Raw genomic sequence first — 60,948 nt, 5'->3', positions numbered from 1 at the left:
CCTGTGGCTGGAGGGGTGGGTTCCATAGTTGAAGTTGACTTAGTAGCCTTGTTCCTTGTACTGTTTGGGTCCTACCAGGAATGTTGTAGACTTGCTAAATGCATCAAAGGCTTCTTGCTTCTCCCCTTGGCCTTGTGTTTTAGATGCCAACTTCAATTAAAAGAAAGAAAGAGGGAGAGAGGGAGAGAGAGAGAGAAAGAAAGAAAGAAGAAGACTTCCTGATCCAGACACACTAACTAGCACATGCCTGTAGTCTCTGAACTTGAGGTGACTACTCAAGCTCAGGACTGTGAGCCCAGCCTAGGAACCACAGGGAGACTACTTTAAAGGAAGAGAACCCCCAAAATGGCTCCTTCCATCATGTCACCGATTAATTCCTTTAGAAATACTAATAAATCATTTACATTTTAAATAGTGTTTATGTATTAAAAATGATTATTTTTAAGACAACAAAAACTTGGTGAGAAGGATGGTACTATTTGTTTTTATTTCTGCCAGTCTCTTTGCTGCCTGTATTTAGCCTGCAGCCGAGCTATTTTTTGGTTTGTGAACTGAGATTGGGAGGGGAACACAGGTTGGACATTTACTAGGCTGATTCACTGGTTACAACTTATCTGAATTGTAGAGAACTGGAATGCTGCAGGTCAAGAGCCCAATTATCTTGAGTTATCCTGAGCTCTTTAAATAGGCATTTACTGCCCACCTCCGTGACTTAACATCCTCATGGTTAGTAGGTCAATGCTTCTGTAATCTACAAATAAGATCTGTAGCTTTCATAATGCAAAGGCTAAGAATTCCATCAGATAACACCTGAAGCCTATAGCAGGGACTTACCTATTTCACAGTAGGCTGACTACTGTGACTACTGTGACTTCCAAAGCATCTGGAAAAGCAACTCGATTGGCTACTTTCTTTGTTGTGTTACTATAAAAACATGACGCTGTTACCATGTTGAAGAATGGTATTTGGTGGTACCCCAAATCTGTGTTCCCTGCCATGGCCACTTTGATTTGGCACTAGAATAAATGGTCTCTTATTCTCTTTGAAGAGAGGGGCTGTGTATTTTGCATCAGCCTGTTAAAGTCAATGAAGAAAATCTGACCTCATTCAGATGTGTTCTTGGAATAAAGCACAGCAGCTTAGTAGCCTTTTTCAAACAATGCCACCCATATTACACCAAAAAGTCAGGAACTCAAACTTCGTCAGAGTAATTTTTGTATTGTTACATTACCAATATAAGATAGACATCCAGGAACCTCTATGCTTGGGATATTTAGAAACTAGTCGCTGAGCTATATCGTTGAATGCTGAAACTTTTCACCATACGAATTTGGAAAGTTCTGAAGGTTGCTTTGACAGGTGTTGGTGACAGGGGATGCTTAGTGAGAAGGGGGTTCAAAAGGGCCATTGACAGTCAGCTTCCTTCCAGGCTTCAGAGGGGACGTGGCACATGAAGTTCTGTGTGAGCTTCCTCTAGTCAATGTGGCATGCTCTATAGCCTTTCTGATTCCAACAGCAGGTGCCTTCCAGGTCTGGAGACCCATTTGGGACAGAAATATCAGTGAGGTAATGACACAATAGCATGACTGGTCACAAAGCCCCTTCATAAATGGCCAGTGGTTGGCAGGAGCTTCCCAGTTCAGGAAAAAGCCAAAGACCTCCTGCGATGAGTAGACAATTCTGTTTGAAATCTTGGGATGACAGCTTGGGGACAGACAAATCATGATACACCTCAGGTTTTCACATGTACTTGTGCCTTGCAAGCCCTTCCCTCTGCCTGCCCTCTTGAAACTGTAACATTTTCAATTCCTTTGTATTTTTCTTCAGACACCAACCAAACTCATAAGCTTGCACATTCTAGATTTTCTTACTCCCTGAAGACGCTCTAGCAATACCACTCCCAGGTCATTTGCTGAAAGCCTGCCTATTTTCTTGACCCCCTAATTCAGAAATTATCTCTGGTTTGCGTACATTTTTTTCTCTTTCAAAATCTTTAGGCTCACAGTAACAAATAGTTACCCTGTTAGTAATGGGGAAAGAGAAATGGCTCCTCACTTGAGAAACTATGAGTTAGATAAACTCCCTGGTAGGCAGATGGAAAGGGACAAAGACTGGGTATTAAAGGTGGAGAAGAATGGCTAAGATCAAAAACTCAGGTGACAGCAGATGCTGGCAAGGATGTGGAGAAAGAGGAACACTTCTCCAATGCTGGTGGGGTTGTAAACTGGTACAACCACTCTGGAAATCAGTCTGGTGGTTCCTCAGACAATTGGATATAGTACTTACTACCAGAAGACCCAGCTATTCCACTCCTGGGCATATACCCCAAAGATGCTCCACCATGTTCATAGCAGCCTTATTGATAATAGCCAGAAGCTGGAAAGAACCCAGATGTCCTTCAACAGAGGAATGGATACAGAAAGTGTGGTACGTTCACACAATGGGGTACTATTTAGCCATTAGAAAAAAAATGACTTTACAAAATTCCTAGGAAAATGGATGGAACTAGAGAATATCATCCTGAATAAGGTAACCCAGTCACAAAAGAACACACATGATACACAGTCACTGATAATTAGATACTAACCCCAGAAAGCTCTGAATACCCAAGAAACAATTCACAGACCTTATGAAGCTCAAAAAGAAGGAAGGCCAAAATGTGGAAGCCTCAGTTCCTAGAAGGGAGAGCAAAACACTCAAGGGAGGAGGTGCAGGACCAAGTGGAAGAGCAGGGATTGAAGAGGGGATCCTTCAGGGGCTGGCTCACCTGAAGATCCACCCCATGTGCAGCCACCGAGCCCAAGCACTATAGCTGATGCTGGGAGGTGCTTGCTGGCAGGAACCAGACAGGGGTCCCTCCTCAGGGGCTCTGCCAGAGTCATGCAGCTGAGCATGCTGGCAGCTAACCATCAGACTGAGCACAGGGACCCCAGTGAGGGTGCTGGGGGGAGGGAGGGAATGAAGGAGCTGAAGGGTGTTGTGGCCTCATGGGAAGAACATTATCGACCAACCAAATCCTCCACAGCTCCCATGGACTAAAACACCAACCATCAAGCACGCATTGAGAGGCCCATGGCTCCAGCTGCATATGCAGCAGAGAATAGCAGTGTCTGGCATCAATGTGAGAAGAGGCCTTTGGTCCAGGAAGGGCACATTTTCCCAATATAGGGGAAGCCAAGGCACTGGGGTGGAGAGGGTGATTGGGAGCTAGTGCACCTTTGTGAAGACAAGTAGAGGGGGAGGGGGGATGGAAGCAGGGTGGGCAAAGGGTATAACATTTGACATGTAAATAGAGAGTATCTAATAAAAAATAAAACAACAACAACAAAACAAACAAAAAAGGAATATTAAAAAAAAAAAAAGGTGGAAAAGATCAAAAATGGCTGTTTTCTTCCTGACCCCCATGACTTGAGACAAAAACTCAAAACAGTTTAAAACCGAGGCCTTGTTGGCTTTTGTATCCCACCAGCAGGCCCCCTGCTGATGGACTGTTCAAGTTCAAGGCTTGATGAGGACGAGTTACACAACAGTTCTAGGCCAATCTGCTGTCCTGTATTTCTTCTAGGTGACCAACCCTAAATTAGGGAAGACGCTTCAGAGGCTTAGAAAGCGCAGTCCTTGAGAAGACTGGATTATTATTATTATTCTGGCAGAGTTTCTGCTGTACAGTGTATTTCTTTCTTTTCTGTATGTCTGCTGTGTCCATTTATCCCTCCCCCCAATACCTTTCTTCAACTGCTAATTCTGTGAGGTCTCTTGAGATTTCTCTGTGGTTATCAAAACAGACCTGACCAAGTCCTCTACCTTGAATCATCTTTGAGCCCCACCTTGTTTTTTTTTGTTTTCTTTCCTGAAGACTCTATCATTCTCAGCAGCCAGAGGAGCTTCCTGGAATTTTAGGGACTTCAGCTCAGGTTTAACCAGAATTAGTGGATTTGATGTTGAAAAGAATTTATAGTGAAGCATAGCTGGGATTTTTTAATTTTAAACAGATATTCTAATGTAAGCTTAAGCATGAGGGTTTTTTGTTTTGTTTTTTGCAGGAACACACACACACAGGCACACACTGTTAAGTATCATCTATATAAGCCATTAGTGGTTCTCAGATTATGCACCTTCGTATCTGTCTAGTTCTACAGCCGTTCAGTACTTGGGTGCATGCCATGAGCACCTGTAGAGGTCACAGAACAATCTTTAGTTCATTTTCTTCCACCGCATGGGTTCTGCGGATCACCAAGGTTTGCCAATCTTGATTGCAAATGCTCAGAGCCATCTTACTGTGTCCTCACCTCTGATAATCTTGCATGAGGTAGCTCCAGAGAGGTTTTAGACAGGATTATAACCTGATAAGGTAAAAGCCACTGTGGTTACACAAAGGGCTTAATACATGTCCTTTTTCCTCATACATTTCTACTGACATCCCTAGAAAACTGAAACTTGATGGTTGGGAAAGGGGAGGGGCCTCAGGCACTTAACTGTGCTGGAAATCTTGTCTTTTATGACAAAGGTTGACTCCTAATATTGTCAAGTAAACGGGTCATCCAACTATCTGGAGAATGTCATAGACGAACACAGGAAGAATCCCTGAATTTCCAGAGACCTGGTTGACTCAGTCCCTGCTTTTTGATGTGTGCCCCAATTCCTGTCTTCCTGAACTCTTGTTTGCCAATCTGGATCTTAGGTCCATCTGTCTAACAGTCCCTCTGTCCTTTTCACCTCCACATCTGCATTACACTGGACAGTTTGTCACATCTGTGACCCACAGCAGCCCAAGAACAGCTTCTTCCGTAAAGCTGTGTTTGTGGTTCATTTGTTATCAAGACAGACACTTACATCCCTGTCAATTTTCCCCAGCTCCCAAGGCTTTTAAAACTCCTTCCCTCTTCTTGACTCTTTGTGGTCACTATAACCTATATATACATATGTAAACACATAGAGAGATATACTTACTGAGTGATGTATGTGTGATCTGAGAGTTAATATTAGTAATTAAGATTGCAATAAAAGAACCCATGTTTGCCGTAGCCAGGGCTACAAAGTAAAGTGGGCCTTTTTGGTGCCACCAAAGCCATTGTACTTTGTGAAACTTACTTTTAATTCAGTACATTCCGACATTGTGAAAATATTAATATGTCCATCTGATATAATGTGCTTATGACAGGAGTCTTCTGTATGCCTTAAGAAGCGCACCTCAGAGATGATGGGAAAGAAACGCGGGGCAAGAGAGGAAGGGAAGTCCAAGGAAGCAGACAGACATGGCAGGCAGATGAGTCAGTGGTCTGGAAAGAGAAAAAACAAAGTGGCAGAATAAGCAACCTCAGGGTCACTTATAGAAACCAACATATTCACACAGCACACACATTTAAAATTGACAGATCTGAGCGTGTACCCTGACCTGCTTTCTTCTATACCTTCTAGTTTAGAACAATCTGGTCTCCATGAGTTAGGGCAGTAGGAGGACCTGGGCCTCTGGACAAGTTTTTGCTGCTACTTAACCTTTCTAGTTTTTTGGAGGGAACAGAACTTAATGATTCTACACGTACAGGAAAATGCTTTCCTATACACGGAAAGAAAAAACAGGAAGAAATGTAGGATATTAGGAGAAAGCAGAGCAGAAACAAGTTAAAGGGCAAGAGGCAATTGAAGGGCAACAGTTAAAGATTTGAAGGATCTAATAAAGGAAGATGATAGTCCTGTGAAGGGTCAACCAAGGGTACGGAAGTCTGACCCAGCCACATTCTCCAACAGCCAGGAGGAAGGAGCGCTTCCTATGCACGTGGGGACACGAGTGGCCCTCCGGCTCTTGAAGACGCTGCAGCTGTCCGTAACTTGCGCTCCACGACCTAGTCGGCCCCCGCGTGTCTTGCAGGGAACATCCGATTGTCCCCATGCTGTTCCCGAACGCCAGGACAGGCCAAAACCCACCACCTCACACCTTCCCGGGCTCCTCCACAGCTATAGCATCCGCAGTCTAGCGTGCGTCGTGACGAGACATGGAGCGGACCAATCAGAGCACGGGTTACGTCCCCAAGTCGGCCAATCAGGAGGCGCCTTATTACCTGGGAGTCCTGCCTCACCCCGCCTCCCCGCTGATAGGCGCGGGTCGCGCGGAGCCCAGCGAGCACCCTGAGGCGAGCGCGCCCCGCAAGCCGAGGCGTGCCCTTTCCAAGGCGCCGAGCAGAGGCCATCCCAGTCCCCGCCGGGTCCCGGGCCCCCGCGGCCCATGCTGGGGGCGGAGCCAGGGCGGAGGGCGGCGGCGCGGCCGGCCCCGCGCGGTGATTGGCGGGCGGCCGGCGGTGGCTGAGGTCCCGGCGGCCGCGCGGGCAACGCAGGCGAGTCGCGGCTGGCGAGCCGAGAGGATGCTGCTGTCCCTGGTGCTCCACACGTACTCTATGCGCTACCTGCTCCCGAGCGTCCTGTTGCTGGGCTCGGCGCCCACCTACCTGCTGGCCTGGACCGTGTGGCGGGTGCTGTCCGCGCTGCTGCCCTCCCGCCTGTACCAGCGCGTGGACGACCGGCTCTACTGCGTCTACCAGAACATGGTGCTCTTCTTCTTCGAGAACTACACCGGGGTCCAGGTGAGGCGCGGCCGCGCGGTGCGCGCGAGCCCCGGGGCCCGGGCGGCGCTGCCCGCAGCCGGGCGAGCACGTGCCGCAGCAGCCCGCCTCCCGCCGCGGGGGGAAGTTTCTGGTTCTCACTTCGGGGTTCCTTTTGGAACGTCCTGCCGAGGCTGAGTGTGTTCCCGGGTCCACCCCACCCCCCGCCGCGGCCGGCTGTTACTGCCTGTCTCGGTGCCTGCCAAAGTAGGACACTGAGTCCGAGGTGGTGATGCTGGGACTGGGTTCATTTGCACTTCCGAGGTCTTTTAGATTAGCAAGACCTCCAGGCGCTGACCGAAGTGACAGCTGTGAAGGACGAATCTTGCCTTGGGTTCCTCCCGGGTGAAAGCGAGAGCCCAGCGAGGAAATGAATACATTGGTTACAATAGGAGCCTGGCTGTGGATACAGTTCTCTTCAGCTTTGACTTGGCTTAGATGTGGGCTGATCTCTTGTCAGATTGCTTTCTTCTTGCTACTGTTTCTTTCTTTCTCCCCCCTTAGCCCCCCTCCCCTTGGAGATTGAACTCCGAAAACAAGAAAACAAGAAAGCTCCCCCAATGTGAATTAGTTATATGACGTCTCGTAAAAAATTGTATTTAAAAAGTTGCATTTTCCTCTTGGTTTTTTCGGTTTGAAAGAAGAGCTCTGGTTGGGTTCTCCCTGATGTATCTGTGACTTTCCCCCATTTCTCAGCTCTGTTCATTCTGTGTTGGGAGATGCTTTGAGGACTGGATCCCTTACTGAGTTTTGCTCCAATTGGAGATTATATCTGAGGTAGGGAATTAGGACCTCTCTGAATCACTATCTTTTAAGTATTTTCCCAGGAAACAGGAAAGTCACTGTTCCACATCAAGGTTTCTGAATAATTGACTTTTAGAATAGGATTTCATTCAGAAATTTCAGGAACTCCAGGCTGATGGTTTCTTACTTTACTAAGTATGTCAAGTGAATGTATGGTTTAATCGTGGTTACGTATTTAATGTCACTAGCAGAAGGGACAAGACAGCTGGGAGCACAACCTAAAGTTGCTGACCTTGCACATGACAAGTACCCCTTAGAGCCTCGGGGACCTCTACTCAAGTGCCCGTATTCTCGCTGCGGAGAAATTCAGGATGAGTCACAGTGAAGCAAAGTTAGTGAGTTTATTGATTGGGAGAGAGGACATGCACTTGAGGGGAGTCAAGTGCAAACCTTATACCCCTGGGCAGCTGTAGAAGTGATTTTTGGGCTTGTGAAGTTAATGCCTTAAAATTAAGATAAAGAGAAAAAAAATAAGTTCCTCCACTCTTTCCCATATGGACCTTAAAAAAGAAAAGAAACAAACCAGGATCTCAGCCTGTAGTCTTGGTAGTCTGTGTAGACTTCACAGGCCTCGAGCTCACAGAGATCTGCCTGCCTCTGTCTCCTTAGTGTTAGGACTAAAGGCATGAGCCACCATGTCTAGATTAAACTCTTTTTGTTACATGAAATTTAAAAGGGATTCACGATGGCACTGAGCAATTTACACACGAGGAAGAAATGGGGTTAAACAATAATATGGATCAAAATAAAATCAAAGTAATCAGCTGCAGATTGATCACAAGAGCTTAAGACATAAGCTTTTCTTCTAGCTTGGTTTGCTAGCAATACAGGTGATATTACATGTAATGGTTTTAGGAAATGTGTAAACAGTCTCCAGGCAGCTGTGTCTAAACTCTTGTCAACCAGTTCCGCTTGAGGAGGGAGATAGTAAGAGTGAGGGCCTCTTTTGCTGTCCAAAAGCAGATTGTATGGACATTGCATTGGATTCTGTGTGAATGTAGGTTTTCATTCTTGAGAACATCTTCATTGCTAAAATTCTGAATAATTTGTGATGCTTTCGAGTTTAAAAAAATCTCTGTGTGTGTGTGTACCAAATGCACATACATATTCATATGCATGATTGTGGGGGCACATGTGCCGTGGCATGTACGTAGATGTCAAAGGTCAACCTTGGGTGTTGATCTTTCCATTCTACTTAGAGTCAGGTTCCTTGCTCACCACTGTGGACCAGCTTAGCTGCCTTTCGAGTTTCCGGATTCTCTCCTGTATCTGCTTCCCATCTCACTGCCATTCAGACATGCCGTGAATTACAAGGAGATGCATGTCTGGCCTCACATGGGTTCTGAGGCTCTGAATTTGGGTTCTTATGCCTATGTGACAAGTGCTTTACCTTTATCTGAGATCTGCCCATCAGTATACAGCCTTTCAGGTTTCTTATTACTACTGAAAGTGAGCAATGTGTCCCCTACCTTTAGGGTAAGTAATGGGACCTTTGTAAGTTTTGCTTTTTTCACTAACTCGAAATCCATTGAAAAGGGACTAGGGACTGAAGAGATGTTAGTAGTTAAGAGGACAGTATGTTCTTACAGTGGACCTGGGTTTGGTTCCCAGAACCCACATTGGCTGTTTCTCGATTACCTGTAGCTCTGACACCTCTGACCCCCATGTGTACCAGCCCTCACATGCACATATGCCCTACCCCCTAGTATATATACTTCACACTATTTTTCATCCTAATAAAAAGAAAGAAAAGTTTCTTTAACATTGTGAAAAGCCCATTTCTTGAGGCTAAGACAGCAGATCACTCCAAGCTTAATGGTTTAAACGCATCAGTTTATTCTCATAGCTTGGAGGCCAGAGTCTGACATCAATTTAGGCTGAATTACCTCTAGGATTTTGTCTTTTTCAGTTTCTGGATACCGGACAGTTTCTTTGACTAGAAGCCCATCTGTATTGGCCTCATAGTCTGCGGTTTCCTCATTTCTGTCTCAGGAGGTCTCCACCTCCCTTCATGCATTGGGACATTTGCCATTGGGTTGTAACCAGTAGGCCCACCTGGATAATCTAAAGCGATTTTGGTCGCAAATCCTTCATTTCATTCTCAAGACTAGTTAAACACAAGACATGTATTTACTTGTGTAGGTGCATGTGTTCCATGAGGCCAGAGGGCAGTGTTCAGGAGTCACTTCTTGCCTTCCATCATGTTAGTCCTAGGGATTGGATTTGGCCTAGAAGACTGTGAAATTGAGAGTGAGCTGGGGTTTCATTAGTGGATATTTTCAAAGTACGAAATGTACACAGCTTTGAAGGCTTAGGATGTGGACGTAGAGTTTTGGGACCACCATTCCGTCCTTTAAAATGAGTTCTAAATGCTTGATATGTTGTTGCTTCTTAGTTGTTTACATATGGAGTATAAATAAATACTTAGTTTTACATACTAAGACATTTTTGTTTTTGCTTTCCTTGATACATAAATAAGAGGAGGCTGCTGTCCTTTGTCCTGGTTACCTTAGTCTCCTATAATAACATTTTTTTAAGTTTATGAATTTATAAATTTACCTCATATATTCTTTAAGCAAAACATAATTAGATGTAGACTTTTTGATTCAGCTGAATTCTTAATAACAACTGACTTCTTGCTCATGTTTTGGTACTCTCTTAACTTTTTAAACATTTATTTATTTTATCATTTTTATGTGTGTATGAGTGTTTTGATTGAATGTCTGTATGTATGCATGTATGTATGTGTACCACAAGCCTGCTTCCAGAGGCCAAAAGATGGCATCGGATCCCTTGGGACTGGAATTACAGAAGGTTGCAAACCATCATGTGGGTGCTGGGAATTGAACCTGAGTCCTCTGGAAGTGCTGTTAACTGCTGAGCCAACTCTCTTACCCTCTTTTAATTCTTAATTGATTCTTAAATGACTGTCTCTTGATAGCTGATAGTGTACCAAACTCAACAAAATGAACAGACCCTTCAAACCATACCTCATATCTTAGATGCGACATATTTTTTTTAATTTCAAACTTTTATTTATACTTTTATATGGTCAGATCACAACTGATTTTAAGATTATTTCTAGACAGGTTCTTTATAAAGACAAACAGAATAATTTAAAGTCTTATAAGTGAAAAATATTTTTAAATTATGGCAAATATAAAATCCCTGTAAATACCTTCTTGGTATCAGTTGATTAGCTTAGGCTAATAGCCCCAGTTGCCCCTATATCACAGATGTGAGGAGGTGGTAAATTTTCTGTTGAGAGTTTATACATGGCAGGATGAAGACACTGAAATTTGATTTTGCTTTTGTACAAAGAGACTTGGTTTGGGTTACCTGGAGACCCAGAATAAGAAGCCATGTGTGCCCTTCAGCAAGAGTTGAAAACAAACCTGTAGGGAACTGAGCAGAAAGTGTTTAATGCTGGCAGAGGGTTGACTGGGATACCCCCCAACAAATGACAACTGTGTTACTGCCATCTTTAGTTGAGGTAAAGTGGACTTACTCTAATCAAAGATTCTAGATGAATATTCACATAGACTGTAGTAGTCATGATAAAAAAAAAGAAATATCTTTCTCTTGTTTATGTTTTTTATTTTTCAGACAGGGTCTCAGTCAGTAGCTCAGGTTGCCTTAAATTCACTTGAACTTACAGTGAGCCTCCTACTTCAGCATCCCAAGTCCTAGGATTACAAAAGCAAGCCACCACACGTGGCTTTAACATTTTGAGTGTATGTTTGTGTGTGAACGTGAGTCTTCAGATGAATATGCCCAGGTGTGCATACAGGGAGGCCAAATCAGGATGTGGATTGCCTTCCTCTATTGCTCTATGTTTATTGCCTTGACATGGGGTCTCTCAACTCAACTAGAAGCTTGCCATTTTCACCAAGTCTAGCTAACCAAAACTTTCTTAGGATTTGCCCATCTGTCTCTTAAGTTCTGAAATTTCAGGCATGTGCAGACATGCTCAACATTTCTTAGACATGGGCACTTATGGTTCAAAATCAGGTCCTGATGCTTTGCAGAGCAAGTTCTTTTACCTATTGAGTCTTCACTGCAGCCATTTTAACTCTTTTTTTAAGTTATTAAAAGTTAATGTGAATGGGTCAGTCAAATGGCTTGGTGGTCAAGGACACCCATGGCCAAGTCTGATGACCTGAGTTTGATCCCCCAAACTGACATAGCAGAAGTAGAGGACTAGTCTCGAAAGTTGTTTTCTAACCTCCACAAATACAAGCTCAAGTACTCACTCCCATACACAGATATATAGGTAAGTGGGTAGTAGGTAGGTAGGTAGGTAGGTAGGTAGATAGATAGATGATAAATTGATGTGGGGTTAGAGAAATGGCTTAGTGGGTAAGAGTGTTTATTACTAAGTATGAAGACTCAAGTTCAAATCCCTAGCAACCACATTGAAAGCCAAGCATGGCTGTGTGTGTGTGCCTGCAGCCCCACCGCTGTGGTGGATGGAGACAGGAGGATCGTTGTAGCTTGCTCGCTGCCATCTTAGACCCTTTCTTCGGGGAAAAAGGTGGAGAGTGATAGAGCAGAACAGGAGAGGTTCTCCTCTAAACCTCATGTGTGCACGCGCCACTCACACTCGCTCCCAAAGATTGATTCATGTTTTCAAACATTAGAATATTTCTCTTCTCATTGCGGCAAACCCAATAAAAGCTGTTTATTGGTATTTGCAGACCAGCATCTAGTGATTAAGTGTGTGTCTCCTCAGTACCTGGTGAATGCTTTTGCCACCATTGTACTGCTTAAATTTGCTATTAACAATTAGAATTTACTTTAAAATATATTTCCCTTTAATGGCTTTGACTGCTAATTTCATCTGGCCCGAATCCTAGCACTGATAAGATACACGATTCTTGTTTACAAATTTAATTTTGGAACCCTGCCTGAGTAGCTAGGATTATAGAGGCCTGCACCACCACTCTTTGGCTGAGATACTTTCTGTGTGCCGGCTTACATTATAGAACAGTTTGAAAGTCCAGGGATAAGCCAGTGTTTAGGACTAAGGCACTGCTGTTGATGTACAGTGAGCAGACTCTAACTTCTCATCCTTAGCTTGCACAGAGGCTTCTTTCAGATTCTCGGAAACAAAGACTTTCTACCTGGTGGCCAAATAAACTGGTTCATTCTTTCTTTGGCGCTGTTTTGTCGAGCATCCTAAACTCTTCCTGAGTCAAGTTTTACATCTGAATCTTGCTGAAGGCAGCTAAATTCCTGGGATGAAATATGTTTACTTAGAGGGGACTCACAGGTTATCCAATCTGACCCTTGTATCTGGTCTGAATTCTTTCCACATTCTGCCCAGATATTCATTGGAATCCACTATCAATGATCTTTTGAAAAATGTTAATTGTTTTTAAAAAAGTTGTTTATGTGCTCAGTTTTGTACCCCTTTTCTTATTTATCATCCCTGTGATTCTTTAAAACCCTAAATAACTTGCTTTGTTTATCTGGGAGCTGTAGAACTGGGTGGACCGGGGTGTGCCTTTGCTTAGGTAGAATAAGCAAAACCTTTGGTTCAGGAAATTGTTTCCCAGGTGTAGTTCTAGTCTAACACAACTTAAATCTAGCTAAGAAATTGGTTAACACGAGATTTACAAGACAATTTTCAAAAATATGATTAACATTTTGTTTCTATATCTTTTGTATCTTGGTTTTTATTCTTTGAGAATATCCTGTATTGTGGCCATATTCTTTTTCCTCTCCCAGTTCTTCCAGACCCTCTCCCCACGTAGCTTTGTTGTTGTTTTCCTTTTTTATTGATTCATCGTGAATTTCACACCCTGACTCCAATACCAACTCACCTTCCCATCCTCCTGCAGCCACCCTCTGCCAAAGAGAACAAAAAGTAATAATAAAAAAAAAGAGAACAAACAACAGCAAAGTCTCTGGAAGCTTCGGTGTGTCACGGTATGTCCCACAGTGTACCCTTTTGCTCAAACAGCTTTACTTGCAAATGCTCATTGTAATGAGTCATTGGTTTGGTTTGAAGCCTCTGGCTTCTGCTACACTATCAATCCTGTAGCTTAGGATCCCCTTCACACACTCCAGCAGTTCATAGATGAGGTAGGTGTTGGTGTGGGCCAACTCGGAGTCCTGAATTTAGGCCTGAGTGGGAGCTGAGCTGGTCAGCCGCCAGCTTTCCTGCACACACACCACCAGGGCCAGCTCTACTGTCAACAAGAGGCAATGCCAGCTCTCCTGGTCTCAGTGTTCTCAGGGCCAGCTTTCCCACACTGCCCAGTGCCATGCTCTCCTGAGTGCTACATCTGGTGAGGGGTGTGGCTAGCTGTGGGCAGTTCTCGGACATCAACATGGCTCCAGGCAGCATTGACCAGGCATATTTGAAAGGCTTTGGTGGTAACATGGGCCATAGATAATGACACAGACACCCAATGATGCAGAGTCATGGTGTTAGGGGAAGGATGAAGAGAGTGGGGGGCATATGGCCCATGGACGTGCGTCGAGGCCTGGGGGCAAGGAAGATGCCTCTGGGGGGGGTCCATGTTGGGAATCCCTTCCCCCTGAGGGACCAGCCACACAACGGTATAGTACAGAATAGTTTATTCAGGTCATGGGAGAGTTAAGAAGGTGGTAGAGGCAGAGAGAGAGAGAGAGAGAGAGAGAGAGAGAGAGAGTAGAGGAGTAGAGGCTGGCCATGAGCACGTGGGAGAGAGGGAGAAGGGAAAGGGAAGTGGAGGGGTAGGAGTGGGAGAGCAAGGCTGCAAGAGCACAAGAGCAAGAGAGGCCAAGAGAGAGAGGAGGGGGCAAGCAGCCCCTTTTATAGTGTCAGGTCACTGGGGTAGAGCATACCTGGCTACTACCGGGTAATTGAGGGGTGGGGTATACCTGGCTGTTGCTAGGTAAATGAGGGGTGGAGTTTACAGAATCCCAATACATGGACCAGGACATAGCCCTTGGCATTAGTATGGGCTAGGACCTCACCATGGTCTCAGCTCACGTCAGTCTGTTCCTCAGCATCCTGGTTCCTCCAAATCTGTCTCTCTTCATTGTGCACACTCTGTTCCACTTCTCTTTTCTTTCCCATCTCTCTGACACGTACTTGTTTATTTGGTAGTGTTCTTTGCTCTACCCACGAAGGTAGGGGTCCTCTGGGTGTCCCCTAACCCACAAGTGCCTTGTGGTATTGGATGGGGCTTGTGAACTCTTTTAACACCTTGTTTGTCTATTTTATGTAACAGATGCAATCAAACATTAAAGCATTTGAGAAAGCCACATTTTCTTACTGCTTACCGTACACACACCTTCCTTAGGTCTGTAAGTAGTTTATTGTGAAACTTTAGATTTCTTTCCAAGAGCTCTTGTACATAGATATACTTTTGAGGAGCTGAGGGAACTTGGGAATTGACACTTCTTGATGGAGCTAGAGGTCAATTCTTTCTGAATTTTCACGTTACGGTTTCTTAGACAGTGGTTGGTAGTAATGGGCAGAGAATACAACACTAAGTAATACTTTTCCTAAAGGGTTTTGGGAACTTAGGTCTTCACTTGTGTGTCCGTGGTTCAGAATTCACATGTGCACTCTGTCAGATGCTGTGCTGGGGTCTAGTGGGTGAAGAACTATGGAGCTACTGTTCTAGTGGGGAGACAAGCAGTAACAACACCATTCACATTGGCTGTGCTATGTGTCCTGGCTGAGCCTAGTGGGTGGACGGTAGACGGTTAGAAAAGTTTTTCTGAACAAAGTGTCAGAGCAAGCGCCCTGAAAAAGGACACGTGTGGAAGGTATTAGGACAATCCAGGTAGAGATGCTGGTTGGTGTGGTGAAAGACTTCATGTGGCGAGAACGGAAAGAATCCTTCCAGGTCTATTTTAAAAACAGCTAATATGGGGCCAGAGAGGTGGCTCAGAGCTTAAGGGCAGCTACTGTGCTTGCAGGTGACCTGAGCTGGCTTCTGTGTCTGGTGGCTCACAGCCACCTGTGACTCAAGTTCCAGAGGGATCCAATGCCGCTGGCTTTCTCAAGCATTCATTTGCACACGGCCGTGCACCTGTACACACAATGAAGTTAAAAATAAGGTCTTAGGAACAAAACAGTGACAAATACGGCCTTTCAGTTGGTAACAGAGCCTTTGCTGAATGCTGCTGTATATTGCCATTCATCCTTACGTAGCAGACAGCATTCTCTTAGCTTATAGACATCACACAGGCCCAGACCATTCTGTAGTCTTCAGGGCAATCCAGTTTGGGAGCTTTGTTTGAAGACGTGTTTACAGGTGATGACTGAAGTGAGCTCACTGTTCTTGGGGTATTCGAGCTACAAAAGCACAGTTGCAGAAAACACTTGCTCTCTGACATGGTTGGATGGCTGCTTACCAGCTTTTCCAAATAGAGGGGAAGGACCTCAGAGTAACTTCTTGGGTGTTTCAAATGTGCTTCACTGCTTATGATAAGTTGTTTTGAATCTTCACTTCAAGACAACTCACATAGTTACATGACGGGAGGCAAAGTGGTTCTCAGTTGATGCTAGAGGGAACGTGACACCAGAATTGCTGTGAAGACTTGAGGCTCGGCAGGCATCTAAGGCCACCGCTGCTATGTCCTGCCCTGCAGTGCCATTCTGTTTCACCCAACTGTTCTTTTTTGCATCATAAAAATAATCTCTATAGTGTATTTAAACTGGTCCTCTGTATACTTAAGGTTCAGACTTGTGCAGTTCCTTACTTTGTGGGTCATTAACATCATTTTGGGTAAAATTAGTATGTCATAATGTATATATTGTCTCCTCTGCAAGATCGTAGTCAGTAAAAGGAGAATGACCTTCCTTTTGAACACAAAGGACAATACCTCGCAAGGAATCCTGTTCTAGAAGTTCTGTGACCCTGAAAGTAAAAAAAAAAAAAAAAAAATTTTTTTTACTTTTAAGGAATGGGGGCTTTTGGATGGTTTGCTAAGATGATTGTGTTTATGTAACAAGGTTCACATTCACTGAGACTATTGAACCCCAGGAATATGATAAGATGGGTAAAGCAAGACAGTATGAAAGAATTCTGGGACTGCCAAGAAACATAGAAACTTTTGTCTGAGGGTTTAAAAGCCTGTGGTTTTGGAATTTTTAATATTGCAGTGCACCAAGGTTTACTTTGTTTCTCCTGCGGCACTAAAGACAAGTACAGATAGAAGTGTTACAGAGGTATTGGAGTGTCTCTGTACATGTACAAGGTCATTCACACGCTTGCAGCTTTGCTGCCATGTCTATGGAAATTCTAGGATAAGAAATTAATGACTTCACATCTAGAAGAGTTATATTAGGTTCTAGTCATGGATTAGGTTAGGGACCAGTGTTGTACATTGGTAAAATGGCTGTCATTCAGGATAGAAAGAAGTTGGTTAATAAGAAAAAAGTACCCGAGTAATGAGATAAAGACCAAAATAAATATATAAACAAATAACTTTGGAAATAAGGAATAATGCAGCTGAATCTCAAAGGGGTTTTGTTTTGTTTTGTTTTGTTTTTGTGAGGTCGGAGCTGTTCTTTGTATTAATAGGTGACTCTGAATTATATGGATCATGGTGAATGTCACTTTTCTGTGCACCTATAGAATGTTTCCTTTCTGAGGGATATTTTTTATGTTTTTGTATTATTATTCTTAAGTATTTCTTACATATTGTTCTTATAGTTAGTATTCAGAGTATAAAAAAGTTTCTTTAAAACAAGACATTTTGTTTAATTTGGGTAGGTTCTTATTTAGCTCAGGCTGTCTTCTAACTTATTATGTAGATGACCTTGAACTTTGAAGCCCCACCTTGGGGAATGGTGCCAGGATTTATGTGGTGCTTAGGATCAAATCCAGGGCTTCACGTATGCTAGGCCAGCACTCTACCAACTGAAGTGTATCCCCTGGCCTTAGATGTGAACTTTTGTGAAGAATACTTGTTAAGACATCAGGATCTTGGAGTGAGAAACTTGTGTATTATGCCGTTTCCTTTGTCACACTGTAGCAATTCAACTTCTCAACCTCAGTTGAGAATGGAATACATTTGGCATTTTTTTTTTGAAGATTTTAATGGTCAATCTTCACTGTTAACTTGACTGGATTTAGAATCACCTAGGAGATGTGCTTCTGGGTATGTCTATGCGGATGTTTTCAGAAAGGGTTAACTGAATGTGTCCTCATCTGATAGGGTGGGGCCCTGAACTCAATAAAAAGGAAAAGAGAGGAAGAAGCTTGGTGAGCAGCAACATTTATCTGTTTCCGGTCCCCAGACACAGTGTGGCCAACTGCTCTACACTTGTGCCTTGCTACATTGAAAGACTGTATCCTTTCTTAAACTGAGGCAAAATAAATCTCTGCTCCCAGGATTCTTCTGTGTAGCCCTGGTTGTCCTGGAACTCAAAGGTCCACATGCATCTGCCTCCTGAGAGCTGGGTCTAAAGGAGTACCCACCAGGCCTGACTAAAATAAAGCCTTCTTAATAAGATTTGTTTATTATATATGAGCACACTGTAGCTGTCTTCAGATACCAGCAGAGAGCATCAGATCCCATTACAGATGGTTGTGAGCCACCATGTGGTTGCTGGGATTTGAACTCAGGACCTCTGGAAGAGCGGCCAGTGCTCTAACCACTGAGCCATCTCTCCAGCCCCCAAAATAAAGCCTTCTTAAATTGCTCCTGTCAGATACTTTGACACAACAATAAAAAAATTAATGCAAAGACAAAATGAGATAATGTTTTTTTTTTTTTTTAATTCAGAGAATAGTAAGTAATAGATGGTGAGAAAATAAATGAACCTTTCTGAAGTAAGGACAGTATTGAGAGACATGAATACTGATTGCATGAGTCTTGTGATATGTAAGTTTCTACTCATTTCACATTGTAATTGTGCATTCAGATCATTAATCAAATAATTACACTTACCAATTTAACCTTGTTACAAAGTATAATTTTACTATTTAGTAATTAAGTAAATTTATTATTTATTTAATGAAACATTTCAAACTGGACTCAGAAAAAGATCACAGGTTTTGTACATATTATAGTAGAAATCCCTTAATAGGTGGAAATCCTTTATCTCTTTACAAGGACATGTCTAGAACACGTCCTTGAGTGATTTCATTAAGCAAACAGGAGGAGGTGTCAGTATGACCTTTCATACATACATACAACAGGTGAATGTATTTTTTTAAATATGTAGGAATTCTCTAAAATAACTAGTATAGTAAGTACACAAGCCAGTAAGTCTCTTATTACTATAAAATATTGTGCAATCGTATGTGCAGTTCTTTCATGTGATTGGCACTGGAGTGGGTTTGTTAACATCAGCATTTACCCATGCAAGATGGCTATCGTACAGGGCTTGGAAAGCTTTCAGCTTCTTTGAAACCAGTAGGATTACTTCACCAGTTGTATGTGCTGTCCATGGTTGGCTAGAGTGTTAAATGACACATGACTGTTTCATGGACTTAAAAACAAATTAAAGAATTCATTTCAAATAATTGTAAGCACAGAGTTTAAGTTGCACATGCAGTCTTAGTGAATGTCCTTATAGCTGCATTTTGTGTAATTGGAGGGATATGGACCAGTTAGCTATTTCTTTTGCTTCATGACAGGTTTGAATGAAAAGTGTATTAGATACAAAAAATAATTTAGCTGTTGAACACGAACACACACACACACACACACACACACACACACACACACCCTGTATGCCATCACCCCTGGCACTGATTTTTATTAGATAAGTGTTCCAGGTGTAGCAGGTGTATATGAGGTAGTTTATGTGATCTTACTTAAGTACTGCAATCCTACGAGAAACAATTCTATTATACTTTATTATACTTTATGGTTAACAAGATAGGTGCAGAAAAGCAGATACATCACATCCGTTTCTTGTGTACAGTGGAGTGGGCTGGGATTCAAATGTAAGCCTAACTTGTGTCTAATACCTTGCAGCCTGTGGTCTTAGTGATGGCCATGTTATAAAAGCACCCTCTTCTGCAGATTGGGACTGCCAAGGCCTGTGAATTAAACTGCCAAAGGCAGATTAACTGTAGAGAAAGTGTCCATTGTATTGATACTACTATTTTTACATAGGAGGGAACTTGGAAGAAATGAGAAACCCTAGTCAGGGGGTGTGGAATTATGCAGTGACTGATAGGAAGGAAACTATGGGATAGCAAGTATGGGAAAATGATGGCTACACACCTCAGGGTGGTCACACAGACTCACACTGGCAGCTCAGGTCTCGCTGCTGGTGAAGGGGACTGCTTTGAAAATGGGAAGTTCGTGTCCTCTTTAGAGGAAGTAATATCCCAGCTGTAGGCTGAAGACTGAGGGCAGAGAACTTTTCTTCTGCTTGCTAGTTCTTAACTGTTTTCACTCAAAATCATTCTTATGCCAAAAGGGCATATTTTGGGTCAAGTTATCCTTTCAACAATATCATTTATATTTGAGAACAATGAGATGTTTTTCCCTCACTATGTATTATATTTCAACTCTTTCATGCCAAACATAGTGGACTTTGCTGAGATAAATGAAGAACACACCTTTAAATTTCCAAGTTCTTCTGTGTCACCGTGACTAAAACACATGACAGGGAGAAGTGGTTTATTTTGCCTCCCAGTCTTGGTGATTTTAGTCCCTCACAGCAGAGAAGCCTGGCAGAATAGCTCAGTTGGCAACTGGAGTGGGCTCACATGATAATGGACCAGGAAGTGTAAAACAAAGCCAGAACTAGGCCCTAGTAACCTACTTTTGCCAGCTAGGCCCCACTTCCTGAAGGTTCCACCTATCCCCCCCAATAAAAACAGTGCCACCAACTGGAGGACAAACACCCCAAACATAAGCCAGTGGGGAGGGGGGAAAGAAAGAGAGAGAGAGAGAGAGAGAGAGAGAGAGAGAGAAAACACCAGCCCTCAAGTAGTTTACATGAACAAATTTAAAACTGTATAACCAGAAAATTACTTTTTAAGAGTATTTGATTTGTCCCCATCTAATTAATTAACTGAAAAAAAAAGGAAAATGAATTCCTTTCTCTAAAGAGACCATTTGTTTTTTAGTGTGTGCGTGGGCATGCATGTATCAGACTTGGGTCATCAGGCTTGTCAGCAGGTGTCTTTATACACGAAGTCATCTCACTGGCCTTAGAAAAGTTTTGAAAAAAAATGAAGAATCTAAAGTCACTTAAATGATTATATAAAATTTAAAAACATGCTTTTATGTGCCTTGTATTAAAAATGGCATGTGAAATACTTTGATTAAAGTTACTAAAGTAAATGAGAACTAGAAGGTTCACACAATGGTGTCTTTAAAAGTCTCCAGTGCATTTAATATGTTCTCTTTATGTTTATTTTAAGATTTCTTTCATGTTCAAAAAGAGACATGGTTTACTAATGATTCATATAACTGATTCTGAACATCTGTCTGTTGGAAACTATCTGGTTTCTTGAGTTTGGGATAAAGGACAGGCCATAGGGGATCACAATTGTCATCAATATGTACAAGGCATTTTTGACCCTCTCCTAGGACTGTGAGTAGGACGTGTGTAGTGCAAAGCAGCCATGAAGCCAGCGTTTGGGTTCAAGGTGGAAAGGCATTGGTGACAAGTGAGTAGCCAAGAGAACGGCCCCATAGAGAATCAGTAAACCAAGGGCACAGGCAATCACACAGTGATCTGCAGTTTTTATCTCTAGATAGTTTGTAAATTTTTTAAAAGATTTATTTACTTATTTTACACTGCCTCTTGGTGACTTCAGACACACCAGAAAAGAGCATTAGATCCCATTACAGATGGTTGTGAGCCACCATGTGGTTGCTGGGAATTGAACTCAGGACCTTTGGAAGAGCAGTCAGTGCTCTTAACCACTGAGCCATCTCTCCAGCCCCAGTTTGTAAATTCTTAACCCCTTAAAAAATTCCCCTCTGCAGATCAACTGCCCTGAAACTCATTGTAGAAGTTCAGGATGGCCTCACATTTACACAATCCTTTTGACACAGCTTCCCAAGTGCTGGGATTCCAAGTATAAGCCACCATGACTGCCTTCTTAGCTTTTTAAATTTTGAAAACACTACAACCATGTAATTAGTTATATACTTGTTAGTAAAATAATAGTAAATGGGACTTGAGAGCTGGCTCAGGCTGCTTTTCCAGAGGGACCCAAGTTCGATTCCCAGGAGCCACATGGTGGCTTACAACCATCTGTAGCAGTAGTTCCTGGGGATCTGATGGCCTTTTCTTATTTGTGCAGCCCCCAGGCAAGCATTCGCTGTACAGACACACATGTAGGCCAGACAGATGTCTTCCTGAGTTGCTCTTCCCCTTTTATATTGAGGCAAGGTCTCTCACTTGAACCTGGAGCTCACTGATTGGCTAGTGTAACTAGCTGGCTTGCTCCAGGGACTCCTCTCTACACTTCCCTAAAGGTCAGATTGCAGGCACCACTCCTAACAAGCTCCATCATCTGTCTGTCTGTGTCTATCATTTACTTGGTTTTTCAAGACAGGGCTTCTCTGTGTAGCCCTGGCTGTCCTGGAACTTACTCTGTAGACCAAGATGGCCTTGAACTGTGAGATCTGACTTCCTCTTCCTGAGTACTGGGTTAAAGATGTGCTCCACCCTTCCTTCCCACCTTTTCCACACCCAAGTCCCTAGCTCTGCTGAAATTTCTATCTTTTAAATGAAAACTTTTGGCTCAGCGGTTAAGAACACATACCTCTTTTGCAGAGGATCAGAGTTCAGTTTCTAGAACCCATATCCAGCAGCTCAAAACCACCTGTAACTACAGCTCCGGGAGGGATCTGATGCCCTTTTCTGGATTCCTAACAGGACCGCACTTGTATGTGCATGTACACACACAATTAATAGTAAATCTTTAAAGTAAAATGTTTTCTTCCCCTTCATATTAACAAATGTAAAGTCAGATACATAACCTTTATACTTGAAAGGACAGAAGAAATTTGAATTATTTTGGATAGAAGTACTTACTCATTCTTGGCACTTTAGAAATGTAGAATGTTTAAATTATGTATATTAGATACATAAACACTCTTTGCATTGCTTTCTTGATTTATTAGTACCTATTCGAAGTACTCGGAATGCTCTGGATTTGTTTAAGACTCATAGCTTGTTTTTCATTTGCTTTCAGATTGTTGGCATTTTACACAGGTAGGACTGCCCTGCATTCTGTTTATTAATGGAGATTCTAAGCAGTTACAGTTTAAATGAAATACAAGAGGCTCCTGCTCAGATATCTCTGAGGTAATGCCAACTGGAAACAGCCACTCTCTCAGTAAGCTATTGTGCATATGGGCACGTTTTTTTTTTCTTCAAGATATACATGTGCACACACATACACATGTGAGTCTCTTGTACGTCCATATAAATAAGTACATAGATAAAAATCTCCCAGAGGAATGTGAATTAAACTCCGGGTATTTTGGTTTGCTTGAGAGCCTAGCTTTCTTATATCCCAGGATGGCTCCCACGTCAATATATATAGAGCTGAGGATGACCTCAGTGTTTCCAGTGGCTCTGCCACCACCTCCCTGGTGCTGAGATCACAGGTGTGCATCACTGGAGCCTCTGCACACCGGTAAAGCCTTCTCACCACAGAGCTACCTCCCCAGCTTCATGAACTAAGTTCCAGACACTGCCTTTGTCCCTTTTCATGTAGCATTTGAATGGGATTTCTTCATTCTCTTCCCTAGCTGAAGTCACTGTTTATCTGAGCACCACTGCAGATATGTTTGTAAACAGTTGGTGACTGTTGTTTAGAAGTGAGTCTCAGGCAGTGCAGAGCTGACTATTAAACAAGGCCTGTATATTTGTTGCATTGCCATCTCTGTTGAGCATTGTTTCATTGTGAGCCTTGTTTTCTTTCCTAAGATGGGAGAAATTCATTGGTAGAAACAGGACTACCTAAGTCTAAAAACAATAGTAGATACCTGTGGTATTTTAAAGGTAGAGATGTAGAATCTTAAGCTGACCTTACCCTTAACTGATCTTTAGATTTTGTTTTGTTTGAACAAGAAACTTGTGCCATTAACTGATCCTGGATGTTTTTTTTCTTTCAAGAAACTTGTTATTTTAATGCCTTCGCTTACTTAAGTATAAAATCAGCACTGGACCAGGTAGTTTTCTATGTACTTCTAGTACCCTTGCATGTATTGAATATGATAATGGCATTTGTATGCTCATGTGCAAGTGTGAATGTGTGTGTGTGTGTGTGTGTATGTGTTGCTAAGTGGTGACTCAGTACATCAGGCACATAGGCAGGTGTTCTACCAATGAGGTGTGTGTGGGGTGGGGCAGAAACTGGCTCTTGCTGTGTAGCCCTGGCTAGCTTCAACTTCCTAATCCTTCTGCTTTAGCCACTTAAGTGTCAGGGATTTCAGGCATGCACTATTACATCTGGTTGAAAGGTATCTCTGAATGCTTTGGATATTATCTTCATCTTGAAGACTAGACATATCTCTGAAGAACCTTACATAACTTACATATACATAAATACATTCACACATACATACATTTACCTGAAACACTGCCAGTGTCTGTAATTCTTATAAAGTGTACCCCAGTGGTCATTAAATAGCCTCACCTAGATCAAGAGCTGGCATCCCAATATTTATTCTGCACAGATCAACTAGCCATTGGTTACTTACTTGTTTTATTTATTCCATTTGTAAACTTCATTAGAAGGAATTAGACACATGCGAACACACTCACTGTGTAGTTGTCTTAGAGGAGTAGCAGGAGTGTACAGTGCACATGCTGTGGTCCAGGAGTGTGTGTGTGTACAGCACACATGCTGTGGTTCAGGAGTGTACAGTGCACATGCTATGGTCCAGGAGTATGTGTACAGTGTACATGCTGTGGTCCAGGAGTGTGTGTACAGTGCACATGCTGTGGTCCAGGAGTGTACAGTGCACATGCTATGGTCCAGGAGTATGTGTACAGTGTACATGCTGTGGTCCAGGAGTGTGTGTACAGTGCACATGCTGTGGTCTAGGAGTGTACAGTGCACATGCTATGGTCCAGGAGTATGTGTACAGTGTACATGCTGTGGTCCAGGAGTGTGTGTACAATGCACTTGCTGTGGTCCAGGAGGGTACACTGGCACATGCTGTAGTCTAGTCTGGGCAGCACAAGACCCCAACTGATGCTCCAGCTCACAGAGACCCTTCTGGCCTCCCTGTTGAAGTCCCCTAGCTTCTTAGCCTGAGTCTTGTTCCACACACAAGTGGACTAACAGAAGACTCCAGCGAATAGCTTTTGTTTGGTCTTACATTCAGAAACCCTTTCATCTCGTTTGATAAAATATACCCAGCAGATAACCAGCTCTCCATTTTACAAATCCTTACATACAGAGTATGTTCATAATATTTGTGTTACGTCTGTTACCATTATTGTGTGTATGTTTGTCTCTTCCACTGGACTGTAGAACTTTATATATTATTAGTGATCAATAACTTCTTGTGGATTTTCTTACGGGGACATCAATCACTGTCTTACTTTATAAGCATGAGCTATTTAAGGCGTGTGGGGCTCCCAGGAGAACTCTGATGTTTGTTAACCATGGATAGAGCTACTTATATTGTGCGCTCATCAGTTTTCTTTCACATTCTTTTTTCTTTCCTTAATTGTCAAAGTAATGATTCTTTTTTTGTCTTCTCTTTTAGATATTGCTATATGGAGATTTGCCAAAAAATAAGGAAAATGTAATATATTTAGCAAATCATCAAAGCACAGGTTTGTATTTCATTTGCATTTTTTTTCTAGAAATGGTAAATGAGCATTAATCTATACACATACACACACACACACACACACACACACACACACACACACACACACACGTTTTAAAGACAGGATCTCATGTGACCCAGAATGACTTCATACTCTAAGTAGCTGAGAATGATTTTAAGCTTGTGACATACCTGCCTTCATCTCCAAGGTACAGGAATTACAGGTGTTGGGTATTAAATCCAAGGATTCATACAAGCTAGGCAATTACTGTCCCTTCTGAGCTATGTCCTCAGCTCATCAAAATCATATTTTACGGTCGTTCATTTAATTAGTTTTACTGTGTGTACATGTATGTGTCTGTGGGTTTGAGCTGTGAGTGCACTTGCCTGTGGAGGCCAGAAGAGCACTGGGTCTTCCATGGAGCTTGAGTTACAGGTAGCTATTAGCTGCCCTGTGTGGGTTTGGGGAGCTAAACTGGGGTGCTCTGAAAGAGAAATATGTACTCTTAACTGCTGAGCTTTGTCTCTAGTTTTTAAAATATTAATCTTATTTTTTTAAGAAATATAACACAAAAATATGAGATAACTTTTTTGTTTTTTTTTTTTTTAATGGATTTGCTGTGGATTTTGAATCTGACTTGCAATTTTCTTTTCTTTTTGTTTTGTTTGTTTGTTTGGTAAGGTCAGTAATGTGAGAAGAATAGGTTTTTTCTTTCTGTCAAGGCTTCTCTTTTTCTTCCCTGTTTCCCAGGATAACTCTTTGGTCGATTCAGTTTTCTGTCTGTGAGTAATATTTCTAGAAGCAGGATTGGTGGACCCAAGTGTATACATTTTAATTCTTAATTCTTCCCTTAGCTTTTTATTTACTCTGAGACTGTTGCCCAGGCTGGCATCACAGTTCTCCTGCCTCCATTTCTGGAATAATGGATGAAGTTGTATGTGGCCATCGTTTGCACTCGATATGTTTGGTCAGGAAGCTGCTTATTGGTGTACTGGTGACTGCTCGTTTCCTGGACACAATGTTGTTATAATTAGCTGTAGTTCCTGCTGCCTCTTTAATCCTGTGTTTTAGTCCCAGCTTGCTATTTTTCCGTTAGAGAAGGCACAAGACTAATTTCCAGTACAGAGCTGTATTTACTTTCCTTCGGGTCAAATATTTAAAACTACTTCTTTTGGAATGATTACCAATGAATTGTGAAAGTTATGCCTCTGATCCTGCAGTCCCTTCATGAAGGTCCTCCCCATGAGGCGCCTCACAGGTGGAGGGCCCCAACAAAGAGGCCAAATGATGCCCTAAAATGTGCTTTAATTCTCCAAATAACTTACTTCCTCAAAATCCCACTGCACAGGTTTTCTAAGCCATGGCTAGTCTGGGTGCTTACCTTCTATGGTTCATTTGTATTGCTTTGAAAAGTACAGTACCTGGCATCCTAAAGCTAAAACAACCTGATCAGTGATGATATCTGAATGGAAAGTCACTTGTGCTGATGGCTTTCCTTTCCCTCCCACCCCAATCGTGTTGTTACCAACTGTACCATGGCTGATACCGAGGTAAAGGAGTGGAAACGAGTTTTTCTCAGTTTGGCACACCAGTGAATTTAGTCAGACCGAGGGAACAGTGGCTGAAGCTCCAAAGCTTGATAGGGATTTTGATATCAGATGTATTATCCCAGGTCATGTTTATGAGACTGGCTCAGACTCTGCATTTGACTTTGAGTAGAAGCACAAAATGGCCCAGAATGCTGTCTGCTCTAAACAGCCTGTCCAGACACACTGGCTGACCTTTCTCACCACAGTCTGACCTCGTGCTGGTGGGGGGAATTTTTACTTGGCTCAAGTATCTAGATGGCTCCAGGACAGGGCACGGGCCATGGCAACATCCATTCTTCCTCACTGTAGTTCTGTTGACCAGAGGTGGATCTCATTGCAGGAAACTAGAGTTTCCCACACTGTCTTTCTTCTGAGTTTCATGGACATAATCTTTCCTTAATGGGATTGCAATCCTACAAGGACATGTGGGACCATGTGCTCTATCACTCCTGGGGCCATGCAGTCACAGGGATGCTGAAGGTACAGCTCTGGTTATGATTTCACTGCTGTCCAAGCTGCCTTTGCATTCCTTTACAGCAGGCCTCAGGGAAAGCACTGTGAGTGAGCAGCAGATAAGAATTCCTACTCAGTGTATGAGATTTGAAGGTAACACGGCAAGCAAGAGATCCAAGCCAGGCCTCACTGACCAAGCCAGTTCCTTTCTTAATCTAGAGGAACATTCCCCCACCCTGCCTTCAAGTGACCTGCTCTAGGTCTGATAATAGCCAGCCTTTGGGATTTGAGAAAAAACAATTTTTTTGGCAACTTGAAGAAAGTGCCCAGAGCCCCTTGCATGTTAAGCAAGAACTCTTCTGCTGAGGCACACAAATGTACAATGCACACACACACACACACACACACACACACACACACACACACCCCACAACATAAGAATGCTACATTTTGAATGCCTTTAAGAAACTCACAACTTGGGAACATACATTAGAATTACATACATGTTAGTCAATGTGATGGAAGAAGGCAAGGAGTCTTCTCTGATAAAACTGTACATGTAAGAATTTGCATGAATTCCAGAATTTCAGGCTTCCAGAGACTTCAAACCAGCAACCCAGGGTGGCTTTGTTCCTGGGGCTGACATATTTAGGTAAAGAGACCGTAAGAATCTCAGTCTCTGGAATGTAATTTACAGGAAGTGTTTTGGGACTGCCGCTGGCCCAACCTGTTCACTCTCACCTAGTACTTACTGCCCTGGTGCCCACGTAGAGTTACCATTTACACTAGTTAGTTTCTCTCAGTTGCTGCTTTTATGTGGTGTCCTGCTGTATTTACATTCTCACTTATATAAACTTTGAACTCTGGAATTGGATTCCTTCCCTTCCTCTTACCTGTCTGCTTTTGACACTATTTGCCCTTAAAATCCATTCCTGTTCATTTGGTCTAGGTGACATCTTCCTGTCTAATAGAAGGTATGGTTCAGTAGATGGTCATAAAGCTGAGGGTTCGGCATTCTGGGAGGTCCTGCTCCTGTGTGTTCTATGCCGGTGGGTAGAATACCCCGGGCTCTCTGTGCCTGTTGGTTGGGTCTGAGTGATATCTGTTGATAGAAGCTTTAAGGCAGTGTACACATAGTCCCAAGCATAGCACAGTCCCTGGCATATGGGTGACATTTAGCAGTACTGTGAATGATGGTGGTTCTAGCCCATTGCTGGGTTCATGGGCATAAACCCTTATGTGTCATACCATAACACTAAAAATTAGAAACCAGTGAGACTCAACTATACAGATGAGGAAAATAAGGTTTACGTGCCTGTTCTCTCTTCAAGTTAGTGGAAACATGGCTTGTGGCTAGATAAGCCTTATGGCTGGATCACTGCTAAAGAATCCTGACTCAACCAAATTAAATTATTTTTGCCAGAACACAAAATTTAGATATTTATGTGAATGCAATACATCCCCTTATATGTTTTAATCCAGTGTTATCTCGGAAACAGTATGCATAAGTAGAGTGTGGTGTTGACTCTACATGTATTCCTTCTCTGCACTTTTTTTTTTTAAGTTTGGGACAAGGTCTTACCATTGGTCTGGAACTTCCCATATAGACCAGGCTAGTGTTGAATTCACAAAGATTTGCCTGCCTCTGTCTCCCCAACTGTGAGATTAAAGGCCAAGCTTGCCACCATGCCTGGCTTGTAAGTTACTTCTTAAGTGTTATTAATAAAATTTTCAAATTTAAGGTCATGGTTTATCTTATATGCATGGCATATTTCAAAATATTTATATATTCTCTTAGTGATTTTTAGAAGGTGTACCAGAGTCTGGAGTATAACTGCTTATTTAAATATAAAAACAGATTTATTGTTCCCTGAGCTTAAAAAAATAAAAGTCTCAGGAAAAAATACCAAACTTGGCTTTTACCTATTCATCTCATGTGTACTCAGAATATTCACTATCCAGGGAACTCTGTAGAGCAGTGGTTCTCAACCTGTGGGTCACAACCCCTTTGGGGGGGTCACATACCAAAGATCCTGCATATCAGATATTTACATTAAGGATCATGACAGTAGTAAATTACAGTTATGAAGTAGCAACAAAATAATTTTATGGTTGAGGGTCACTGTAATATGAGGAACTGTATTAGAGGTTCACAGAATTAGGAAGGTGGAAGACTATTGTTTTTCCAGAGTTTCTCTGGAAATTCTCAATGTTTCTATGGACAACTTTTATATTAGATATTCTTCTCACAGACTTGGTTATATTTCCAAGCTATAACTAGAGATAACTGTGTTTTGTAATCCCTAATTTAAAACAATTTATTAAGATTTTTCTATAAAGTTGATTATTCACATTTAAAGTGATAAAATTCTAGGATATTTCATTAGTATATGCATTATAAAAGAATTTTAAATAGTCAAGAATTCTGCTATAGCTGTATTAACATGCCCTGTTTGATAACCTTTAAACTCCAGGCTTTATAATATCTACTACAGTTTGTTGTCCTTCCCCCACTCCATCCCCCACTTTCTTTCATTCTAGAACAGAACCCAGGGCATACACATGATTGGGATGTACTCCATCACTGAGCCACACCCCCCAGTTCTATTTTTATTTTGAGGCAGTGTCTCACTAACTTATCTCGGTGAGTCTTGAACTCAGATCCTTCTGCTCAGTCTCTCAAGTAGCTGGGATTACAGGATGTGAGCCTGGATGTACGAGTTTGTTGTTGTTTTAAAGTAGATATTGTCTCCTCAAATTCTATATGTTGTCATTTTCAGGGCCCCAAATGCACTTCAGCAACATCCCTGTTCATACTCTTGAATTCCTCTGCAAATCCTAGTAGGCTTTTCCTGACCTCCTTTTCCGTTCATGTGGTTGTACCTGTACTCAAGTCTTCAGTTTTTCTGCTTGTTAGGACACTTTCTTATTTCTCTTTACTTATTTCACCATAAACGTTTTACGTGACCCCAGGTATATATAATCAATATAATCAAACAGGGATTGATAATAAATAGTGGAGAGATTTATTTTAAATTCATAGAATTTTAGCATTCATTAAAGATGAAAGACAATCTGCATACTATGAGATGGATGAACTTGTATATAAGGACGTGACTGTGGCTGACTATATTATAGGATGTAGAACATTTGTTTTTCAGAATTCATCAGGATTTTGATTTTGTAGATGACATGCTAAGAATGTTGTTTCCATAAACACATAGCACAACATGGCAGAATTATGTTCAGTGCCATTTCAGAAATTGTTTGAAATTTCATTCTAATTCTAGGTCAGAATTCATTTAACAGAACTCAAATCAACAATTAAATAGCAGTTTTTAAAAATCAAATATCCTGATGTAATACAATCAAAAGGTATACTAGTTTGGTATTACATGCTAAGGGATGGCAATGATGACTATTTTCTGTAATTAAACCATTATATTTCTGTAACAATAGAAAGCTATATAGATACTAAATGTACTGTACTTATTGGCATTCTGGTGGCTTTGAATCCAAGTCACATTTCTGGTACCATTGGTTAGCATTACATATGTGACAGCGTGTGCAGTAGGAAGCACATGTGTTACATGTTCAAAACAGAAGATATAGTGGCAACTGCACATGGCAGCAAAGGAGAGAGATGTTTATTCATTCATATATATGCAATTTTGAATTAATTTTTGCTCATTACTTATTAGAAAATTTTTATTCACAATTTTTTTGACCACTGAAATCAGTTATGTGACCTCCTTATGGGTTTGCAACCCACAGTTCCAAAGGCTGCAAAATAAGAACTACGTGTCTACCTATTAAAATTTTAAGTCCCATGAGACCCTTGTTTGGGTGTTGTAACAGTTGAACACTATATCCAGGAAGTCATTAGTGAGGTTATAATGTGGTGCCTTTCTTTTTAAAGGTTTATTTACTTACTTATCTAATGTGTATGCCCTATCTGCAAATACGCCTGCATGCTAGAAGAGGGCATCTGATCTATCCGATCTCACTACAGATGGTTGTGAGCCAACCTGTGGTTACTGGGAATTGAACTCAGAACCTCTAGAAGAGCAGACAGTGCTCTTAACCACTAAGTCATCTCTCTAGCTCCTAATGTGAGGCCTTTTGTCAGACATTATGTATATGGAATATTTACCTACACTTGTTTCATTTGACATTTTTTCTTTATAATTTTCCATTCTTTATTTAAAAAGACATTTTTTTAACCTTAACTAAATGTTAATCAATGGTTACTTAGTATTAGGGTTGTTGGGTTACTTAGTATTTTGTAACTTTTAAACATCTGCTTTTTCTTTCCTATGTATGTTTGTGTCCCTGCATTTACGCATGTGTGCTGTGCATATGCCTGGTGCACTTGGAGCTCAGGGAGGGCCTCACATCCATTAGAACTGGAGTTAGAGGCAGAGCTGCAGTATGGGTACCAGACTTGGGCCCTCTGAAAGAGCAGCAAGTGTTCTTAACCACTGAACAAAATCTCTCCAGCTCCATGTGTTTTGTAAGTTTGTGTTTTATTCTTAAAATAAATGGTCTTTTAAGAAATGAGAAAAGTTTTTAGTCCCAACACTCAGGAGGCAGAGGTAAGTGGATAACTGAGTTCGAGACCAGGCTGTCCAAAGAACTGAGTTCCAAGACAGCTACAGGGAAAAAGAACCAAATGGAAAAGCACACTCCTTGGCTTAAGGGTTGTTTGTTTGTTGTTTTGGTATGGTTTTGTTTGTTTGTTTGTTTTTATGTGTCTGGAGTTGACTTTGTTTTAAGCATTTTAATCATACTTCCTTTTTAAAAAAATCATAAAGCTTTTTTAAAGATCAGGTCTTGTCATGTTGCCTTAGGCCTGGAACTTGCTCGGTACACCAGGTTAGCTCTGAGCCTGTCCACCTTCTGCCTCTAGCTGTGAAGAAGAGATTTTATTCCAGTGACGGGAAGGTTGGAGTTGACTTTGGCAGTAATGTACTGGTTTGGTTCTGCCTTGCAGTTGACTGGATTGTTGCGGACATGCTGGCTGCCCGACAGGACGCTCTTGGACATGTGCGATATGTACTGAAAGACAAGTTAAAATGGCTCCCACTGTACGGGTTCTACTTTGCTCAGGTAAGCTTTGGCTTCACTCTTAGTTCAAAATTAACATTATTTAATGAAAATATATCTGATTTTTTTGTTTATTTGTTTTATAGTACCAGCAATCGAACATGGGATCATATGTGTATGCTTCTTAGTGGCATCCTTTATCCAGACATTTTTAAAATGATTTAATGGCTTATTTTAAATTTAAGCACTTTTATTTAGAGTTCTATATGTGTGCACATTCATGTGTATGCTTGTATGTGCTGCATATGAGGGCAAAGGACAATTTTCAGTACAACTGTGGTGCTTTGAGACAGTCTCCTAGACCAGGCTAGCTGGCCAGTGAGCCCAGGCATCCACCTGTCTCTCCCTCCTTGCCTTTACTTAGATTACAAGTGTGTGCTGTGTGCCCAGCTATTTGCAGGGATTCTAAGGATCTAAACTTGGATCCCCATCCTTGTAAGACAGGTGCTTTCCCAGCTAAGCCATCTTCCCAGCTCTTATTTGGGGTTCTTCTTGATGGTATATGTCTAGATGTCTGGTTGTTATTTATATACCTAAGTGAAAACGCAGAATTACAAATCTCGAGGGGTCCAGTAGAAAGCTAAAAGCACAGAATTGACCGTTATGTTTGGAAATTGATTCAAAAGTAGTTAATGGGTGACAGATAGGAGGTAAAAACCAGACTCTGAGCTCAGAATACGAAGTGTTCAGTTTGGAGAGATGCATTTTCTCACAGTTCTGAAGGCTGAAAGTCTCCCCAAGATCAAGATGTAGGCGGTGCTACTTTCTCCCAACACCCACTCTTGGCTTACAGCCTGCAGCCTTCTCCTTGTGTTCTGAGCTGGCCTTTCCCACACGTGGACTTCCGTGGTGCGTGTTCTACTAGCAGAGCCTGCTCTTAACTGTAATGATTTTCCTAAAGACCCTGTTGCCATACATGGTCACTGTGGAAGCTGAGGCTTCAGTCTCTGGAGGGGAAAAATCCAGTCCATAATGATGTCTTGTCAGTCTCTGTAGCTGAGCCCATATTTTAATTCTTTAAAGGTTGTGGAATAGACATTATTTTAATTATTTTTGTATGTTCTTCCCTCCTGGTCAGTGGCCCATTTATTACTTTTACCTTATCTTATGTAACTAAATGCCTTGTGTATATGTATTTCTGGTCTCTTTTATTTATTTATTATTTTAATTTATGTTATGTGTTTGAGCGTTTTGTATTTATGTATTCCTGGTGCCCATGGAGGTCAGACAAAGACATTGGGTTGCCTGCAACTAAGTTATGGATGGTTATGACAATGGAGTGCTGGGAACTGAAGCCCAGTCTCTGCTGAGCCATCTCTCCAGTCCTGGGAGTGTGCATATTTTAAGGATACTTCTAATTGACTTTGTTAATGACAGTAGAAAATCAATGAGTTAAGATCCATCATCAAAAGCTTTTGAACTAATAAATCTTTTAGAGAAAGAAATATTTTAAGTGCTAACAATATTAAATATTTGTTTCTTTGCTGTAATGCAGTTTTACTTGGGTTCTGTAGAAATAGAATTTTCAGTTACATATTGTATAGTTGGCAATATTTTTTTCTTTTTTTAATTTTAAAATTTATTCTCACATATATTACATTTCAAGCACAGTTTTCTCTTCTCTCCTCCTAGTTCCTTCCCTTCACCTCCTCTTTCCCCAAGATCCATTCCTCCTCAGTTTCCCTCCACAAAGGGGCAGACCTCCTGCAGATAGCAACCAAACATGGCATATCAAGTTGCAATAAGACTAGGCACCTCCCCGTTTATTAAGTCAGGGCAAGGCCTTAGGAGGAGAAATGGGTCTCAAAAGCAGGCAAAAGAGGCTTCCCTTCCCACTTTTAGGAGTCCTACAACAAGACCAAGCTACACAACCATCACATACACGCAGAGTCCAGGTCAGACCCATGTAGGCTCCTTGGTTTGTCAGTTCCGTTTCTTTGAGAGCCCCTATAAGCCTTATTTAGTTGGTTCTGTGGGCCAGGTTCTTGTGGCGTCCTCAACCCGTCTGGCTCCTACAATCCTTCCTCCCCGTCTTCTGCAAGATCCCCTGAGCTCTACCCAGTGTGTGGCTCCGGGTCTCTGCATCTGTTTCCATCAGTTGCTGGATGAAGCCTCTCTGATGAAGGTTATGCTAGGCTCCTGTCGGCAAGTACAGCAGATTATCACTAGGTTATATCGTATAACTCCAGGCTATCCAGCCTCTTGTTTCTGGTCCTTCTGTCAGAGATGTGCTACCTCTCGTGGCATGGCTCTCACACTGAATCAGTCACTGATTGGACTCCCACAACTTCTGTGCCACCTTTACCTCAGCACATCTTGTAGACAGGACAAATTGTAGATGGAAGGTTCCATGCTTGGCTTGGTGATCCCACTTTCAGTCTTGTCTGTTAACAGAAGAGGGTCAGTCCAGGCTCTGTATTCCCCATTACTAGGAGTCTTAGCTTGGGTCCCCCTCATAAATTCCTGGAAGTTCCTTTTGCATTAGCCTTCTACCTTGCTCCGAAATTGCTCCGCCCTCAATTCCAGCTGTCTCTCCTGGTACTCCATCCAGTTAAGTCCACCTGGATCCAGCTCATCCTTCTCCAGCTCCATCTTGATTTCGGCAATATTAGCTGTAACTTGAGTTCATAAATGTAGTTTGACTTTTTACTCATTGGGAGCTTAGTTGCCTTAATGACTACAGTGATTAGTTATTTAAAGAGTAATTGTTCTTTTTCTTTCCTATGCACCAGCATGGAGGAATTTATGTCAAACGAAGTGCCAAATTTAACGATAAAGAAATGAGAAGCAAACTTCAGAGCTACGTGAACGCAGGGACACCAGTAAGCATGGCCGTTTCTATTTCTCAACTCAGTTTATGGTTTAAGAAATTAAACTCTCAAGTCATTTTGACAATATATTACCCCATGAGGAATGATGAAACTGGTTCAGGGTGTTGTTGAGATAAACTGTCCTTGTAGCCGTCGGGTAAGATTGCAGCAGATGATTGTAAGTTCTCTCCCTAGTGACTGTCACTACTGGCTCAGGAGGAGCAAAGGTGTTTTAGTGTGCAGCTTTCTTTACACTGAAGCCACAAAGAGTTAGTTTTCACATGGGAATCAGTTCTACAAGAAGTAGTTGCTTTCTTTCTGTGTAAATTTGGATTTTTATTGTAGAAATTAAGATTAAAAAAAAAAACAACCAAACAACAACAAAAAACAAAAAAAGCAAAGAGTCTCCTCGTGAAGAATCACTCCGTGTCAGTATTTTACAGAACTTTTTTCTGTAAAGGGGGAAAAAGAATTCAAATTTTCTATCTCAAGAATGCTAACTGCTGCCAACTGCCTCTCCCCAAGGCCCCTCCCAGTATAGACCGGCATGGTTATGGTGAGGACTTGGAGTTGTTGTCTTTCTCCTCTTTCTGCCTCTCTATCCCTTCTCTCATGCCTCCACTTCCTGGGCAGCAGGCAAAGATGTGCATTGGCTACCACGGTCGTATCTCCTAGGACTTTGTAGGGTAGGAATTTGCACCTAACTTGAAGATGGTAGGAGTCGGTTATGATGAGATGAACAGCGGTCCTTTCTCCATTCACAGTGCACCCCAGAGAGCAAGTGCAGCCCCGGAAAGGGGATGCCTCCATTCGAAATGGAGGACAATTTGTTAAACCTTTAAAAAGTATCTTCAGAAGACAGACTTGTACTTTTTTGAAAATGTAAAAGGCTAAGGTGTAAATTTATGTACCCTCTCTTTCCTCCAACTTGCCCATCAACCTAGCCAGAGATGGTTACTTTAAAGATTCTTGTGTTTTCTACTGTGAGGTTGTATCTATAAAGCAAACAACGGCTTTATTTTACATGTATGTTGACCTTGTCTTCATAGTCTGCTCTTTTTGTGTCTTCTAGTTAGTTTTTTTTTTTATTAGAATGGATGGGATACTTCAGATCGTGTAAGTTGCTGCCTGGGGTCTCACTTATTAGCTCTGGTCCTTTAACAACCTCTCACTGTGAAATGCAAGACCAAGACCCAGTGACAAGTAACTTAATTGATGCAGTTCATAGAGAAAGGCTGCCTTTAACAGGAAAGCATCATTTCATTACAAGCTATTATTTTAAAAACCTAGAAATCTAATATTTGTGTTAAATAGCTCTTCATTTTGAATAGTTTCTAATGTGAAACAGATTGCTATATTTCCATCAGAGGCAGAAGCATCTCTTTAAAATGATACTGTGCATCTTGAATACATATTTTAAAAATTATGGAGATGATAATCATGGAAGAGAGAGACTCCCGTTCTTCTGGCAGGTGTTGAGCAGATAAGGCAGTGAGTACGGGCAGGTGTCAGTAAGTGGACCAGAGCCGACTCTGCTCGGGGCAGCTCGCCAGGTCTTCTCAGGGCTGCTCCCTCCTGTCCTGGAGCAGGGATCCCGTGTAAGAGCCCAGAAATGCCAGGCTGCTCCTTAGCTGTTCTCCTCCTAGTCTGTGACCACCTGCCTCATGTCCATGACAGCTAAAGAAGATAAACACCAAGTTTATATCTTCAGTTTGAAACTAATAGCAAAGAAGTTAGCACACATAGCCCACCTTATAAAAGTTTTACTTTAAGATCTTCACCATTGGAGCTGGAGAGATGGCTCAGTGGTTAAGAGCAATTGTTGCTCTCGTAGGGAACCTGGGTTTAGTTCACAGTAACCACATGGTAGCTTACAACTATCTAAAACTCCAGTTCCAGGGAATCCAATGTTCCAACGTTTTTCTTACCTCTGCAGGCACCAGCCATTCACTGTGTGTGTGTGTGTGTGTGTGTGTGTGTGTGTGTGTGTGTGTGTCTGTGTGTGTCTCTGTGTGTGTGTGTGTGTGTGCAGACAAATATTCATACACACAAAATTTTTTAAATCTAAAAAAAATTAAATTAAAACCTGGACTCTTGGCCAAGTGTGACAGTCATCAGGACCAGGGCTTGCAGGTGTCTTTAGTGCTCTTGTCTGAGAAGACTACCACTATAAGGCTGAGCCCCCAGAGAGGCTGCACACCAGGTGATGGTGACCAGGGCCTCAGCCTATGCTTCTTCTGACCAAGTACTAAAGCAGAAACAGGGAGAGGTTGTTTGGATTGTGTATTCATCACTTTTGGTTTCTGTGATGTTTTTGTGAAGTCCTAGTGCCATTATAATTTTCACTTTCTGGATAGATAAGAGAGTTTATTCAAGGTCTGGAGGCATATGAATGGAAGAGCTAGGCTTTACAGCCATTCAGGTAGTGTGCATAACTGCTTTTCTGTATTCTCTCTAGTGTCGTGTGTGTGTGTGTGTGTGTGAATCTGATGTCTTGTTAGTCACCTACTGTGTGCAGTAATAGTCATAAACATATAAAATACTTATGACTTTATCTGCCAAATTGTATTTAACTTTTAGCTTTTAATATAACAATATAATGATTACTTTCTTTAAAAATTGAATACCAGCCTGTTAATAGTTGCCTACATTCCTAGCACTCAGGAAACAGGCAGAAGTGTGAGAATTTCAGAATCATGCGGCTATATACAAGACTCCAAATTTGTGCTACATCCTCCATTCTTATTTGTAAGTCCCTATAAAATTAAAAAAAAAAAAAAAATCAAGGCACATGCTGCAGTATACAGTAGTGCAGAATAAACATTATTATCCCAACGAAGGGATTGGAGCACAAGGAAGGATCAGATCAAAGCAAGACTAAAACCCAAAGTGTCAGCGCCAAACCCTGAAGTTCCATGTCTGCCGTCAGGCACTGGAGCTCTGTGGGCGTGGTTAGACACTCCTTGTCTCTTCTTAGTCTGGCTCTCTTGAGTGCCTGCAGCTTTTATTTGTCAATATCCCATATTTTTGGTGTTTCCATTGCAACTTTGTGCTTCTCCTTCATAGTTTTACAGACAGGTCCTTCAGAAGCTCCATGCAGAGAATCGAACCCTGTTACATGTTTGTCTCACTGGCTTTCTGGAGTTTTGATACAATTCCCCCTTACCACGCCATTTTACTCTTAATGTCTGGCATACCTCCACACCAGTGCCAACTTGATGCTGCTGCCAAGGTCTGATGCTATTTCCAGAAGCAGCCTGGACCCTTTGGACTATAGTGGCCCCCTTTTGAAACTTAACTTCAAATGCTACTTTCCTAGGTGATTGTTTTCTAGGAGGGAATTCTTGCTAATGCTTTCTCAGTTTAAGCTCTCTCTTCTCAAATGAATGTGTTTTTTTTTATAATCTGAACTCTTTCATGGATGGGGGTCTTTTGCCCTGAGGGCATTTTTATTTTCCAGCACGAATCTGAGGAGGCTTTTTTGAACCTGCATTGAGCTCTACCATAGAATTTCTTCACACCTCCCTTTTCTACAACTTTAAATTTGCTCATATTCCCTTCACTTACAAACCTCCCACATGTTTCTGTCCTTTCTCATCATAAATCTGACCAAGAGCGGTGAGCCAGAATCTGCATACTGTTCTGTCTTGAGATTTCCTTCACCAAACCTATTAACATGGCTTGTAAATTCAGCATAACTTATATTATCAAGAAATGGGGCCAGGCATTGGTGGCTCGTGCCTTTAATCCCAGGAGGAAGAGGCAAATGGAACTGTTTGAGTTTGAATCCAGCCTAGTCTACAAGGCAAGTTCCAGTACAACCAGGGATACACAAAGAAACCCTAACTCAAAAACAAAAGGAGAAATAATAATCAAGTGCAGTACTGAGTGGTCTCTTGGTGCATCTCCAGGTCTCTTTTGTTTTTTTCTGAGACATCATGAACCTGAACCTGGCCCCACTATTTTAATTTCTCTCATCCTGATTTTCAAAGCTATTACCAGATTGGCCAGTCAGGCACTGGTTACAGTGGTATAGGGGTTTTCTACATAAAAGCTCCAGAATCTTGCACATTCCACCCAGAAGCATCTTTGGAAGAGGCCTAAAATCAAATGTCTTAAGGGCCGTGGGATCAGGTTTATCAGAGAAATAGCAGCACTCACTACTAGCGTTAACACTACGGTGTCACCCACTCCTCTTAAGCTCTGGTTGACTTCCTAATAGGAAGCAACTTGAGAGAAGGAGGATTGATTCTTGCCTATACTTTGTTGGTACATTTCATCCTGCAAGGGTGGGACTGTGATACAGCCTAGGCCACCAGAGGATGATACTGTTCGATTATGTCTGGGTGGGACAGGAAATGGTAATTCTCAACACCCTCCCCCCACCCCCAGAGACTTCCTTCAGCTAAGCCCCATACTCTAAATACTCTACAAGCTCCAAACATAATGCCACCAGCTGGGGATCAGCTGTTGACAATGCTGGTTCAGGGGTGCAGTTTACCTCCAGACCAGAGGAGCTGGAAATGGAGAACTGCAGAGGTGCTGTTGGACTTTACACCAGTTTTTCAGATAAATGAAGACATTCCTTTGTGAGCTTGGTTCAGAAACAAGTATGTATTCTCCTATAGATTTCTTTAGTAGGAGTTTCATACCCACAGATTGTTCAGAAGAACATTGCTTTTTATAGTAGCTATGTAGGGGAATAATACTGCTGGGAGTCACCTGAGCGTGGATAAGTGGACATGGTTCTTTCTCACGAGTCCCTATGCTGTTTTCTGTATTCCCTTTACTTGATGAGTTTATTTTCTCAATTGGCCACCAATGAAAAAGTATCTTTTTTTTTTTTTTTTTTTAACAGCACTCAGTTCTCAAGTTCCGAGTTTTGTTATTACATGGCCTTAATATTCACATTTTAACCTTTCCAAGAATTAAGTATAAAAACTTGAGTCAATTGATGACTTAGTAAATACCTATTTTGGTGCTTCTAAGCAATCATTTTGTTTACGGATAGTATATTCTTGGTTTATATCATGAACAAGAGGTTGCTTAAAGCAAGTGATGTAAAATACACTAGGAGAACTTTATGAATGGAACATTGTGTGAGCTTTTGAAACACAAGTACTAAACTCGCAATCAGTTTTCAGATAGATTCACTGTTAGCGACGATACGGCTAGATGTGCACCTATAATGGTCGGAGACTGGAGCTTGGGTATTCTGAGTTCCTTCTGTATTGATACAGACATATAGGAGATTCCACTAGTGTGGATGGTTAATATGTGCTGATAGAATTTTAATGCACAAGTAAAATGTCATGTCTTATTATTGAGAACCAGAGGGGTTGGTTGTGCCCAGATTTTAAATTAGTGACTGTTAGAATGTTCTGAGAAACAGCTTTAGGATTTTAAACATTGGCTTTAGCATAAATGTAGAGCTCCGTTTTATTATAATCCATGTTATGGTGGCCTTAATTGAATCTCTACATTTTGGTCACTCTGCTCAAAGTGAAGGCCATTTATAAACGAATATACATTTTCTCAGCATAGGAAATACTACCTCAGTAATAACAAAGTTCAAATTGCTAAATTAATGGCAACAACAGTGGACTCACACAAACTAAAGTTTATTTATGCCCACAGATGTATCTTGTGATTTTTCCAGAGGGAACAAGGTATAATGCAACATACACACAACTCCTTTCAGCCAGCCAGGCATTTGCTGCTCAGCGGGGTACGTAAAATTTTGACTGTATTTAGACAAACACTTTTAAAGGAGTGATCTTTGTTTCCTTAGAGTCTTTCTAGAGAATATGCGTTTCTTTTAAGAACTAAATGAAAGAATGTCTAATCTTCTGCAGAGTTAAGTATATTCTTATTAGTCTGTGTCTGAGAGGTTAGAGTCACAGGCTTGCTACGGCACATAGCCCAGGCTGTGAACTGAGTTAAAAAGTAAGTAAATGATATTCCCGAGAAAGATAATGGGGTGATTCAATATAAAGACTGGTGTATAACATAAATTTGTATGTATATGTAGCCCTATGTAAACCTCAGAACTTGGAGGTCAGGGCCCCACTGCAGCAGGCAAGTCTGTTAGTGATGCTGAGCTAATACTTAGAGGTAGAAAGACCAAGATAGGTGCCACAGCCTGTACATTTTGTCTCCCTTTTGATGCAGTTTTTTTTTTTTTTATTATTAGTTTTTAAGATTAGCCCATAAAATATGGGCTCATTATGGTCATTTTCATACAAGTCCGACAAAGCGCACACCCAGGAAGTGTTGAATACACCAGGAAGAATCAGTCAGCCTCAAGTTTCAGGATAGTTAGTGCCACATCATGCTTCAGAACTGGCAAGTGAGGGTCGTGTTCATTCCGTGTAAGACTAGAGGAGATCATGCTGTCTGACGTGGGATGGAAATTTCCCTCTGAGCAATCACAGAAGGGCTAGGTCTTCGTTATAAGCATTATAAGTGTCGGTGGTTATAATAAGCAGACATTAATGGACTAGGTGTTAATAGGTATAGATAGGCAAGAATTTGCTATTTTTATTTTCCCTCATATGTTGACACCACATCTAACCTTTTTGAGCATCTAGTCCTAATAATCTCATAAAAATACTGGCTGAGCGAGAAATGGTGGTGCAAAGCTATGATCCCAGCTCCTGGGATCTAAGGTGGGAAGATCATAAATATGAGGCCAGCTTGGGTCTGTTTAGAAAAAAAAAAAATCTGGTCACGGTAACAAGCCTGGAAGTTTCACAGGGCGATTCTGTAAAGGCTCTGAGATGAGATGGCCTCTAGTGACCAGTGCTTCACTGACAAGAGCACTTTCCCAGCTTGGTTGACTTTTTAGACTGCAGTACAAGTTTGTGAATAAATTACACTCCTTCTGCCCTGGGGACTGAACTCAGATATGTGGTTGTGGGAATCGTTTTTCTTTCCCACACCACCCTGCATTTTAAGAATTCTTCTGTAGACAGTCCCACCATCCTGTAGCTGTTCTTCCTTATGTAGCCACTTTCCCTGGAGAGAGGCAGTACAGACTTCAACCCGGGCTCTCCCTAGTCACTGCTCATAGCACATCTCAAAACCCAGTGCTTCCCATAGGCCAGGAGAGGGAGAAGTGGAAGAGAGTGGGGGAGAACGCTGAATTCTGTCTTATACAGACTGCGTGCTTAGCAAGATGCTTCTGCTCTTCTGTGGTCTTTCTTGCCAGAGCTTATCAAAGAGAAGGCTGCCAGTGGGCATACACTCCCCTAGGACCAGCCTACCCAGCTCCTCACAGGATACCTCATTCATGCAGATGTTCAATGGATATGTGTTCAATGGGGTTTGACCTAAGGAGAAATGGGAGTGTACAAGAGCATTCTAGGTGTGAGGTTAGAGCATTAAACTTTAATTTCTGTCTATTTAATGTAGTTGATAAGCAATTTAGATAAGCATTCCTAATTATGACCACACTGAATCTACCTGCTTTCTAGGACTTGCAGTATTAAAACATGTGCTGACACCAAGAATAAAGGCAACCCACGTTGCTTTTGATTCTATGAAGAGTCATTTGGATGCAATTTATGATGTCACAGTGGTTTACGAAGGGAATGAGAAAGGGTCAGGAAAATATTCTAACCCACCATCCATGACTGGTAAGCTCTTATTTTAATAAAAGCTGAATAGATATAAACTTTTGTTTGTTTGTTTGGTTGGTTGGTTATTTTATTTTGCTTTGTTTTGGTTCAGTTTAGTTTTTAGTAGAGGGTTCCACTATGAAGCTCTGTCTGTCCTGGAACTCACTTGTAGATCATACTGGCCTTGAGCTCCACTACACCCAGCCTCCCTCCCTCTTTTATGTTTTTCTTTTTTGCCCTGAGCCTTCTTTATAGCATGTTTGGCAAGAACATTGTCATTTTTTTACATGAAGAAATGTTGCCTTTTTGCAGTGTGCTAGATTTTAAGGACTCATAACTATTGCCTTTGTCATGTAAGCAGAGGGCTTTGAGTGGGGATCATTCAGGTAACTGTAGCTACAGACTCAACATTGGAACATGGGGACAGGTAAAAAAGGAGTAATGGAAGATCCTGGCCCCTTTCAAAGTACTCATTTTACAGAGTGTGGAGAGTGGCAGAGAAGAGAGAGACGTGGTACTTTGTTAGGTACAAAAGAGGTCTCTTATAATCCCAGTACTCAGGAGGAAGAGGCCAAAGACCATGAGTACAAGGCCAGGCTGAACAACCCAGTGAGATTCTAAATCAGGAAATCAAGGGTTGGGATAAAGCTCCGTAGGACAGTTTTTGTCTGCCATGCACAAGGCCCTGAATTTAACTCCCAGCAACAACACAGGGGTGAGGGGGTGGGCAAAATCCAAGACTTACTCTTGGAGACTTCCTGTATGAATATTGGATTCTTGGAAAGTAAATAGTCTCCAGAGGTTTCAGGTGAGACTCTCTGCTTCCTAGTAAACAGGAAGCCAAGAATATTATGTCATGCTGAAAATGTGATGGAAAACGTATTCTGAAGAATGTCTGCGCACCAGTGTGATGAAGACTTGAAGTTCAAAGACATTTTTACTCCCTGGCCCCATGCAGTCCTTCTGTATTGAGTATTTTTCTAGTGTTCATCTTTATTTGGATGTTAACCTTCAGGAACATGAAGCAGTTGATGGTCAAAACCAGCCAGTTTTCTTACATACGTGGTGGATAAAATTGGTTTTGACAGTGAACGAAGAAAAGCACTAAAATGTATACTATTGTAACTTTTAAATACTTTAAATATAAAGTTTTATGTTACTATACAGAGTGATAGGTTTCATATTGATTTTTTTTTTTTTTTTTTTTTTTTTTTTTTTTTTTTTTTGCATAGCTAGAGGAAGGATGGCTGCTTCTCCAAAGTCAACTATTAGTCATTGGAGGCTAACATGGGGTTAACGAGAGCTGTGTGCTAATGAGCTTTTAATTTCAGCTTAATACTGCAAATCAATACTGCAAAAAACTATTGTTTTCAATATTTTAGTCTTAATGTTTTATATTTATAGTAAGTTACTTTATATAATCATTAAGTCTAACATAGGAAGACATGAAATCTTCTTTTTTTGCTAGAGTTTCTCTGCAAACAGTGCCCAAAGCTTCATATTCACTTTGATCGTATAGACAAAAATGAAGTTCCGGAGGAACAAGAACACATGAAAAAGTGGCTTCATGAGCGCTTTGAAATAAAAGATAAGTAAGTGGTAACAGCTCCAGCGTGTAGAAACTGCAGTTCAACTAAACCACTGTCGTAACCTCACATACTTAATATGTAACATGTTTAACGGTACATTATCCTTGTACAACAATTAAGTTTAACATTCTACATAAGTTTAGCTGTTGATTTATGTACAGTGACAAATCAACACAGTAACAGGGACACCTTTATTCCAAAGTTGATGGCAAAGCTGAATGAAACTAAAGTCTGTATTGTTCCAAGAATGTTTATTATGAACTCAGGCTAAATCTTACTCTATCCTTGAGTGCTCACATTGTAAACTTTTATGAGTCACTATACAATTCATGTCATGGTGACCTACCCATAGTGTACCTGGGCGGAGACTGCTGTGTGGTAAAAGAGCCTTTCTTCTGCAGCTCCACAGAGAACACAAGGCTGTGGGGTTAGAGACTGAAGCATAGGTGAGCACCACACCCGTGTGTTCTGGGAAGGAAGGGAGTTGTTGCTTTCATGATGAAATTGTGCTTTCTTGAGTTAGTAGAAATTATTGCAAGTACAGCAGGTTGAAAATGAAGCTTCATGTTAGATTTGTGCCCTGTGTTGTCACATGTCTGCGCCTGACATAGCTTTTCAGCCCAGCAATTTGGGATTACTTTGATGATGGTGACAATGTAAAAAGACCTATGTATTTTAATATGAGAACGTTTTCAGAAAAGGGCCAGACAGTGTTTAATGCCCACCCATTTGTGTTACAGCCAGTTAGCACACACTGTTGTTACCTCAATGGGAGTAGCTCACAAGGCAGTCGGGGCACTTCCTGTGCTTCTGGGCCCTGTCCTGCTGCTATAATCTTACATCAGAGGGAGAACTTAACTACTTTTTAAATTTCTCTTGTCTGCTTTTATAATTTCATGTAAATCAGAACTTTTGGTAGGTGACTTTGTCACTGGTCTGTTGCTGTGAACAGACACCTTGACCAAAGCAACCAAAGAGAAAGCATTTAACTGAGCACTTCCATCCAGCTTCAGAGGTTTAGTCCATTGTCATCATGGTGGGAAGCATGGGGGCATTTAGGCAGACATGGTGCTGGAGAAGCAGTTGAAAGCTACATTCTGATCACAGGTAGGAAGAGACAGACTGAGCCTGGGATGGGTTTTTGAAATCTCAAAGCCTCTCATCCCTACTCCATATCCTCACCCCTATAACATACGTCTTCCAAGGCCATACCTTCTAATCCTTCTCAAATAATCATCTTGCCCAGTGACTAAGCATTCAGATATGGGAACCTATGGGAGCCATTCTTATTCAAGTCACCTCAGGAGGAAAACTCCTATGTTATAAGAACTTCTTTTCCTTCACTTCTTTGAAAGCTTATTTTTGTGTGATGGCCTCACACTTGCCAGGCAAACATTCTACCACTGAGCTACCGCCTCAGCCCTTTTCATTGATTTCTTACAGGATAACTATGGAAGGAAGGAGAAGCTGGAAGATCATTTAGTCATATGAGTCATGTTGGTATAGCCACTTACAGATGGAAGGTTTAAAAACAAAAATGAAGCTGGAGCCATCGTGGCTCAGCAGTTAAGAGCACTGGCTGCTCTTCCCGAGCGCTCAGGTTCATTTCCCAGCACCCACATGGTGGCTCTGTAAATGTAACTTCAAATTCAGTGACTTTGATACCCTCTGCTGGCCTCTGTGGGTACCAGACACAATCATGGTATACAGACATACTAGCAAAACACCCATGCACATAAAAGCACATAAACATATCTTTATTTTAAAAATTCCCAAAGTCCTCATTAAATATCTTAAACCGTATATTGAGTTTCATTTCCTATGTGGTAAGAGTATAATACGATGTTGATACGACAAATGAGCGCCCTACTGTGCCATCTCTGACGGCTCCACACGCATCCAGGTTTTCTAAGGAGCTGTACTTGCTCAGCAAGTGCTCAAAATCAAGTAGACAGCTTTTGTTTGTTTGTTTCAACACCAGAATGTCCAAAACTGAAAGTATCGATTCTGTTGCTTTTCTTTCTGGCCATAGGTTGCTCATAGAATTCTATGACTCACCAGATCCAGAAAGAAGAAACAAATTTCCTGGGAAAAGTGTTCACTCCAGACTAAGTGTCAAGAAGACTTTACCTTCAGTGTTGATCCTGGGGAGTCTGACTGCTGTCATGCTCATGACGGAGTCGGGAAGGAAACTGTATATGGGCACCTGGTTGTATGGAACCCTTCTTGGCTGCCTGTGGTTTGTTATTAAAGCATAAGCAAGTAGAGGGGCTGCAGTCATTGTCTCTCACTGATGGCTACGCATTGCATCACTTTCTTTGCTGAACTAAGTACGTTTTTTTAAGCCTTGATGATTGAACCCTGGATAGAGTTTGTGACCACAGCCACCATGCATTTGATTTGGGGCGAACACACATGGGTTTTCAGGTGCTGGGCTTGCTGGAGACATGGAAGCTAAGTGGAGTTTATGCTGTTCTTTTATGTTTTTATAAATTAATGTACACTTGTGAAGATTGCTGGATGCTGTCTATGACCTGGATGGCTGTATTTTAACATTAGTTTGCAGTGTGTTTCGCTATATTGGTTATCTTCCATTTGACTACTTGGCAGCTCAGACTCTTAATACTAAAGTATTTTATATTTTGAAGCTATGTGGTACTGGGGTTTATGTTAATTTCTGAAAGTCAACGAAAGACACTGTAATGATGTGTTAAGATGTTCCAAGAAAAAGGTGAGAAGTATTCATGGCAAAGAAGATCTGTCCAGTGTATATTTTTTATTATATTGCTCTATTTAGCTAATTTTCTTTATATTTGCAAAATAATGAACATTTCTAATATTTATTAAAATGCTTGATTTGCATACCCCTATTCTACACAGAAAGATGCGTAGAGTGTCAGAATAGACTTGAAGCTCTGACATGACTGTCTCCTTTGGCAGAGCTTTAGTAGCCCAGCTTCTGAGCTACTGTGTTAGTACCTCCCAGCACCTGTGCCGTTAAGTACTTACGAGTGTAGGGCCCTGTCACTCTCACATCGGAATGGACATCCACGGAGCTCTAGGGTGGTGGGCTGCCAGCACCCCATCTATCCTAGCACGTGCCTTCTGCCTGGCTCCCTTTGCTTTGGCACTGCGTTTGGTCTGGGTGTAGGTGCTCACGGTTGCTCGCTGCTTGTTCCTGGCTCTCTGGCTTGGTGTCCTCTAGTGGTGCTGTTCATTGTTAGGGTGCAGGTAGTGCTGCCCTGGATAAGGGGGGCATTTCCCTGGCTCTTGAGGGTGAGCCTCCTTGGCTACTGCAGAAGTATTATACATTCATTTCCATGGAGCCACACTACTGGTACATGTCCCCTGTGACCAGAGCTACCTTCCTGGACCAAATCATACTGTTGTGAGTCATGGGACAATGTGTCCTAGGGAGGAGGGTTTCTAAAGTGTGATTTGCCATATTTCTATATTGTAATTTAAGCGTGATTGCCTACTAGTCATTGAAGGTAACATTTCTGCAAACTTCATACAGATTTTTGTCACAAAATTACTATACCAATGATCTAGTTGAAATAGACCGATTGAGTCACAATAAATAATTTTTTTTTTAATTGAGGGAAAATTTGCCTCTTGTTTTTTCAGAACCAGAAAAATAGGTCATTTCAAACACCTTTGAAGAGTCGTATGCTGTCACTTGGTGTCTGTTAATATGTATGTTCATGTATGAATATGTGTATTCACATATGAATATAGAGGCCTAAAAGGAAACAAGCTTGTGCATCATGTTACTGCGCAGAATTATAACGGTTTTTACTTACAAAGTGCAGTTGAGATCGATTTCATGGCTTTATTAGATCCTTTTTTTTTCCAGCAGTTTTATTAGAGCTTATTTTGACCAGATCAAAATAGGTACAAGTTCTGAGACTTTAAATATGGCTGAGGGCTAGAGGGACAGCTCAGCAGTTAAGAACACATGCCCCTATTTCAAGGTCTGCAGTTCCCAGCACCCACGTGGAGGCTCACAGAAGGCTATAATTCTAGCCCCATGGAATTGGATACATCCTTTAGCCTCCATAAGAATCTTGCTCTCAAGTGCCCACGAGTGCTCGTACACACACGCGTGCATGTGCACACACACACACACACACACACGCACATCTTTAAATATCCTGGATGTATGTACATTTACATTTTAAGAAACAGAACCATGAAAATTCCGTGGACTGTAGCCGATTCTTTTTGAACGGGCACAGTGGTCTGAGTGTGACCTTTTGAACATTGGCACTGTACTCACTCTCCAGCCTATCAAATGTGGTAGTTTGAGATACAGCGTATCAAAGTCTTTGAAAAACTAGAAGCTTCTCATAAACATGTTTATTTTGACTTGATATTACTATTTTCTGAAAATTAACTGTGATTATTTTCACATAGTTTAGGATTTATGTTGTGCTATTGTTGAATAGCAGCTTAGGGACTGCACTTTTCATTTCTAAGACTGCCGTCAGTGTGCGTGCTTTAAGTGTTTCAGAAAGGGCATCGGGATGAAAGAAAGGAAATAAAATCTCTCCTTGTCTCTCATGTCTGTGCTCTCTGACATTTCACAACGCAGAGATTCACCCGTTTTCCAGCAGATAAAAAGGTTAGTGTTTAGCCCTGCATTCTGAGTTTAGAAAGCTACAATACTTTTTAAATATTGAGCAAAGTTTTAAAAAATACATTGGAATACCCCCCAAATCGTGAGGCAATGCAGTAGTTGGACTATATAAGCTAATTTGCCTACTTTAAAGGATGTGACACCTTCCAGGAAACATGTCCAGTTCACTGAACAAGGCTGTATGCGAAAGTGCCAGCCTGGCCAGTTAGATACTTCGTGGCTTCTTCCATATTTCATTTCTATTTTCTTTTCACTTAGATTAGTGTCAGTTTTTTTAACTTATATATACATTTTTCTTTATCATATTACATGCTTTATCAATCAATGAACTAACTAGGTTAGTTACTTAAAATATCTACATAATGAGATCTGCCAAAATGTAGGCATAAACAAATTGACTTCTAATTGTGTACCAGATCCACATTTGAAAGAACAGAAATGTCTCACCAGACAGTAAGGTCAATGTAAAACACTAAACTTTGACCACACCAGATGTTTTTGAAGTGTTGAGATTGAAGACTGGGTGCTTGTGGGATGTTAACATACCTGTGGGCAGGCCAGTTACTCCCTTTCTTTTTGTCTTTAGACTAAAAATTGGCTGACTTAAATAAAATATCACCAGTTCCATAGAGTTTGCATTATAGACAGAATATGTAACATTTAATCATTGGTGTGAAAATTGGTACTTTGATGAAATTAATATTTGGAATATCCAGATGATTTGATATTATGTAAGTATTTGTGTGATTGACTGAATTTAAAATCTTTTATTCATATATCATGGGTAACAGCTAGGAATTGTGACACATGGCTACAATCCAGGCAGGAAGAAGGCTACACGTTCAAAGTCAGCCTGGTCTACATATAAATTTAAAACTAGCCAGGACTCTGTACTAAGTTCTCACCCCACACAAACAAAAGAAGTTATATAGAGAACCAGTTGGAATTTTGTTGCAACATTTTTGTTACTTTCATTTAATGGACTGGAGAGATGTATCAGCAGTTAGGATCAGAGTTTGCTCTTTTGGAGGATGGGTTCTGTTCCCAGCACCCACAGGACAGTAACTGAAGTGACTGTAACTTCAGTTCCAGGGTATCCAAACCCTTCATACACACACACACACACACACACACACACACACACACACACACACACACACGCAGGCAAAAAATTAACATGCATAAAATCAAAGTAAATTATTTAAAAAATTTTAAAAGATTTAATTTGATATATTTTCAGTTTGTGTATGCTGAAGTAGATCTGTTGCTTTTGGCAAACTGTAATATGTGGAGTTTTATAAGAGGCCAGTGATCTGTTTCATATAATGTCCCTTGGATAATGCCTGGTTGCTACTCAGGCAGAGAAGTTCCTTGAAGGAGTTACATCACATAGAAAACTGATGTCAGCACAGGTATTCAGTACCTGCTTATGTGACGCGACAGGCCAGTGTTTTACCTAGACTGGTGTTTTGTCATATCTGAATAGATAACTGACAGAGACATAGTCTACAATTCTATAAATCTTCATATGGAAAATCAAGTAGGGATGCCATTGATATAATCAGTGTTGCCTGAAGGGATCAAGAAATTAAGTTCCAAAGTAATCAAGTAATTGGTTACTGCGTTTTCTTATGTAGCTTCAGAATAAATTCTGATTGTGTTCCTGGGTTTACTGGCACCTTATAATCCAGTACAAAGCAAAAATATGAACCTCAATTTTTTTTTTTTTTTTTGGTTAGAATCTGGTAACAAAGGGTTATATTGTTTTATAAAGTTTATGTTTTGTGTGTATATGTATGTTTTGTTGCCAGATGTAGCTATAAAGCTGCATTGTTTCAGGTGTGTCTTTTGTTTGAGACTTGTTGAGTACTCACTGTATGCTTGGGCTGCTGAATCTCTTGTAGGTAGCTTGTCTGATTCTGCAGGCAGACCACCACATGTTGGGTCCTTCTACCTCTGGTAACCATCCAACCTTGGACAACTTTAAATAAAGTGTATCCCAGGTCTTTCACCTGTAGAACATTGCTACAATGTTACCCACATGGTTGAGACCATATGAACTAATACAGATGCAGGTGAAGACCAGATGCAGAGCATAGAAAGAATATAGCCGGTGCTGACTCAGGTTCACTTCCTCTGTCCTCATAGATGATGCTCTGGTCAGACAAGGGTTTGGATACAGTCTAGTCCTCTCCTGTTTCACTGGAGACAGTGGGGTGTGGGGGTGGGTGGTCCTAGTGGAGAGACATGATGAGAAAGAACACCTCCATTGTAAGTCTCATAGCCTCTCAACTGCTGGATAGAAGCTGGATCTTCAGGGCGGGGTGGGGAGTCTGAGATCTCTTGCTGAGGCCACAGAGGGAGGGGATAGTGTGGCATCTTCGGGAATGTCTGAGGGATTTCTCCTAGCATTCCACACTGTGGTAAACTTTACACTACGTACTCTGTGGTGATGTAATCTTTAGGACGATGCCTGTCAGAGCTTCCCTTTACCTGTGTAGTCAAGAATGTATTGAAGCCCGTGGGGAAGTTAGTGTGGTGACTCCATGGAATGTGGGGTCCTATATGTAAAGTTGCACTCAGTTCAGCTCTACTTGTCAAAAGTGTGAGGGCAAATTTGTTCATTATTTTCTGACATCTTTCAGCTCAGAATTGTCAGAAATGTTCATTGTTAAACATTTTTCCTTGTCACTTGAAACCATGCCTATATTGGCTTCTGTGCTATGCCTATATGAGTTACTTTCTGTGTGGGCCAGGAGTTGTTTTGATAATTTTAGGGGCATTTAACATATTTCTATTTGTCTGAGACCCCCTTCTGTTTTCTCACTGGCACTGTCTCTTTAGTCTGTTGCAGAAAGAGCAGAGAAAATTCTTATGTCTCCCAGGTGCCTCCCCCTCTCCCGTCTTTGTGCCCTTGCTGAAGTAAAAAACAACCAACAACTTTTGTGGCAACCATTTTTTGTGTAATAGAAATGAGATCATCCAAGTTAGACCAAAGAGCTGGGTTGTCTGTCTATGTCTCTGTCTCCCCCTTACCTCCTTTTTCTAGAGAGATTCACTGTGGTTTGGTTGGTTGGAAGTCCTGATATGGTAGCAGTTCCTGTGGTATAGTGAGGGCCTTATTGCTGAGCTGTGAAAATCCAAAGGGCAAAAGGGACAGAGCTGTCTCAAGTCCCTGAGGGCTCCACCTAGTGCCAGTCCTTCCAACCACCCTTCTTTTCAACTCCATGCCATTGCTGATTAAATTTTCAGCACTTGAATTTTGGAGAGACATTCAGCGCATGGTAAGCCCACATGAGCATTAAATTGGATTCTTAGGGGGATTCTGAAGGATCTGCTTTTAAAAACAAACAACTTTCCCAATGAAGTTGCATTGGAACCAGATGTTTAAAATTGGGCACACCCTCGACTCCCACACCCTCACACCCTCACCCATGAATGGCTTGAACAGGTGGTTTTTTTCCCAGAAGCAACATAGAGCTGGATTGATTTGTTATTAGGGACCTAAATTCTCTGCTGACTGTACTGTTAACCTCAACCTCAAAATGGATTACATAGCCCATAGTGGCTGCCAGACCACCCCACTGCCTCTCTGATTAAAGCCATCAAGAGGAACAGCAAAGGATAGAGGAATGACTATCTTTAAGGTATTTCCAGAGAGTCCCTAATGTTTCTATTTACCGTGACTGGAACCTAGTTCAAGGCTTCATTTAGCTGCAAGGGAAGCTGAGAAATGAAATCTTCAGCTTTGTTATCCTGAATAAAATTGAAGGTCTGAGAGATAAAAATGTTCTGAGAATAGTGGCAATGTTTGCATCATCTTCTGAGATAAATGATGAAGATTACTAAATTAATAAGGTAAATTTTTATCATAGTCCAACCCAATAGAGCAGGCTGGGGATGTGACTGAGTTGACAGTATATTTCCTTAGTGTAGACATAGCCCAAACCTGTTGCAGTAAACATTAAAAAAAAATATACCCCCAGGTACTCTGAGCCCTCTCCCATGTTAGTTCCAGCACCAGCAGACCATATTGAATTAACATATTTATCTCATCAGAAGCCTCTCCCCTCAGGCAGAGGGCCAGCCACAAACTCTACCTACACTCCAACCAAACAAATTGAAAACTCCAGAACTTGTAATTTAACAATGGCTTTATCTTAGATTTTCTCAGTAAATTTTATACTCCACAAAACATCCACACCATAAACTCAGAGCCAAGTGATATATAATTTTCCCATCTAGAGAAGACAAATTCTATACAAAACCATCCCTTATAAAACAATCATAACAACCTGTAGCTATGCAGAGACAGAGAGGATCATCCGAGTCTTCCTCCATCTTGCATTCTCTGGCTCCTCTCTTCCTCTTTCTAAAACTTTGTTCTGCCTACCCTTCCTTCTCGTCCAATGACAGGACTTGTGCCTGCCCTCTTTTAAGTTCAACCACTCAAACCAATAGAGTAGGTGGGGGTGTGGCCAAGTTGGTACAGTACACTTGCCTATCATAGCACAACTGCTATGGTAACAAAACATTGTAATCCCAAGCACTCAGTGTGTAGATGAAGGAGAATTAGAAATTCCAAGGCCATCCTCAGCTATATAGAGTTCAATACCACCTTGTTTCCACCTTACTCTTTGAGACAGTGTCACTAAACCTGGTCTAGTTCACTGGTTCAACTAGAGTGACCCACAAACTCCAGCATCCCACTCAGAACTGTGAATATCTTTTTAGAAAACAAAACAGAACAAAACAAAGACCATAAGTGCTGGGGATACAAGCTCAAGTTCTCAGCCTTCATGGTTTGAACTTTACTGAATGAGCTTCCAAGCTACTCTTATTGCCCATGGCAAAACTCACCATTACTATATAAGAATAGAATTCAACATCTATTTGTATTCTCTAGTTGTTTGTTTTTGAAACAAGGTTTCTCTGTGTATCCCTGGATGTTCTGGAACTCACTGTGTAGACCAGGCTGTCCTGAACTCAGAGGTCTGCCTGCTTCTGCTTTGTGAATGCTGGGATTAAAGGTGGGCACCACCACAGCCCTGCCTATTGGGTTCTTAAAGGGCACTTTCCAAAGCTAGCATTTATCCAGTGTGAACTGTGAATGCATGCCCCAAAGTCCTGAAACATTACAAACTACACAAGTTTTGCATTAATCACCTTCTCTAGTTGATTTGGTTTTACTCTTGAGTAAGTCGTACTAGCAACTTTCAGGACAGAATTATAGTTGTTGAAGTTTAATCTTAGTGAGTAGAAAGACAGGCAAAAGTGAGAGAGCTGTACCACATTGTTGTTCTGCAACTACTCCAGAGCTGTTTCCCTCCTGATGTCTGCAGAGGGCTTGGTCTGCTTGGGTGTTGAATAATGACACGCCAACATTTCTTGCCTACTTTAAGGCAAAATTTCGAGCTTTCACTGGTGGAAAAGAAAGCGACCTCCACGGTCCCATGAACACACCACTGAATTTGCAGACACCTATTTATCTTCTCCACCATGCATCTCATTCAGATTTCAGCAGATGCCATGAGCATCTTCAGAAGACTGAAGGGTAGCTCTGGGGGATGGTGGCACATTAAGTTCTTACCTGTTTTAAATTAAGTGATGTAAATGGGTATGTGCATGTGAGTGTGGTACCCATGCAGGCCAGAAGAGTGCATCAGATCCCCCGGATCTAGAATGTCCGGTTGTTGTAAGCTGCCTGAGATGGATGTTAGAAACTGATCTTGGGTCCCCCGAAAGAGCACCGAGTGCATGTAATCACCATCTCTCCAGCCTCACACTCTATCTCTCAGTATGTCACCTTTGTGAGGGTAATTTGGGGAACCCCATCTGTCAAACAGTTTCTGGAGCTGGCTGGGCTGGATCCCCTGTCTTGGCACCAGCCAGCCGAGGGAAGCTGTTAATACATTGGTACACCTTCCCTTTGGAGCTACAAGCATCAGCTGCTGGATCCAGCAATTTTGTGCTGTACCAAGAAGTCCAGTGGGAAATTGGGCTGCAAGATGGTCACAGTTCCAGCGTTTGCTGCAACCCCCTTTGCTCACGTTTCCACATTATCCTTGAGCACATAACCTTTTTGTTTTGATATACGCTTTTCTTTACGTAGTCTAGACCAACCTTGAACTCATGCTTCTCCTGCCGAAGTTCCTTGAAGGTTGAGAATGACAGTGGACATGCACCATCAGGCCACACCACTCCCAATACTTTTGTTATAGTCTTCTATGCTGGTCTATGTGGCACATGACCCTGCACACCAGGCATTGTGGAATGAAGGAAAACGTGTGCATACAAAGATCAATCCCCAAACAGCATTTGCCCTCTGCTCGAGGATGTTAGCATTCTCTTGTGTGGTGCTGGGTCATCTCCTTCTCTGTTTCTAAGCATTGAATCAAGGGGACGAGACCATAAATCCAACGCAGAGATTTGGTCTGTGTCTCGATGTAGAACCCTTGGCTCTTTTTCCTTCTCTTGGCAAGAGTCGGTCCCAGTCTCTGCACTTTCTGACTGGCTTGTGCTCATCCAACTTGCTGTGTATGTCTCTTTCCTGGTCTGTTTTATGACTGGCCAGTTCCTGTCACTAGTGCATCTGGAGTTGGACGCTAAGCTGAACCTGGCCCCACAGTCATGCACTGTCTTGACAGTCAGAACACCTGGGGTTGTGGCTGGATCCTGTGTGTCATGCGCATCACTCCTTTCTGAACCCACACATCTTAAGACATGGGCATTATCACGTGGCTGACAACAGTGCACTCTTGTATGGAGTTTTCCCTCAAGTGTTTTGGTTACATGACCCTAAAGACCCTAAAGGACTGTCTTCAACCATGTCTGCCACCTGCTGCCCAGCAAGCCTGAGTTGTTCTTCCTGTCTAATTCTGCCTCTCCACAGCTCCCTGGCTGCTTCCCTGAGACCCTAAGCCCCTTCACTCGGCACACCAGCACTTTCCAGCACTCCTATGGAGATGTGGTGTCAAGGCGATATGAACTGTCCTATATGTGTAAAATGCATGGTGCAATTTGAAATTCAAGCACAAAAAAAATGGGAAAAAGTTCATTAATATTTATAGCAACCATGTAATGTTTTGAAAATACATGCCTAATAAAATTATTTTTACTTTTTAAAAAATGTAACTACTATGTGCATGACATATGCCCCTCAATGGACACAGAAAACAAGATGACAAAGGGAGGAACATTTCCCTCAACTTTCCTAGCTGCAAATTGCGACAATTTGTAGAACACATTAAGCACCCAAGAAGGGTTTGATTCAGTAGACAAAATCTGGGATCAGACTTCCGTTTCCTCATAGCACGTTAACTATTTCTAAAGCAGTTTTTACTTCTTTAAGATTAAATTTGTCCTTAAGACAGTTTTTCACATGCAGCATAAAGCAGTTATGTTTTCATTTTATTAGGCCATAGTGATGGTATTTCAAAAACTAAGGGGCATACTGGATAAACATTGCTAAGGTATGGGAGTTACGGCTTGAACGGTCACCCAAGGACTGTCAGCTGCCTCTCAACTCCTGCCGTGACACCATCTCTACCCTCAAACTGAACAAAGCAAGCTCACCCATAAGTTGCTTTCATTAGTCACTTTGTCACAGTGATGAGGAAAATAGCACACACACCCCCAATGGGGGTTGGACTGAGGCCCTGTGCATGCTGGGTAAGCTCTCCACCCACTAAGCTAGATTCCCAGCCCTTTTGTATTTTGAATAGGGTCTTAGTTGCCCAGATTGTCCTTAAAATTGTAACACCCTCCTGTCTGAGCTTTTGAAGCAGCTGGAATTACAGATGTGAGCCTCAGAGTGACACACATATATCCATATCTTGAATATTGCACTAGTTTGTATATATAATATGATATATATTGCACATGTTCTCATGTGTGTGTACGCATGTCCATGCTACATTATGATTGCTAGTTAAATACCACTTTTCCCTACTCTCTAATCCAAGTAGCAGTTGAATCTGAATTCCAGCAAACTTCTGAGGCCTGAAAAACCTGACCTCCCCAGAACCAGCTGACGTTACCTGCTGCAATGATTCCAAGCATTAGTTATGAGAAGGATTTGCTCCTGTATTCTCTTAGAAGGAAGAACTTGACTGTTACTCATTTGTTTACAGTAGGTCCTCCTGTTGGCCTCACAGGCCAGAACGTAGGGTTTTATGGGTTTGATTGTGAAGTGACCCCTCCCACCCCCCACAGGTTTGCATGCTTGAAACTTGATCCCCAGATAATGTAGCTCTTGGGGGAGGTTGTGAAGGCCATTTAGGAAGTTGGCTTACCTGAAGAAAATGGGCTTCTAAGGGACAGGCATTGAAGGTACTAGGTTTTCCCTGCTTCTACCCTGGCTTTCTGCATCCTAACTTCTCTTGTAACATATCCAGATATCCCACTTTAATGCCACAGCCCTGAGGTGAGCCTTCCCCTTCACAGTAGACTCTACCCTCAAACCCTGAGCCAGAGTAGATCCTTTGTCCTTTGCTAGATGTTTGGTCACGACAGTGAGATAAAGTAAAGAGTGTAGCATCACCATTCCCATTTTACAGATGAGAAAACTGAGGGAGATGTTCAAGGCTATCAACCTTGAGTGCTTAAGAGCTGTAAAGATTGGATGTGCTTGTCCTATGTCAGGGAAACATGATGGGGATAAAGTCTGGGAGCTGAGGCACCGAGGTGGCAAGAGGGAAGGCTTGGCTTCCACTCAAAGTCACCAAATCATTAGGGACCAATTGTGTCTACAATTCTGGGCCCTCCCTCAAGCAATAGGTAAGGGTCAGTGTGAGCCCTGAGTATCCCAGTGGAAGGATGTGTCTGCTTTAGAGGCCAAAGTCCCTTCATTATGGAAACTAGGTTCTTTAAGGTCTCTCAGATTAAAGACAATGGGTTTTGTGTTAATTTCCACCCAGTGGGTATGTGGGTCACACTGCTCACTGGGCCAACATGGTGGCCTGGACAGTTACATGGGATGAGGTGAGGAAGGGCAGGCCTCTCCAGCACATCCCCTATCGTCACTGCAAGGCTACCCTGACAGAGTCTGCTCTTCAATGCTGGCCCTACGAATCTCTTATCACTCTTCGTGTTTCCAAGATTGCTTTCCTTGAAAGGTGTGGTGTGGCCATTGAAGCCCTCAACCACCCCTGCATACCTAAGACCTCTCCAGGAAAGTCTGGGGTGGCCATATGTCCTCCAGCAATGCTCAGCTATTTTCTTTCTTTGTCTAGGAAGTCTTCCTACAAGCTCCTTCACCATAAGGTTATCTGCTGCCCTTATTTACAGACGTGTCATCGGGATTGATATGGGGGTAACCAAGAGCAGGTCCCTTGTCAGTCATCCCACCCCAGATTGTCCACAGAATGAAAAGGAGTCGAAGTGGGAAGGTCTTCATTGCTGGGTTTTCCCTTTCAGGGAGCGTGGAGTCAGGCATGGGGCACAGACCCTTGAAGAGTCCAGTGGAAGTTTCTGAAGAGCTCTGGCATGATGTTCAGAACCTGCCTAGCTTCTAGCCCTCCAAGCCTCATGCTTTCCTGTCTCTAAAAAGTTAGCCCTCTTCCATATTCCCTGAAGTCGTCCAGTAGAAGGAGAACGACCTTTAGATGCAGGGAATGAATGTGCCAGACAGCATCCCCCCAACAGACCAGGAGCTGAGGCTAGGTCTGCCATGGTGAGATTGCTGAGTATAACTTACACCCCCCCTATATGTCAAACTCCAATACTCCAGTCCCTCAGCACACACTGCATCTCAAGGCAGCCATTCCATAGGTTAAACGAGGTCATCAGGGTGGCCATAAACCAAACAAACTGCTCAGAGGGAAGCCCATATGAAGACACGAAGAGAAAATGGCAGCCATGCCTAAGCTGGGTAGAGAGGGCTCAGGAGAAGCCAGCCTTACTGATACTTGGGCTCAGACTTGCAACTTCTAAAACAAATGACTACTTGAGCTACCTGGTTATTGGGACTTTCCTGCAGCAACTGGTGCAAGCCAGTCCAGAGATCAAAAGGAAATTGCCCCTAAGCTCAGAGAACACCCAGTACTTACTTATAGGTGCCCACTTGAGAGAAGGAAGCTGCCTCTAAGATGTATGGGCATCTCTGCAGATACTCCTGCACCCGCCGCCTCTGAAGGCTGCTGTGACCCTGTGGGACTCTGTAATTTGTTTTAGCTTAAGCTTCAGTATCATCACAGGTGGGCCAAGTCCATGAGGAGCTTGTGCCAGGCAGACGTGGATGGAGACAGCCTAGAGGTCTTCAGACTTCTTCCATCTGAAGATCGCCGAGGTCTGTGTATGCCTCTTGTCACTCACATTCTAAAAGCAGCTCAGTCTCCTTCTATCTGTCTAGACATCTGAAACCTATTCCGGGCGAAGTGTAGCTGCTCTTGGAGCAACATGGGAGCGAGAGCCAAGTTAAATTCTTTTTGAATTATTAATTCATTAGATACACTGTTACTGCTTTACTCTGAATAAGTAAGAAAGATGGATGCTACCTAAACTCTGGCTCAATCTTTTCTTCTCATGCTCATCCCTTTGGGATACTCCTATCTATGTCTCAAAACCCATCTCAAGGGTCATTCCATACAAAGGCTTCTTGTCCCTGCTCCCAAGCTAAGTGGGGCTCCCCCTTTTTATCAGTGCTTCTTAGTCTAATGATGGAGTCTCACAGACCAAACTCTCGTATGCACCCTAGAATCCCCACATTGAAGTTCTAGCTCCCAGCCCAGTGACATTTGATGGTATGTTTGGGAAGTAAATGGGGTGGGTGGATCTAGGAGGAGCATCTGTTCTCAACTTTCCTAATGACTGCAACAACCCTCTATGACAGTTCCTCACTTTGTGGTGACCTCCAGCCACAGAACTCTCTCCTTGCTACTTCATAACTGTAATTTTTGCTGACGTTGTGAGTTGTAGGGTAAATATCGGATGTGCAATGGCCAAAGGGATTGCTCAAAGGTTGAGAACCACTGGTCTAGGACTGCCCTGGCTAATTTTATGTCTATTTTACACAAACTACAGTTATCAGACAGAAGGGAGCCTTAATTGAGGAAATGTCTCCAACACAAGCCTATAGAGTATTTTCTTAATTAGTGATTGACTCAGAAGGGCCCAGCCTATTGTGGGTGGGGGCCACCCCTGGTCCTGGTCGCTATAATAAAGCAGGCCAAACGAGCCATGAGGAACAAGGTAGTTAAGCAGCAGTCCTTTATGGCTTCTGCGTCAGCTCCTGCAGGTTCCTGCCCTATGTGAGTTCCTCCTGTTCTGACCTCCCACAATGAACTGTGATGTGGAAGAGTAAGGTGACTAAGCCTCTCTCCTTCCCCAGTTTGCTTGTATTTGCGGTGTTTGATCATAGTAAGAGTAACCCTAACTAAGACAGAAATTGGTGCCAGGCTAGTTGGGTATTGCTGTCACAGACCTGACCATGTTTGGGGGAGCAGAGCAAAAGGAATTTGGAACTTTGGGTTAGAAAAGCCATTGAGTGTTGAGAGGACAGAATTGCTCTGTGGGAGCTTGGAAGATTAAAAATGTCTAAGGCAGAGCAGACGATGGAGGTCTGGCTTGTGAAGTTTCAGAGGGAAGCAAAGACTCCACTGGGCCCTTTGTGTGAAGGCTCTGTGGTCCTGATTAGCTGGGGCTCAAGACTCAGCTGTCATTAGCATGAGACCAGAGCCGCTGAAGTGAAACCTTCACTTGGTCGGGGTCATGGATGCTGGTCAGCTGGAGCTGAGGCATTGCCTGTTTGACTAAGAAGAGACCGGTATCACAGAGGCAAAATCTTCTGGGAAGTGTTTCCTGGGAGTCAGTACACTGAAGCCAGGCTCCAGAGCCAGCCAAGGCTGTACCTCTTGCTGGTGGCTCAATCTGGTCATGTAAGAGTCACCCAGCTGGTAATAATAATAAATTTGAAATCATTAAGAAGTCATGGAGAACAGCTGAGGGGCTCCAGGAGGGAGGGGCCCTCAGCCAGGCACCCAACACCTGCTGGCTTGAGGTGGAATTTCCCAAGTT

General features: G+C 42.1%; 1 protein-coding gene and 1 long non-coding RNA gene across 2 annotated transcripts; one reads left to right on the top strand and one right to left on the bottom strand.

The window, feature by feature from the left end:
* Window positions 1–4,029: 4,029 nt before the first annotated feature.
* On the bottom strand, window positions 4,030–5,941 carry LOC308429860. The gene is made up of 3 exons (XR_013975334.1): window positions 5,729–5,941; window positions 5,092–5,279; window positions 4,030–4,343 (listed from the first exon to the last, which is right to left on the bottom strand). It is a non-coding gene; the product is annotated as an uncharacterized lncRNA (long non-coding RNA).
* Window positions 5,942–6,091: 150 nt separating this feature from the next.
* AGPAT5 (1-acylglycerol-3-phosphate O-acyltransferase 5) lies at window positions 6,092–47,890 on the top strand. Its single transcript, XM_080928882.1, has 8 exons — window positions 6,092–6,578; window positions 25,062–25,131; window positions 32,164–32,279; window positions 35,009–35,098; window positions 40,724–40,814; window positions 42,562–42,723; window positions 44,174–44,297; window positions 46,327–47,890. Exons 1-8 carry the CDS (start codon window positions 6,360–6,362, stop codon window positions 46,550–46,552), a joined length of 1,098 nt encoding a protein of 365 aa, XP_080785008.1. The 5' UTR covers window positions 6,092–6,359; the 3' UTR covers window positions 46,553–47,890.
* Window positions 47,891–60,948: the final 13,058 nt, after the last annotated feature.

This window comes from Micromys minutus (assembly GCF_963924665.1).
Source record: "Micromys minutus genome assembly, chromosome: 14".
In the NCBI taxonomy this organism is placed as follows: domain Eukaryota; kingdom Metazoa; phylum Chordata; class Mammalia; order Rodentia; family Muridae; genus Micromys; species Micromys minutus.
This window is presented reverse-complemented; position numbering and strand designations above follow the sequence as displayed.

What these genes read in the sequence shown, in the direction of transcription:
- AGPAT5 (XM_080928882.1), top strand. Translation starts at nt 6,360, where the DNA reads ATGCTGCTGTCCCTGGTGCTCCACACGTACTCTATGCGCTACCTGCTC. An exon ending in ACGGGTTCTACTTTGCTCAG is followed by an intron (nt 32,280 to 35,008) that starts GTAAGCTTTGGC and finishes CCTATGCACCAG; the next exon opens with CATGGAGGAATTTATGTCAA. An exon ending in TAACCCACCATCCATGACTG is followed by an intron (nt 42,724 to 44,173) that starts GTAAGCTCTTAT and finishes TTTTTTTGCTAG; the next exon opens with AGTTTCTCTGCAAACAGTGC.